This window comes from Takifugu rubripes, chromosome 21, assembly GCF_901000725.2.
Source record: "Takifugu rubripes chromosome 21, fTakRub1.2, whole genome shotgun sequence".
Lineage (NCBI taxonomy): Eukaryota > Metazoa > Chordata > Actinopteri > Tetraodontiformes > Tetraodontidae > Takifugu > Takifugu rubripes.
In genome coordinates, this window is record NC_042305.1 from 4466103 (window position 1) to 4525491 (window position 59389).

At 41.7% G+C, this 59389-nt stretch overlaps 1 protein-coding gene across 4 annotated transcripts; it reads right to left on the minus strand.

Moving 5' to 3' along the window:
• Positions 1 to 1824: 1824 nt before the first annotated feature.
• On the minus strand, positions 1825 to 40913 carry tjp2b (tight junction protein 2b (zona occludens 2)). Of its 4 annotated transcripts, XM_011615238.2 has the most exons (24): positions 40511 to 40913; positions 23158 to 23211; positions 22390 to 22514; positions 21892 to 21994; positions 21205 to 21544; positions 21025 to 21096; positions 20122 to 20225; positions 19003 to 19156; positions 15569 to 15674; positions 15028 to 15146; positions 14604 to 14667; positions 13400 to 13550; positions 13127 to 13235; positions 9414 to 9633; positions 8895 to 9079; positions 8007 to 8102; positions 7841 to 7920; positions 7196 to 7406; positions 7009 to 7109; positions 6019 to 6228; positions 5235 to 5342; positions 4275 to 4703; positions 4050 to 4135; positions 1825 to 3710 (listed from the first exon to the last, which is right to left on the minus strand). In XM_011615238.2, exons 1-24 carry the CDS (start codon positions 40568 to 40570, stop codon positions 3566 to 3568), a joined length of 3432 nt encoding a protein of 1143 aa, XP_011613540.1. In that variant the 5' UTR covers positions 40571 to 40913; the 3' UTR covers positions 1825 to 3565. The 4 variants fall into 4 exon arrangements, with proteins under 4 accessions (XP_011613540.1, XP_011613539.1, XP_011613541.1 ...); XM_011615237.2 differs by having other exon boundaries at positions 21025 to 21544; positions 40511 to 40903; XM_011615239.2 differs by having other exon boundaries at positions 3569 to 3710; positions 4027 to 4135; positions 21025 to 21544; positions 40511 to 40901.
• Between the last annotated feature and the right edge of the window lie 18476 nt (positions 40914 to 59389).

Genomic DNA, 59389 nt, shown 5'->3' on the forward strand with positions numbered 1-59389 from the left:
CCTCCACTCGCAGAAAAAGAAAAAATATGTGCTGTAGAGCATCCCTGATCCCATTTTTATCTTCTTTACACTATCAGAAGTTCTGATCTTGAAATATTTTAGTTACAAATGCTGATACAACACAAAAATGCTGTAAAACATGGTTGTGTAATGATGTTACTAAATCAAAATATCCACCTGTCCAACTGTTACATGAACTTTTTGCTGGTTTAATTTTATGTATCAGCAGATAACTTGATAAGTCTCAATTTCTGTTGATTGGACCTGTGTTGGCAGAAAAATCATAGCATAATCAGAGCTTTTAAACACAGCTCACATTGTTATATGAGTATCATCACAAAACAAAGATATACCGTAACCAAAACTACACACATCATCAATCAACCAAGAGATGTGTAGGAGAACCAAACAGCCAACCAGGAATCTTCAGCCCTGTGAGGATCTGAGGCAAGCAAGAGTTGTGAAACTGGTTTTACTGAAAACTAACCTGTCTCAAGGGGCCCTGCAGCAGGCTGCTGCTGAAGTGCCTCTGCAATCAGGAGGAAACTGCACGAGTTTGACCTTCATGGAAGGAGAGCAAGGTGGAACCAGTAAAAAACACGAGAGTAAATCCTCCAAGGACTGGCTGAACTAGGAGCTGGATAGTCCTGGAAATTTCTGTGTCAAAGTCGAGATTTCCATTCATTCATACCTTATAATACTGTTTATCGTGAGCCATGTGTAGTATTTGAAAAATAAATTTAACTTATCGTCATTTGGTTACTTTCATCAAGCTCTTCGAGGAACAGTAAAGAAATTCTGCTTTAATTCTAAATGTTGCATTTAAGTGACACCTGTTGGTTAAAGTTGGTACAGCAGTCTGTGCATTTTATGACAATTTTAACTAAACCCTGATTTCACATTGGGTCTAATTCTTCCTTCACTATTTAACTCACAAAGGGCAGCAGTTGAGGATGGATGTTTGGAGATTTTGTGAGTTTCTGATTAGTTTGTGATTTAAATGTGTTTGTAGTGTGATATTTGCAGGGGTATGACCCACACAATGATGATATTAATGTCCATAAGTCATATTTATGCCAGAACAACTTGGTGGCACCATAATGTATAAATTAATTAATCTGATCAATTGTAGTTTCATTTAATTCTCCATATTTAGTGTTTTCTGATCAAATTGGGCAGTCTGACATTAATTGTGCTTGTTGATTTTGTTACTTGGATTAATCATGTAGCACATAATGTGAATATACTGTTAAAAACACATTTCTCATTTTGTAAGGTGTCTGTTAATTGAGAGTGGTTACATCATTGTGTCAATGTATCCCATAAATAATACATTGTGAAAAGAAGTGTACAACCAATTATCGCCAACCAAACAATATATCCCATCATCCTCTGCAGTCGCACATGCAAGACTGTCATGATGTTAATTATTAAGGGCATAGCAGTACATTAACAATGAAAAGACCACTGAGTGTATTGTTTTAATTAAAATTTTACAATGCAAAATACTCCGGTGCCGACATCAATCTGGAACACGCTGATATCTGATTTTATGACGCCATTTAATGTGCACTTTATTTTAGCTTCCACTATATTTAATTCTCAGTTGAGCAGAGGGTTAAACCTGGAAGTGCGTGGGCAGATCAGGGAATAAAATGGCTCCTAAGTTAGGCACAGGTGCAGAATTCAAGATTTTTTAAAAAGCCAGTTTCAAAATGTCTTAGTAACATTACAGACAGAAGCATATTGAATGGTTGGAGCTGGAGCCGGAGCCTTCTTAGTGAAGGCTGGGTGAATCCTTTCAAACATTACAGTACATGCATACCTGATGAAAAGTTTTTATTTTGGTGTTTCAAGGTGAAAACATACAAAGGAGTCAGCAGATCAAGTGGAATTTTCTTATTGTCTACCTTTCAATGGTTACTGAACTGTCCACCATGACCCCTTTTCAGCAAACTCTTGGATTTAGATACCAGCATGTTGCTGATCAGCATCACTAGAAGGTTCATCTGTGTGTTAACATACAGGAAGTCATGTGTTCACATATTTAATATCCGTTAGCAATAATGTCTATATTCAAAACAACTACTGTAAGTCTTACTGTGCAGAGGTGCACCGAGCACATACTGAAGGCCTTTGTGGGGACGTGGAGTTTTTCATGACATCTTTAGATAGACACTTAATGCATGAGTGGATTTCTTTGGAAAATCAGGCGGCAAGATTCCTTAAACATCCTGGTCAAATAGGTCAAGTCAACCAGCTCTCCTATCGCTGGTTGAAATCTTCCTCCCGTTTCTTCGTTGAGTTTAAGATCTTGCTTTAAATCATCTAATAGCATAAACAAGTAGTGTACAGTTGAACCCTGATCTCTTGTAATTGGACAGTGGTTATAAAAGGTCACACCATGGCTCCACCCCCTTGGTCATTTCTGTCAAATGTTGGAACTGGCATCAATGTAATCCAGCATCCTTTCATGGTGAGCAACAAAGAGACATGTTTCTACTATCAGCTGGTTGGCCAGCTTGGTTACACAAGCTCATGTCTGCCATTGCAATATGGTGACTTTAATTTCATAACCGCCCGTGGCTGGTTCTCGCTATCATACAAACAGCTAAGCTAAGATACGCTAACTTTCATAGTGTCACCTGTGACGACAATGAACGGCAGTAACAAAAAGATGGAATTGTAGTGTTGGTTCCTTCTACACATGGCGGACAGAACAGGAGGTACAGTGTGCAGCTGACTGTAGTTTGGTTGGTGAGTCATTGGAGGTGACAGTAGACAATACAGTGGTTGGGGGACAGCATTAAGGTTTTGGTGTCACTGGTTCCCTGGTTTCCCTTTAAGCTTTACAGCAGCATAGGTTTCAGTATGGCTGGGTGGTTGAGGGGCAGAGCAAAGACAACCCAAACCTCGAGAGACTAAGAAAGTAAAAGGCACTTTAAAAACTGTAATAAATTTCAGAGTTAATAGATAGAATATATAGATATATACCATATGTATACACAGGCATTGCAATATTGGAAGGAATGCAAAGACAGAGTATAAACACTTTACCATAGATTATATATATAGTATTTATGCATGTAGAATATAATAATATATGTATGTAACATTTGTTGAACATAGTGATATTAGGAGCATAAAAAAAGCAGGTACAGATGTGATAAAGCGCATTGTGGGGTTTCATTGAGGTTTCTGTGAGGGCGAAACTCGTGGCAATAAGTTTCAGTTGCTGTGCACAAACTGAAGAGTTGCATAGGCAAGAAAAGAACTGGTTCCCATTCGCTCAGGTTGAAGCCTTAAACGCAGCACATACAAGCACAAATACAACAAAACAGTAAAGAGAAAAATTATGTTCCCCATCTAAAGGGATAGTTCAGAGTCCTTAACTTCCTTGAAGCAAAAAAAGGCACCCCCCACCCCGTTTTTATCAAGCAAAGGTCAGTTCAAGGTCAGCAGCAGAATTTTTGTGCAGAACATGATGGAATGGTGAGTGTGGGAATAGTCAGTGCACGTGTGTGTCCAGGAAGCAGACGGCTGGCTCAGCTGTTGGGAGCTGGCGCTACAGTTCAGTGTCCTGGTACTGGTAGGAGTTGGTGGTGTAATATCCCGCCGTTGCCTCCTCCCTCAACTCCTTTTTAGAGGGCCAGAATGGACTTCTCTCCTGAGAGGACTGAAGCGTGTGGGGCTCAGGACAGGAGCTGGACCTACCAGGAAGGAGAGGAAAAAATATGGCCTAACTTGTGCTTCATTTTTGCAATTAGTCCAGACAGATAAATCTCAACAAACATTAGATGGAGGGTCATGAAATTCTATACAAACGATTGTGTTTGGATTTCTGTCTATTATCATTTATTACAGTCCAGTGTCCTTGTGTGTTTAAGGACCTCATCGGGGATCGTTACAATAAGTTTATCATCCGACGCCACCGCAGCTGAGTGGTTCCATTAAGTGAGTGGTCAACTCTAACATGGAACAACTGGAATGTGTGTAAAGAAGCTTTGCCGACACAAACACACTCACAGCATTGCAGCATTGTGTCCTACCCAATAGGCTGAGGGCGACTGTGATCCAGCTTGGGTGTCTTCAGAGGGACGGCATAGATGTCTGGGTGCTTCTGAGAGATTTCCAACTGCAAGCATCCACAGGTCATGAATTAAAATACGCTAACATCGTTCCTGAACATGCAGAAAATCTTCTTTGTCCATTTAATGATAATCTAAAAGTCTTCTAAATGTCTCTCTTAAATGCTAATGTTGAGCTGGCTCTACCTTGGCGTTCTGGGCCTGCTGCATTTCTAGTATCCTCCGAGCTCTGGCAAAGTGGTCCATCTTTTCAAAGGCCTTGATCTTCCCCAGGAAGGACCTCATGGATGGATCCTCCACAGCACTCTCCACAACTGCCTCCTCCTGCTCCCTTGGCACAGTTCCTGGTGAGTGACCTGCAGCTCCTGCCATGCTGGATGCAGGGGGTGGTGGAGGCATTCCCAGGGGCCACAGTTTGCCAGAGGAGTTGAAATTGAGGGGTGGAGGTGTAGGCAAACGAGAAAAAGAGGCTGCTGAGCGTGAGATGGGTGGTGGAGGATCATTGTTGCTGCTGGCTGGGCTACTGCTGGAGGGAGAATCATAACTTCGGCTGGAACTGGGTGGGGGAGGGTGGTGTTGACGAAAAACCGAGTCCTCCCTCAGAGGAAGCTTCACCTAACAAAAAGAGGAGAAGCAGACTGTAAAGACAGATGCAGAAATGTATACATATCTCATAAACAGCAGACGTGGAACATAACCTGGCACTGATTAACCAAACTAATGCTGCTCTTCACTCTTATTTTTAACATTCAACAACTGTGACCAATCTTTTATACAATCCTTTGTTTTGGTTCATCTTTATCTTTGATGCTCAATGGGGTCTGAACTGCCTCTATGGAAACATGTCTGATAACATGTCTGATAACAAGACCGTTAACGATGCTAACGATGATGATCCATTAGTAGAATGTGGAGCTATTTAGAGTCAATACCACCATCATTATTTTTAACTCATGTGACGAGGAAATCTGAACAAATTATTAAAATGAAAAGGAACACATGGACAAACACCAGCGTGAGAAGAACTAATTCAAATGGTGTCATCTTTTTTCATGTACAGTCTACAGATGCAGAGTGTTCCTCAAGAAACAAACTTCCATTGATAAAAAGTCTGATCAGCAGAACACCTAACAGGGTAACACTCACCTTGGGGTCTGTGATGAAGACAGATGGTGGGCTGGATCTGTCCAGGACTTCACGGCTGCTGATTTTCCTGATGCGACTCCTGATGTCTGGATTGTACCTGCGCAGGATCTACGCACAGAAGGGGGGAGTGTACAGAAAAAGAATAAAAGTCCGCCGGGCGGACTTTTATTCTTTGTCATTATTTATGAGGACATATGATTTTGTACTTCAGAATTTTGATGGGTGTAAGTCCCCGACTGCACTAAAGGTGGCAGCACAGTCCTAATAATGAAAGTGCTGTTTTTAATACGATGCAGCCTATATGACAAATAGGAACGAAGAAAGAGGTATGATGTCGGCATTACGTATATTTTATAACCGTTTGGTTGGTAAAAATGATTAATTTAATACTGCTTATTCCTTAGTCCAGTTGTCATTGATGTGTGTCCTGTTCACCAGCCTGTTGCTGTATTTTGTTTTTGTCACAAATTTCCAAACTCCTAAAGTAGTTCACCTTCCATTAAAGGAAGTTTTTCCTTTTAACCTAAGCTTATATATGTATGAGATAGACCCCCAAAAAGTCAACTTTGGGGGTTGAAGCTCAGGCTCTCAAAATTTGAATGTGGCCCAATTTATCATCCTGGTCATGAGAACGTCACAAGAGGGTCACTCAATCATCTCTGAGAGGTTTAAATCTCTGTCAGTAAAATAATCTAAAATGTTCTGTTGAACAACAACACAGCTTACATATTTTCTTTTTGCCCTCAGTTGTTCATAAAATACTCTTTAGTATTTGCTCTCTGACCTCCTCAGCTGTGACAGGTTCAGATGAGCGACTGATGGCGGAAATGTGCATCATCTCCATGTCTGGCTCATTGTCTGTGTAGGTCCCGGCCTCATCTGCGGTGTCGTCCATGTCAGAGGTCAGCCGGCTGTCCATGCTGAGGTAGTCAGCGGACAGGAAGGACAGACGCTCCATGTCCTGGCAGTCCAGATCACTTTCTACTCCCTCCAGCTAGAAGAGACACATGGTGGATCTTGGGTGTACAGGCAGGAAGGATGGACAGACGGATAGCACAAGAACAAGAGAGAAAGAAAGACAAACAGAGCCAAGCTGTAGAGCACTACTGGTAGGAAGTAGGAAGGCACTCAGAACACACACAGATGGCTGCTAAGACATTAGCAGGGAGACAAAGGGCAAGTTACTCTACTACAAACTACTGAGAATCTAAAGACCATACAAAGGTCTGTATGTCTTAAGGATGCATATTTAATAAAGCTGCATGCCTGATCAACAGTGTCATATGTTTCAGGTGGACCACAAAAGGACTTAAAAGTTTGTGAAGTGCAATGATCTTGTCAGCGCACATGTAAATCAAGAGTTTACTTAACAGTATGACCTTTGAGCCTGTAAAAGTCCATGTAAATGAATCATGGTATCATCATAACAATTCAAAGGAAATTGTTGCCCACTAGGTCAAGGATAAGGCTACTAAAGTTATGGACCTAACAACGTCTTTAATAAGCTATATAGCGTGAATTCAGCTAAAAGGTTCATAATGTCTGCAGCCCTGTTGAGGGATAGATCGGTAAAAGGATGCCACACACTGATGTTAGCATGGAATAGCATGAAAGCAGCCCTCCCTCCTTACATATTATACATATATTCATATATATTCATACTAAGGCTTCACTTCTGGTCTCACAGGCAACACCTATGAGTATAACCAGCAGCGAGTGCATGTGAAGCAGATACACCCTCGGGTCCAGTATGTTCCTCAGTATGTGTGTTTACCTTGCCATCAGAGACCCATACAGCCTGCATCTGCTGGTCCCTGATGGTGTCTTTGACGCTGCCGTACCAGGCATCGTTGGCTGAGTTCAGGTCAATGGTTGCTATATAAGAAACAGAGCACAGGCCTGTTTAAATACTGACCCATATTCACACAGGGTGGTGCAACAGTTAGTCGGATGATTTATACCAGTAAATAAATGAGCGCAGGTCTTCCTCAGTTTCACAGACTGCTCGTAGAGTTTGTGGGCACTGCGGTTGGAGTTTGGAGCAATTCGTTGTCTCATAACCTTGATGCCGTGCTTGCTGTCAGGGTTAAAGTAGATAACGATGGGGTACCAGTGGGTGTAGTTTAGGGTGTCCACGGCCTTGGGGGTGACGTCCAGCAGGGCGTGCTTGTCCTGTAAGATCAAGATCGAGAGGTAAGGATAAACACTGTTAATGTTTCATGTGTGGTTGTAGAAGAGATTTCTGCTAATAAACCCTCTGTTCACCGCTTAACCATGGTGACAGCATTTTTTACAACAGTGAGGTGCTACAAAGGTTTTTGACGATGGTAGTTCGTAACAGTTTTTCCCATCTGATTTAATTCATCTATTAAACTTTCTTAAGTAAAAAAAGCAAATTTTCTCAGTGTGCAGACACATCGAAATGATCTTATATTTATGTGTGCCCCATTTTAGAAATATTTCAGCTATCTGACTTTTACACACAATCCAATCCAAATAAATTAACAAAGACCAAATCATCAACAGGAACTAAGAACAAATTATTAACTTGAGCTGTTTCACGGAATCATTGTGGATTATTGTGTTTGTGTGACGCAGCGAAATACCTGCTCAATTATCTGCCGGATCGTGTTCAGCCGGACGACTCCCGAAGACTTCTTGGATCCAGCATCTTTGGGTTCCGTTTCTGATGTAAAGACACATAATTAAAGGAGGGGCAACTTTGATACACACAAAGAAGGAAATGAAAGGAAAGAGGCTGGAGACACTTACTTGCAACAGTAAACAGGTCGGGCATCTCAGAGGCCAGCTTCTCGTTGGCAACATCAGCGATGGCACCAAACAGCACAACCGGACGCCGGAAACCAGCTGCAATTACACATTAGCGCAGGTTTTCCACAAGTCAATACAGAAAACCTCTGTACACCAAATATAAATAAAACATCGGTGATCAATGATCATGCACCAGCACTAAGACTGAGTCATGCCAGCACTGGTGTGTCAAAACACCACCATAATCTGTGACACATCACTTCTGAGTTAAAGTTCGCTCTGATCTGGAAAGGTTCAGACTTTGATAATCGGTTTTAAAACTTTGCTTCTGTTCTCTGGAGCCATTTGTCACAGTTACATTCTATTTACCTGGCCAGGATGACGATACTGATTCAGAACAGTGTTTCATTCTAGAGATCCTCTCACAGTTCTCATTTTGATCTGTTTCTCTGAGTCAACATGTAAAGTGATACAACCCAGCTACCGACCCACCACAATTATGCTATCAGCAGCTACTGCACATAATCTGCATCATATAGAATGTATTTATTATTTATTTACCTTTATTTATTTGGGTCAAAAGAACCCTGTATGGAAACATTTGAATTCAACACATCTCTCTTTAGGAGCTTTACCTCCTTTGAAAATAGTCCAGCTGTCCTGCATAATTAAAGTATATGATGTCATAGACTTCATTACTATTAAAACTATGTAGCAGAAGATGAACTCACTGTAGTGATCTTCAAATTGGCTTCAACATAAAACTTTCAGAATTGGTTTATTAGTTTCTAACAGGGCCTATGTAAGGGTTCGGTCTTTATGTACATATGTTGTCCTGTGTATGTCACATGTACACATGCTGCACAGCGAGGGCATTCCTGCACCCACCTTCTCTGAGCACCACTCTTTCATAAGCAGGGAAGCGGGTGGCCAGAGTCTGACTGCTCAGATACTCTCTGCTCTTCCTCAGATCCTTCCTCTTCAGAGAACGCTGAGCCCGCAACCGCCAGAAGTCTGCCCGGTCGCCACCCACTGCTTTATGGGAATTCTGGACGCTGGCCATCTGCTCTGCTCTGATTGAGAGAAATTAACAAGTACAAACAGGTCAGAGCGCTTTGTAGTGCATCCAAATTTACACAAAAGACAAATCTGTTTTAAGAATTTATGTAAAAATTCTTTTAGTCCTTTTTCCCCTACATGGGATGTTTACAATGAATCAGTTCGTAGATCATTTATCATAAGTGTATCACAGTAAAAGCTTCTGTATACATGAACTCCCGTGACCAGATCTGTACATCTCAATGAAAAATAATTTTTAAAATTAAAAAAAGGTCTAAATCCTCCAACAATGAGCCTTATAAAGATTCACAGGTGTATTAACAGGCTGTGACTGGTAACAAGCCCTACCTGCTCTTATTGGGGATGATGCCCTTCTCCAGCAGCTCCTTGTCTTTGCCAACACGAATTGCCAGCCAGTTGCCGAGTTTTCCGTCATACAGGGTGTCCACCACCTTGAAGATGTCCCCCCGACAGAAGGCCAGACTCTGTGGAGTCTCCTTGTCATAATCATAGTGGGTTCGGATGAAGAAGGAGTCTCCTCGGCCTGACACCAGTATATCATTATAAGCTATAGTGGGAGAAAAGGAGAGAGAAAATCACAGTCAGGGATATAAAGGTGGACACTGGGAGTAGACTGCAGGGGGGTAAGTGGTTAAATATCGCTTTTCTAAGCAGACCGAGCCGCTCACACAACGACCCAATCACTGAAGGACTGGTCTTGAGGCTGCCTTTCAGCCAAGTGCATGATGGGACTCGCCCATTGTTGTCAAGTGTCATCTGTCATCCTTGAAACAATTTTGATTGTATAAGACGCAATATAAATAAAGATTGATTTGATTTTGATTTTTTTTTATCTGTGTCATTACATCATACATCCTACCTATTCCAGGAAAAGAAACATCTTTGGGTTTTCTCTTTCACTGTACTCTATATCTACAATTGAATGATTGCTAAAGCATAAATATTTTGCATTAACAAGATAACTGACAATCTAATCATACGTTTGGGGATCGGTGTTGAACCCAGAGCAGAAGTCGGTGTGTGGACTTGTTGAAAGATATCGATTCAGAGTGAAACAAGCCCCCACTGAAGAAATATGTGACAGGAGGAACAAAAAGCCAGAGCCAACATAGGATCCAGACCATAAATAACCACTAAACCAAGTGATACCCTCCCAGGGTTCCCTATCACTTGATTTTCTTCAACATGTTTCATTACAGGAACTCACTGGAGTCTTCAGCCACTATTACTAAGGAGACGTGTTTAATGATTGTACTGCCCACGATTTAACACAGATCTATTCAGTGATCTGGAGCAGGGGGGCACAGTAAAGCGCCTACAGATTATCTGGATTGTAAATGATAAATGGATTGGAAGTGATAAAGTTGTATTTAAGTGAACATTCACTGATGTTACAAAGGGCAGGCAGGTAGGGAAAACATAGGATGAACGGCTTAAAGATATTGGTTTTATGTGCGGAATGAATAAACCACATTTGGATATATATATAGACTACAAAGTTCACTTCCTCTCCATGCGATTTAGGTGTAGATAATCTGCCTGTCAACCATCATGTCCCCTATAAATACAGAGCAGGGCAGGTCGGACGTCCTCTCATTGTCCCCAAACACATGCAGCTGGAAATTGTTTTAGCTAATATTAATTTTAATGGTTGATGATTTGATTTGAATGTTATTTGAATGATCTACATTTAACATATACCGGTAAACTGTATTGTGATTGGAAAACTATGGTTATATGTAGCGTTGGACATAATGTTGTAATTTGTTTTCCATCTTTGTAGCAGCATTGGTCCTCGTCACTGGCACTCAGCCAGTTCTGTCACCAATTCACCAATTCCTGATGAACATAAAAGAAAACTAAGAACTGAGTTCAACTGTGTTTCCTGTGTGGCTCCAGTTAGAACATTGAATCCCCCAGCAGGTAGTAATTAACTCCTCCCCGCCTGTAACATGTTCCATAATCAACTTTATGCGTTGCTATTTAGAGATATTGGGGTGATAATGACTATTCAAGAGTCACATAGACGCTCTGGTTTCCCTTACAGCCATCTCAACAGTAAACAGGATGTTTGGAGCTGAATATCAAAGACTGTGATGCAAGTTGCTCAGCCTTGTGTGTTTGGATACGGAAGGGATTAAGTTAACCTATTCCCAGTTTAAATGAGGCAGGTTATTCTCAGGAATCAGCATTCAGGTTGCTCTCAGTAAAAGGAATTAATGAGCCAACACCAAGAAGTCACTTATAATCTGCTCCCCACCAGTTCATGGAGAGTGTTTAATATGATGATGAACATGTACTGAATTCATTAGTTTATAAATTAACAGCAACCCAAGTGAGAGTAATCTATTCTAATAATAAAGCTGCCATTTTCAGCATTTCCTTGCAAGTGTATGCTAAATCTATTTGGAACAAAAGGATGCTTCTTCATTTCCATATCTCATGATTTGTTTATTTAAAATTATGAACCAATTCCCTCCACAGAACTGAATATAAAAACACAGACCAAATTGTTTGGATCCAGTTGCTCATGCACTGTCCTAAATAATCACTAGAGCATGAAACCTAGACGATTTCACTGCTGAAAATACTCACAGATGAGTCAGTGTCTCCTGGATTCATTTGCTAAAGTTTCTGCATTGAACTCGTTGCTATCTAAAGGATGCTGATAAACTGAAAAGAATGCACTGTTTGGCGGATCTCCCACCAGTGCCTGCTCCATTTTCTTGCAAAGCTTCCTGACTTCATTTGTGTGGCCCCACAATGTGCTGACCCAAAGGCCCAACAGAGACTGCAAGGCTACAACTGCATATGTACCGGTAGACTGGAAGTAGAGTGGAAATGTGTGCACACACATTTCTAGTGCTTTGGAGCTGTTGGTGACCCTCGGTGGCAATAAACAGATGAACAATTATCAGATCTTTGCGATTAAATGTATGTACATAAGCGTGCCTGAAATGGTACACAAAACAACAGTGGCAGCGTTGGTGCTGTTACAACATGTTGCCAATGGAGCAGTGAGCAGAGAAAGCGGAGGACTGGCTTATCAGCTGCTTTAGGATAGTCCTCATGGAACTCATGGCTGCATGGAGCTGCGGCCACATGGGGCGTGACAGGGCCAGGAGCCATGTCCTACCTGTGCCCGAACACAATGGGTTTAACAGACACGGGGTCATTTCAGCAAGAGCTGGCAGACCAATCTGGACAGAGCTGGTCGAAACGGAGCCGAGCCATGCCAGCTGTGAGGGATGAGATTATTCACATATCAGCCACGTATATCAAATTCCCATATACACTGCAGTTAAACAGGCCAAAACAGCGCAATTTGCAGCAAGAGCAGGTTTTCTTAATGTAATAGGAGCTATTTACTGCTCACACGTTGCTATAAAGGCTCCATCACGGGATGAATTTATAGCAACAAAAAGAATTTTCAGCTTTGATGCAAATACAACTAACTAATATTGTTGGCCTGGATCGACACACGATTTATCCCTTTTGAATGAGGCTTCTAGGTAACTAAAGCATTTATTTGTCCTCAACCGAATCCCCCTGACTGGCGTGTGATCAATGCCACATTGATTGGGATGTACAAAACAAACGCACAGTGTTTTGTGTCTGATTTTTTTGGGCATATGGACTTTCTTGGATTTTCAGTATGAAAGCCATGCAAGTCTTTGTCTCTGAGGCCCCAGGTCTTTACTCAGCTACACTCTGCTGAGTTTTAATTAGCTTAATAAAATGTTTTTGGGTGAATGCATCAATGTGCCTTTGCTATCCTGCAGGTAGTCTCAGACTCTCACGAGAATACATGCATATCTATGTGTTTCATGTCAAACCAAAGCCAAATCCAAATTTGATACTCCAGCGGCTAATTCTGCAGCAGGAATGTGTGCGAGATAAAGTCAGAATAAACTTCAGAGTGTGTGATGGTGTGCAAGTTAATGCTGTTCTATCTAAACAGCTACATAAAGCCAAAAGTGGATAAACTCTAAATTCACCGTGATCACCAGCGGGTCAGTGTTTAAGCAGAAAATATTTACCATCAGGTTTGCTCTGGGCCAGAATGGTGATCATTTCCCCTTTAGGGATCTCCAACAGGAAGAGGACAGCTTCTTCCCTCACGACGCCTTGAAAATCAATGTTATTCACCTTTAAGACAAAACAAAGGGCACAACATTGATGCAGCTATACACTCACCAGTGTTTACTGGTACTAATAACAATGTTTGTCTGAAGGTAACAGGTATATTGTAGTTGACCAAGTTTCTCATTTCAGTATAGTTGATACATGAAATAAAGTGGTGCCTGCTCTACCTTCAGGATCTGGTCTCCCACACGCAGACCTCCCTCCTCAGCAGGACTTCCCTCCTGAACACTAGCAATGAAGATGCCCACGTCGTTTCCTCCCGCCAACCTCAGACCAACACTGTCTCCTTTCTGGAAGTTCACCATCACTGTATTTGACCTGCAGAGGCGACGTACATACAGATTACAATAGTACTGGAGGACTAAATCCAATGTTTTTTCTCATTTAATTTCCATCTCTGGGGATCATGACCAAAAGGTTCAAATTTGGCTAGTTTTCAAACTAGACCTGAAACAAGTGATCTTCCAACCTCCACATCACTCGTAACCACACCCCAAGGCAGGCAGACTTGCTGTGTGTCCGTCCAGAGAATAACTTACCACGTTTTGTAGTGTTGGGCCTGTACCAAAGCAGCATAGCTGCAGTACAACCATCAACTGGTATGGCTAAAGTCCCAGGTTTTCCGGGAAAAACTCAGTGAAATTATCCATTTTCAGGGGTTCGAGACTTGGCAACAGAAGACCTACACTTGAACTGGAATGAGGCCGATGATCCTTTTTACAAAACCAGAGCGTCTAAAGCTCCAGGCTCCTTCCCCATCGGAGCAGCTGACCAGCTTGCAACAAGCTCTGGCTTTATGTGCCAAAAGCGAGAAGAAGCTCCAATTCTTCGACTTACAAATCAAGCACAACCTTGCCAAATGGGAAGGCAATTTTTTAAGCTGCTCTGCAATCAGGTGAGGCTTTTCTTTCTTTTGTGTTTAGAACCCATGTATTTTAACAAGTTTAAGCCTTTTCCTATCGTCACATCACCATCATTCCTGACAAATGCAGGGTTTTATCTTTTTTTAAATGTCTACTCTTTGTATATTTACAGTAAAAGCAGTAGTGATGTGGTGATTTGGTACAGTCCAGTTTTCTGTAGTAAAAATGGGGCAAATGATTAAAGATCATACAGTTCTGGATGTGTGTATGATGAGATCACTGAGGTCAGTTCTTGCCTTATTACATCATGCATGAGTCTGTATGTCATTAAATCATGCGCATCCCTTTTTAAAGCTAAACTGGAGCTCACAGATAAGGAGCAGATCACATGCAGGTATGGCGCGGTTTGTCAGGAGGCATTTATATTTCGGATCAAGGCATTATGTCCCTGAGGGCTTCTTTTCTTCTCCTCAGATCTGTGTATTCTCATGTTTTCCCTAAAGCTCACCCGTATACTTTTTCATCTTCTGGACATGGTCGCAGAAGAATCTTAGGAGTGGCTGTTGCAGCAACTGTAGACAATAAACATGAAAACTTGTTAGATATTACACGTGCCAACAACATGCGAGTAATATTAGTCCATCTGGACAATTAGTAATGTGGGGAAAAAACTGATAACGTTCGCCTGTAGTGGGGTTTGTGTAACCATTTTGTTGTTGTTTTTTTTATATTGAAGAGCAGCAAATTACTGACTAGCAGTTGCTTGGCTAACTTAAACATAATTAATTAACTTTTGTGGTTGTGATATTGAGTCATCTAAATTCACGGGAACATCAGTGCATGAGCTGAAACGGATGATTTCCTTAATGTGTTTGGCATTTATTAACGGGACTGTGTGACATCATAGGCGGGGAGAATACTGTCACCACAACCTGGAGGCTCCGCACTTTTTGACCCATCCTGGACCACATCAGCTGAGGATTGGGGGAATTCAGGGATTCTGAAGGGGGAGGCCATGGCCGACATCTTAGCCGTCCTCATTGAATCCTCCCTGTTCCAAACATGGACACACACTTCTAAATACACACTTGAAGCTAGAATCTATGGATGCACCTCATTATTTTTCATGTTGATTCTTTTTCTCGATTAATTCATTAGTTAGTTCCTCATCTTATAGCCACGAGACTGGATAACAGGTCTGAACAGGTGGAGTGGCACCTTATGTCTTGTTTTGTCCACAACCCAATAATCTTCAGCATTTTATCCATTCCTCACTCCAGCACAGTTTTTTTGTTTTAAATTGTGAGGAGCAGTGAAATTCCAACATAACTTTACATTTGAGGAACTACAGGGGCTGCCCTGCAGGAGGTTGGATCTCAACTTCAGAGAGATTTTAAACTACCCAATGAAACAATAAATGAACTTCAATAGCTTTTCCTTTTAGCTCAATCAAACAGCAAACACCCATCTTACCTGGGAGCGTCTCTCTCATTAGAGGAGTGGGAAGACAGGTCCGAGTGGCGGGATCTCCTCTCCTCAGGAGGAGAAAAGGAATGATAGGACTCCATCTCTGATATGTCTACCAGAAAAAACAAACACAAAGACACCTCAGTTAGAAGCACTCCAAGTCTCTCTGACACTGACCACCACCAGAATAAAATTGGATACTTCAGGAAGCCCCAACACCATGAAAGGTTCTGCAGGAGTCAGAATGCCGACATCTTAAAAGAGGATAAACAAGTGGTGCCACGGCAGGATGATTGAGATAAAAGCAGCTTTCACCCATTTATAATCCAGAATTGAGCTGAAATACAGCCTGTTCGTATGATTTTAATAACAAAATTGTTTTGCATGGTTTCCTACCTTCCACTGGTTTCCATTTCCATGTGATGCCATTAGTGTACTTAATGCATAATAATGGTTCAAAAAGCTGTATGCAACAGTTTTTGGAGCATTATGTTGCGCTGATTTAACTAGCTAAATGCTTTGACTCATGCTATACAATCCTGCTCATGCACGAGTGCGTGGAAGCCTGAACAGCAGCATAATAAGGAACGATAACTCAGAAAAGACTCAGCGAGTGTTTTCTTTGGTTTTCTACAATGTTTACATTGTTTCACTGCACGTTTTACATTTAGGCAGGCATCACGAGACACCTGATAGTTGTCCCTCATTAACAATAATGTCACTATCTGCAGTTAAAGAGACCAACATTTTGCAAGAGTGCAATTAAATGTAATTCTTACATGTTTTCATTCATGCAGCTCTTGTAAATACCGGTATAAAGGTGCAAACAAGTTACAGTCCTATACTCTGGTTCAGTGGTCATAGACTCAATATTTGTTTCACATTTACATTTTACACAAAGTTTAGTGAATGTACTGATTTAAAGTACTGAAAGAATTAGAAAAGAAATCATCATATTTTGTAATTTCATTAAAAGAGCACTTCTGGTCTTCCAGGATCTATATTGCTTCCTAATGCACCAACACATGCACAGTTTTGGTCCCCACTGAGACCACCTGGCTCTCAGTCAGTCCCAATGAATTCTCTGGTTTTCCATTTGAAGTGAGCAGGCCTAGCAGATGCTTTGACTAAGCTGCTTTTATCTGCCAGACTGTGGCACTGAAGACAAGAAGAGAGTGAGTAGAGGAGAAGAGACACTAGTGCACCAACAACCCAGAAACAAAAGAAACATTTGAGGACTCAGGTGCGATGAAAAAGAGCCAGTGAATCATATAAAAGGACACGAGTGACAGGATGGTGCTGAGTGAGTCCCCCTGACAGCGACCCACTATGACAACCCCCTGTAACAGGTTTGTTACTCTAAATAGAATTGTTCTTTTATGTAACTTTAAATGAGCAGCATTGAGAGGTCAGAAAGGTGCCGATGTGTCTCGCCTGCTATATTCAGAAAGGTGGTAATTAGTTTAATTATGGTTACGCACATGTAGGGATGTGGAGAACTGATGGAGGGAAATGAGTGCAGGAGGGAAAGGATTGGAGGGAAATCTGTATAATTAGAGTAAGTAATATCTGTTTTACAATCAGCATTACATTTCCTGGAGTGTCTATGAATGTTTAATCAGGTCATAAGTGATCATCTTTTTACCTTCATCAATCACTAATCAAGATTGTTCTTATAATCACAATCAGTGATGCATCAAAGCCTACCATGATTAGTTTATTTAAAAATGCATAAAACTGGACTACACTACCAAAACAAACATCAGTGCATAATTTTTATGATTTTCTAAGAAGATCAAATAAATTAGTTTTTTTTAAACAGTTCTGCATCAATAACATCTATTCTCTCTACTTACAAGAGAAAATGTGCTGAATTTTAGATTATTTCAGTCATTTCTGGGTCATATTTGCAGTGATGCTGTGGGTGCAGTGGGATTTGTGAGGAAGAGCGGACAGGAGGAAAGAAGAGCAGAGGTGAAAAATACCACCTGGACAGACAACGGCGAGATTCTACACTGTTAGGACGAATCATTAATAGGTTATCACACTGAGAATTCAGCAAACAGCTTACCCACTTTATGAGCCACGCTTTGACATGCAACATTTCTGCGTTCACAAAAATATATCATCACCCTTCGGCACCATCGAGATTCAGCACTCAGACACGTGACAGAATCAGAATTCCACTGGCATTTTGCAACTTCCCAGTTTAATGAATCACAGAGTTCCATGTGTGTATGATTAAAATGTGTTTATTTATTCAGGAATATGACTGTAGTTGTAAAAAAGTTAAAGGAGTATGAGCAGTATAAAGAGAAGTGCAAAAGGTGTGGAAGCTTTACAACTTAGTCATGTTGAGTCACAGCCGTTTTACAGCTTAGAAAGGCAACAGAGTTACACATGCTGTGTCTTGGGGCGTCCTTCATCTAAAAGTATGACAAATTATCTGGAAGAGAAAACAGACAAAGATTGCACTTTTGAGGGATGACAGGATCGCTTCTGCTGCTCAAGATGAACACGTTTAAATCAATATCAGCAGATTTTCATGAAGTGGATGAGAGATTTTTCCCCCCTTCAACACTTTCAGCTGGAAAAAGCTAATGATTTAATCTTGGCCAGGTGATGACCTCCCCCTCTTTTTTGCTATAAGATATGATAAGGAAGCCAAGCAGCTGCCAGCAGAAACTCAAGACTGCTGAGTTTCTCTTCTTATATTTAGCAGCTTGAACAGCAGATATTTTTAGCTTTGTGTTCAGTGAGTAAAAGTAAACACGACTGCCAAAAGATGTTTAAAAAACAGCTCTGACTCTATCACTTTTACGATAAATCCATAAAAAATATCTTACATGGAGGCCTAACTATATGGATAAATACATGATTTTTTTAAATGGCCATTCATGTTGGCATCATTATCAAAATTAAGAGATTTTTACGTAAAACCAGCCTAAAATTTAGTAATTGTGCCACACTCTAAAGTGCTTGTGTTGAATAGCTCCTTACGACATGTAAAGGTGAGAGTTTTCCAGCTCAGTCTGACTATGAGGGATCTGTTTCTGTCGCTGTACTGCCTGCTGCAGTTTCCATGGCACCATGTGTTTTAAACAGTACCTGGGAATTTAGTACATTCAAGATATGTCAAGTTTAAAATTGTACTGAAGCGGTAAGCCTGTAAACACAGCTGATCCACAGTAAAACTGTTCTTTGTCACTAGTAAATCATTTTCTTCAGGCTAGCACACAAATTGTCTCAGCAGAATGTGTTTGGTACGTATGTGAAGCTTTTTATATTCTGATTTTATAACTGGTGTATTTGGTTCGAAGGTTCAGGCAATCATTCAGTGCAGTGATGAAAATAACTTATACAACCTATGTATTACATAAGTAATCATAGGCATGCTAAAGCTCCCTGTGGATTCAAGGCCCACTTGTTCAGTAACTCACCATCATTATCAGAGTCGGAGTCCTCCAGAGGAGGGATGCGAACGAGGATCTGGCGCCGATCTCTCTGAACCACCAGCTGCAGTTTCCCACTTGACTTTTCAATCAGCTTCCCAGCATCGTGCAGGGAGAGGTTCTCCGTCACCGTCCCATTGATCTGCACACATGTGCAAAATACAGCCACTTCTTGGTAATACATTTTTAGACGTCTGATTTTGAGGAACTGCAGATGTTTGGGTGAAATAAATGAAGCTAACTGTATCTATGAGTGAGGAAAAGCTCAGTGTGAGTTTTTCCAGAAACTTGGTCATACAACAAATAAACATCACATTACAACAAAACTAAAATCACTAAAATCTTCATCGTGGCACTGGGAGACAGGAGGCAACAAATGAACATTTTGTCCTCCGTGTTGACGTTATAAGCAGGAAAAAAGGGCACTTGTAAAGATTAAATTGAGGTTGACATGGGCTAAATGCTGACAGCTAGACTGGGTCAGAACATCTCCAAAACTGTTCCCAGTCTGCAGTGGTCAGAATCCATTAAAAGTGGCCCAAAGAAAAACAGTGGTGAGCCAGCCACAGGGTCATGGGTGGCAAAGACTCACTGATGCACATGGGGAGCGAAGGCTGGCCAGATCTAATGGATAATGGAGGAACTTGGCCCGGCCTGATGAATCACATTTGAATGACCGGGTGCATACCTGAATGCACATGCCACCAGGATCTACTATGGGAAAAGGGCAAGGAGGCAGTCTGATGCTTTGGGCAATGTTCTGCTGGGATAATGCACCCTGACACAAAGCCAAAACAGTTTAGGAATGGGTCCAGAAGTACAACAGTGAGTTTGAAGTGTTGACCTGACCTCCAAATTTTGCAGATCTTCATTAAATTGTGCCTCTTTAGGATGTTCTGGACAAACAAGTCTGATTTATGAAGCCCCACCTTGCATCACAGGACTTAAGGCATCTGCTGCTAACATCTTTGTGTCTGATACCACAACACATCTTCAGGGGTCTCAAGGGGGTCAGTATAAGGGGACTAACACAATATTAAACAGGGGATCCTAAAGTTGCAGAATTCTAAAAATCATTTGTGCATGTGTGTGTGCATGTGTGTGTACCTTGAGGATGATGTCTCCCTCCTGCAGGTTTCCATCTTTTGCAGCTAGCCCGGTACTGGTCATCTGTTTAATGAAGATCTGACTCCCCAGGCGAAGTCCATACTCTACAAGACCACACAGTACTGACAGGTAAGAAAAGTCACTTCCACATCACCATTAACAAGAACCTGCTCCAGGTCCCCTGATGACATTTTAAAATTTGAGGGGTTTTGGGAGCCTTATTTTTCTTAGCATCTCAAGCTCTGTTCAAAACTTGCTTGAAAATCAGACCTGGACATTTGGCAGTTGGTTTAAATGTTGGAGACAATGAAAATGCTGATTTTCACATTAATCAGACTCAGACAGCTCTCACCATAGTGCTGAGGCTGACTTCATCAGTCAGGAGCCAAACTGTGCTGTCACATGAGATCTGAATGCTCTGCCATTTTTTTTGTACTTGAAAACTTTTGTTTAACATTTATTTTTAAAAGTGTATTATTTTGTGAATAGTTTTTTCTACTTGAAAACCACATTACCGGTCTATATTTGCGTACTTGCATATTTCTATATTGAATGGCTAAGGTTTGATTAGTGTCCTTCAACATGCTGATCACATTAGATCACATGATCAGAACATGCTGAACCATGTTTTGATCATGTGACCTGATGTGATACACCTGTAGGGAATTTTAGTCATTTTAAATGGAGATGTGGTGGAGTCCTCATTTATTTCCCACCAGAAATTGTTGCATGTATGATTATATTTAACAGAAAGTTAAGTCAGCCTTAATTGTAGCAGTCACTGAGTGAGAGGCAGGAATGCACCCATGAGAGGTCACCAGTGGATCACAGGAGACACACATTCACTCAGTCTCACGCCTCGAGACGTCACTCAGCTTAACAATGAAATGGGACATCACTGACCTTCACTGGGCCTATTCTTCACCAGCAGAACGTTGATGGGTTTCTCCAGTGGTTCCAGCTCTCTAGAAGGTTCTGGGGAAGGCGAGTTGTCATTAAGATGGTCTCTGCTCCTGTACCTCCCAACTCGCCCCCCTCCTCCTTCTCCACGCTCGTATTTGTCGTCCATACGGTATCGGTCACCTGGGCTACGCCCTCTGCTGTGGTATCTTTGGTGATCAGAGCTGGTGTCCAGGGCTCGTCCCCGGCTGCCCTCCCTCCTGGTCCTGTCTGGACTGGGTGATGTTCTCTCCTGGCTGCGACCACGGCTCCTTCCTGGCTGGCTGTAATCTCGGCCTCCCCTGTAATCAGGGTCCAGGTATGCTTTGCTGTCGGACGGGTGGTCCCGGCTTTCGTTACGGTACCAACCGTTGTCATCTGCATCATAATAGTGGGTGGAAGGGTTGTATTCTCTACTGTCTCTGCTTGGGGAGGGGGGCTGTTTAAGAGAGTGTACAGCCACCTTCCGAGGTCTTTTCACAGTCTGAAAGAATAACAAGAACCTTATTATGCTTTCCAATATAAATGGTGTCAAATAGGGTCAATGGGTGCCATTTTTGGCAGTAAAAAAGTTCAATGGTCGTACATAATCTTCTTCGGTTTGATGTATGTAAGTAAATACTGTAAGTATGAGCCAACTAACCAATTTAGTGTAAGGCCCATTCATGGGGAAACTGTCACTCATCAAACAGAGCTGTTCAGACAGAATCAGAGCAACTAGGAATGTGAAAACACTGATATTAACTAAAACAACCCAAGATGATTTAAGTCCAGATCCGTCAACTGTATTTCACGAAGGAAACATGTTGCTCACTATTACACAATACTCACTATTTTGGCCACTTTTCCACATTTACGAAGAGACTGCACAGCAAAAGAATGAGGCACGTTGTCCATGGGCATGGAGTTGACCTGAATGACACGGTCGTTCTCACTGCATAAAGAAAAAAAACATCCAGTGTTGAATGCAAATGCTTAAAATGCACATATATTTTCAGACAATTCTGACCCACAGGCAGGCCACTCTACTACACACATTATTTTACTACAAACCCACAGTTACAAAACAGACTGAGCAATTCCCGACTGCAGCTATTCACACAGCACTATCAGGTTATCAACCCAACCTCCAGCGCTGCACGCCGCGATGTCACAGATACCTAAAGGGCAGCGATAGATCCTGCAGTATGAAACTCTCTTTACATTAAATGCTTTTCACTTCATCAGAGCACAATGGGATTATAGACACATTATATAAAACACCTGCACAGATGTTTTGAATGAGCAATGTAAAGGTGGCAAGTATTTAGGTTCATTGTAGACACTTACAAGAGTAATCCATCGGCCGGGCCTCCCTGAAGCACGTCTGATACGATGATGGATGTCTCACCGTTCTCCACGTTGGGGTTGTCACGGCCACCTGACACAGCAATGCCAAACCCCATCTTAGAGTCCTACAGCAAGGGAAGCAAACATCTGGTAAAGATGCAGAAAATGAAGCATCTGTGCTGCATCATTAGCATCAATCTACAGATGAAATTAAAGAGTTTTACTTTAGCGCTAAAGGAAATCTAGATCCAAACGATTACATTAGAGGTCTGTATGTCAAGGCTTAATCCAGATGCACGCGCCTGACCGTAAAGACTGAAAGTGATAACTGACATCTTTCACCTCCTGTCTTAATATGGTCATATCAGAACTTGAGTCTTAACAAATAATTTTATTCATTAATTCATTTAAAATATTAGAAGCTAAGTAATAGAAATATTATAAACCTGGTTTACTGTTCCTTTTTACCATCAAATGACATGAATGGTAAACATTTCTATCTTATATGCAGCTGCACATCAGATACAAATGGTTATTTGAGATTGAATAAAATTGTTGGTTCAAGTTGTGTCATTATTTTAATCATGTTGTGTTAATACCAGCCAGTTAAAAGCGTGTCCATCAGATCAAGTAAGCTTTCTCCTGCCTCCAGCAAAATTCTGCATTTAAATAAAGTTTATCTTATCATATTTCATTGCTCTCATGCTGGTTTTGAGGCTTCAGGCTGATGGACAGATGGACGAATGTGTGGATTGTGACCTAACTCACCCGTTGAAGAGTGACTGTGTACTGCTCCCAGACCATCTCCTCTGTCCCTGAGCCCTGCAGGAAACACACAAACAAGAGTGTTAGCAAGCGTTCAATCTCCTGCAACATTTAATCAGTGACAAAAGGACTCTGCAAATAAAGTAACTAGATTATAAAAAGAGGTGACTGATGTTTTAACAATGCTGACATCCGATGTGGCGTAAATGATACTCGCTTCAATAAAACACACAATCTATTTAACTATTTATTAAATTCGGAATGAAATAATAACTTAAATAATAAGTGGATCAAATGTGAGGACAGATATATAGATGGATATTAGTCTTTCTGAATTTCTATTCTATTTCTTTCTACTTTATTCATGTTGCTATATCACAGGCAGCATAATGTGAAAATATTAAAATATTTTACATAACGACAGTGATTTAACTTAAATGATATATTCCATGTTCATTTGTATTGTGATCATATCCATCCATTAACACCAATCATTGTGTGACTCTAATTGTTCTTTATTATTGATGTTTTGATAATATATATTTTTAATTGTTTTCCTGGATTGTTCATGTTATTAATAATGGACCAGCTTTGAAATCATGTTGTCACAGAGCATCATTTTCCTTTCCTACAGACTACACCTTCCAACATCAGTCACATAATCTGAGGGTCTCACACACGCTGCTGGTATCATGCTGACCCTAATGCAACAGGAAGACACAGATAACACAGGGTGGAGAGAAGTGGGAAAGAGAGTAACCCAGTTTAACACCATCACCCACTCACAAGTGCCAGAGGAAACACAGCGTGTGTGCTTGTGTGTGTGTGTGTGTGTGTTTAAGTACAGCAGAATCATGTCGATAACAGCAGCCGGCATGTTGTCCGGTCTGTCTCTCTGGCCGGCTGGTGTATTATCTTAATTGGACAACTATTTGAACCGACATCTGCCCTCGTTCCTTTCCACCTCACTGCTCTCTCTCTCTCTCTCCCACACACACACGCACACACACACACACAAATAAAGTGATGCGGGTGCTGCTGAACACTGCTGATGTTGATGGAGGCAGACAGGTCTGCTCAACTTCAGCTGCTTCTAACAAGAGCTGTGAATGAAGCACCAGCACCAGCAGAGGTCTACCGGGGTCACCACTGCGGGTTCCATATGCTCTTTAATTAAGGAAGCTACAGTAAAGACACTCTAGAAGTTAAAGAATCATTTGCAAAATATTAAAAATAACCTAATGCTGAAAATGCAAAACATACAAAATGTTGAAATGTATCAGTTCTTTTTATTTTATACCCATATAAAATGTGATAATGCACTTAAAAACATTGTGACAAAAGAGGTAAAATGCCTCAGTTATGGGATGGATTCACCACTGTGAGAAAGACTGCACTAATAGAGTATCATTGTCGTTCAGTGTAATATAATTAAACATAATTACAAAGAACTTTGAGGTTTCATGGTCTACAGAACAAACAGTTTAGATGTGACTCTGCCGTCTGGATGCTTCTTGGTGACTTCATAAACAGATAAACTGGCACATCAGGTACCGGTAACTATGACAACCCATCACCAATAAGCAGCTAAAACAAATACTCAACAGAAAATGATGTTTTTGGAGAGCATCTGGACTGCAGCTTAAATACTGCTGAAAGTCTATCACTGAGGGGAACAGGCTCAACAGGTTTAGCACAGCACACAGCAAACGCACCGTGACAGAAAACCGCCTCTAAATAAAAAGTTACGGCTGCTGCACTCACTGGAAAATGTCTGAGTTCAGGAACATCTGTGTCCCCAGAGGCCCGACCCAAAAACCCTACCCTCACATCTTAAAGTCGCTACTGAGATTTAAAACCAGACAGAAGAAAACCAATGAATCTTCAATGTTCACCCAGCTGCTGCAGTTGTTCTTACAAGATTACTGGAAAACTCTGAAATATTTGGTTCTGAAATATTTACTAAAATGCTCATGTGGGTCAGAACATGTCTGCCCTAAAGCAGCTGATGCAGCACAAAGCATCTGACAGTTTGTTTGGTTCCAGCGCATCAACACAATTTTGCTTCCATTTTTCATTTAAACGTTAAACACACAAGGACACTTAATACTCAGTAACAGTAATAGAGTGGCCTTTAGATCATATTATCATTTATTATATTATTTTATAAGTATTTTTTATGCTCAGCATCAAAGATGAAATGGGTTGTTTGTTGATACAATTGCTGTATTTTAGCATGTTAAAGGAAATCTCCACTATGTTGGTATCATACTACAACATCTGGAGAAATAAAACAAGACAATCACACACATTCATGCACTACGACACAGGTTGCGACCATCCTGAGCACACACCAGGAGCTACAGCCAAGACTTATTTCTATTATTTGATTAACCTGATCTTCTCCCTCATGGTGTCAGGTTCGGTTCTGAACATCCTGTCATGTCACACACCTCTGAACGTCAATGCTGCAGTGTGAGAAAACTTTAACGCACAGGTCAGCAAAACAGCATTATTACAAATCAGCAGAGCGAGTTATGTGAGATAAATCAGCTGTGTTTGGCTCTATAATGTGTGATTAGAATTGATCTCTTACACAGACAACCGCTAGAGGTGCAGCTTCCAATCCCTAAAACTTCTCCACAATGAGGAACTGAATGAGACATGAGAACACAGCCCAGCACATCAGCACATCACTTGCTCTTTCTCCCTCCATCCATCCATCCATCCATCCATCCATCCATCGCATATCCCACCAGTCTGAGAAAACAGGAGTTCCCAGCAGGTGCGTAGAGGACCACCAGGCTGCCTTTCAGCTGTTTAGTGTCCAGCCCCCTAAGCTGGATGTTGGCTCCACCAGTGCCACAGCCTTCCCTGTGACCCTCTGGAGCTTCGGTTCTGGCCATCTGAGCCTGCGAGGATCGCTGCTTGCCGCTGTGACCAGCGCAGCAGCCGCTGGGCAGGCACTGCAGACTCATGGACGAGGAAGCTTCCTCAGTGATCCAGCGAGCCAAGCGGCCATGGTCCCCCTGCACCGTCAAAGTCCTGACTAGTGAAACCCCGCGTGAGCATTGTCCGGCTCAGTTTGGGAAGTTTACACAGCACCAGGATCCAAAGCATGCGTCCCACTGGAGCAAATGCTTAACCTTCCATACAGTGCCCTAACTCCAATCAGGATAAGCCTGTGTAGTGGCGGATTAGCTTAGCCCCTGGAGGGAGGAGAAACTAAAAATAACAGTTCACTCACTGCGCCTCCTTCATCTCCTGTCCTACGCAGGATCCCGAGTGCTCGCACTGCACGCCTCCACTTCCTGCGCAGGCCCGATGACATGGCCAGGTAAGAGGGGGAATTCAAAAGGCAGAGACAGAGGAGAGAGCTGGCCAACAGAGCTCTGAGCCAGCCGCCTGTCCACCCTCTGTCTGTCCGTCTGTACATCATGCTACCGTCTTTACTCTGCCTCGCTCGCTCTCTGCTCGCTCACTTACTCGCATATACACAACCACAGTCACACTTGTAAGGACTAACACAGAGCTACTTTTTTTTTTTTAATGTGCATCATACTCCAAGATTAGTTTGGACTTGAAATGAAAATTTTTAAAATATAAATGAAAGAGTGAAACGTTTTATTTCTTTATCGTTTTACCAAATTGTGAGTGTAATAAATTGTTCTTTTTCTGAAGACACAACAAAGAGGTCTCCAAAAAACAGTCCATTATTCTGTCCTGCCAGCGTGAATCCCGCTTTTTGATCAGCATCTTGATGCCACATCTGTGAGGTGGATGGATGGTCTCGGCAAAGGAGAAGTGCTCTCACAGATGTAGAAAGATGTGTGAACAATATTTGAGAGAAAAATAGGTCTGTTGTATAGTTAGTTGTGAAATAGTTGTGAAAAATGGGAGAAAATTATACTAAACACATTTTGTTTAGCGTAATTTCTTTTTCTAAATATGTTAAATTTGCCAGACTTCTTGTTCCAGCAGTTAAATGTTAACAGAGCTCAATCAGACACTGTCTTGATAAACAGAACACCTCAACTCCAACCACAATCATTACTTAAAAAGCCAAAAAGCACAACTCGACACAATTGTGGCATTTGCACATTTTGGGAGCAGAAAATGTAAACCTGCTAATGCTACTGACTGTTCATGTCCAATAATGGCTTATAGGTCACCTTCCACGGGGTTATGATGGACAGATGGGCAGTTTCTGTTATTACTGAGTAATAGCAGTATTAGTATTCATGTGGATCAGGGCTGCTTATCTCTGTAAACAGTTTGATTCTACAGCCTAAAACAGTCTGATTCACTTGCACTAATATTCTAGAAAAGGTAACAGCAGAGTTGCAGCTCTCATGTAAAAGCAAGAAATAAATGAGTTCATCAATATTTACAGGCCTGTCAGGAAATGACTTATTCCCTTTGAATTGGTGAGAGAAATGTTATTAAAAGGTGTTGCTTTGCTAAAACTGAACATTAGAGCTCAGAAAATGGTGTGCCAGCAGAGGAATCTGTGTGAGAAGTCGTGTAAAAGTGCAGCCTCTATCTTTACAGCTACGGTAGATATGAAGGGGATATATCCTTCAACAACACACTCGTGTGTGTGTGTGTGTGTGTGTGTGTGTGTGTGTGTGTGTGTGTGTGTGTGTGTGTGTGTGTGTGCAGGTGGCCCTCAGAGCTTCAGACAGGCCTGTTCAGTGCTGTCACAGCAAATTGTCATCATGACTTCCTCACACTAAGTCTTTGTCTGTGCATGTGTGTGTGTGAACCAGTGTCTGTGTATTCTTTCAGTAAAAAGAAAAAAGAAGAAAAAACAATAAGATGAAGCTTATCGAACAAAACCTTGTTTCCTTTATGAGGTCACACATCACCTCACCTTGATAAAGGTTTATGTTAGACAGCAGAAGAGCGTAATTACAAACAACATGTGGGGCTCAGTGTCCAGACTGAATTAACTGTAATGTAATTAGCCATAAATGAAGTGTCAGTTAGATCCTGGAGCTTTACTGTGGCGTTAACACATTCACACTCAGATCAACACATCCAGAAATAACTGAGCATGGTGGCAGAAACACACAGGTACGCATCAAACACCTCAAACACCAGAAATTACTGAATATCTTATTATGAACTACAGCTGCAGTTAAAAAGTACAGATTTATGAGCTTCCCAACCTGACAGTGGAAGCCCATACCGGTGATCAGAGAGAGCTTTCACTATGACCAGCAAGGGTGCGAACGCTCATTTTGGTGCTAAAACCAGTGTCAAAATTCCTGCATTATTTCACAAAAACAATACTAACAGTGAGAAGACCTCTTCACAAACAACTTTACTCTAATCATGTCAAGAAAGGAATGGAAAAATAACATGATCTGAGGGAAGACACAATATGGTTTATACGGAGATGATTCACATGTCATCACTTAGTTGATAGGCAGCACAATGGCACCCCCTCCAGTGTGACACTGACATGGAGTCATAAATATTAGGGTTTAGTTAATAATTGGTAACACTTCCACAACAAGACTATATTGACTTCAGTGTGGCTAAATGCCAAAGTAAATGCATTCTTGTGCAACAGCTGATGTCGACAGAGAAGCCAAAGGCGAGCAGAAAACCTTTAGGATACGGAGCATACAGAATGATAAATGTAAGGATTTCAACATGGATTTCTTTGGAGATAGCAAGGAGACTGCATATAAAGGGAAAAACAAGCAACAACTTACACTTCAATAAATCATAAATTAACAAAGCACCAAATATGAAATCTGTAGCCACTGCACAAAGATTTGAATGTCTTCTTCTCTAGACAGTTGCCAGACCAGTTAACTATGGCAGCTGCTTGTCCTCACCTATGTGACACTGAACCACATCTACTGCTTATTGGGACTGACCTTTATGTCTGTTCTGGAGGTAAACAGCTCAAATGCAAATGAATAAAACTTTTTCAATGAATTCAACGGGGATTTTATATGATGAGATCAAGAACATACAGAGTAAATTATTTCTTGATAAACGTATGCATTAAAACTTTAAATTTACTTGCTAATTTACAGGTTAAATAAAGAAGGCTTTTTATTCCCATTTCCATCTCTTTGGACCACTCTCTCCCTGCTCAGTGACTCTGGATTAGGCTGTATAATACTCTATTGTTCTACTGGATTCGTGTGTCAGTCGGACATTTTGACTTGTGCTCCGTATGCAGAGCGACGTCATCTTTGTCCTGAAATCAACTCATGCCATTGTTCCAGCACGCGTCTCAGTAAAACTCCTCCTGGCCTTGTTGTTGTAAATATTTCAAACACCACTCCATAATAGATAAAGAAGGTTCCTCCAGAGACGCAGCCTAGGCTGATGAGATGAGTGAGATTACAGTTATTGGAGCAAAAAAACCTGCAGGTTTACTCTCACAACAAGCAGTAGGGGTGTAATGAAAGCTACAAAAAGAGGTTGGTGCTCAGTATGACCTTCTGACCTGAAGGAAAGTAGCTACACTGGCTTCTTAGCTTGCAGCTGACAGGGCAGAGGTGAACTTGTTTTCCTGTCTGTACCTACAAGGTTCAATAATCGTGGCTGTTAAAGCTGAAATATAAGTCTAGGCAGGATTAAATCACACAATTGGGTATTTAAAAACAAGGAAACCTGATCTCACTAAACTGGGATCCAGATTTGGGGATCTACCGTAATCATACCAGGAATCCAGATCAAGTGACGTCTCTGGTCATTTTCAGTGAGATGGAGATTAGGATAGTTTTGATGTCCAAAATCAGGATAATCCTGGTCTAAATTGGACGATGGATGCAGCATGGATCCGGGTGGTTTCAAAGAAGAGGAGGATTAATGAAAAATGCACAGAAAGGTTCCAGTAAATAAAATAAATTACAGACACACAAACAGCAAAGGTGTGACATCTGTTTGTGCAATTAAAACAAAATCCCCTCAGTTGGACTCTGAAATGCTGCCGTTTCCACTGGATTCGATTCTTCAAAGTGTGCATAAAAATCAGGTGATGGGAGCCAAACCGCAGCTTTACAAGCAGCTCAGAATGTTTTGCTTCATTTCATCTTCAATCACACTCAAAAATTCTGACGATTTCATGGTAGAAAGCAGAAATCAAACCGCAGTCATGTGACTGCCGAGATGTAAAAACATTATCGAGGGTTGAAATCATTTATGTCTGAGGGGCAATTTCATGAAAATGAAATGATTTGGGGTGAAATGAATTACTCCAGTAATCTACACTTAAGTAATTACGCTAAATAAAATTATCAAACTGTGATAAGTCAGTTTCTTTACAGACTACAACACTGGAGAAGATCGCAGTTTTCAGAGAGGAGAAGCGTGTGTGTGTGGGGACATTCGTTTAAAATGGGAGTCTAATCTTCAAAGCAGAGATGAGAGGCTCAAGTGCCCAGGGATTCCCTATCACTGCCTGTGACCTTTGCAGCGCACATCAGAGCGGCAAAGGACGAGTGTAGCTTCACTTCCTGTGAGAGGACTGCAGCTGGTGTGCACGCCACTTTCTCATGGTCGGCGAGGCTGACATGCAACACATCTGTGTTTGAATGGTTCTAAAGGCATCTGTTTAGAAGACAAGTGTGACTTTTTTAATCATCTTAAAAAAACCTGAAAGTGTAAAATATAGTATAGCACATTACACTTACCAGTGATAACTTAAAATTCCAAAAGCTTATTTACTGCATCTGTAAAAATCCTACAAGATACAAGCAAGTTTTATCCGAGTTATATATGAGAGTGGCTGCTGTTGACATTATTCGGTGTGGATTATTAACACAGTGATCGCACCCACCCACACTGACCTGACAGAGCAGCAAAACACTCAAATCATCAATCACTAATAAATTACTTTCACCCTGGTCGGCCCACATATGTGCAGCTACTACGGTACTCTTCTGTCAAAAGCCAGGAGTCAGTATGTATAGGACATACATTTCTCATGGCGTGACAGCTTTAAAATGGAAATATGGCCACAGGCCACAGATGCTGACGCTGCAGCATCGAGCTGGAAAAAAAAGAGAGAGAGATTAAACTTCCAAAGATCAGAGTCCACACAGCCCACACTCTGGATTCTAAGTCAATGTGCTTCAAGTGAAACCAATAGCTGTTGAAGGTGCACACAAAGGTCATCAACCAGCAGTGAGGTCACAGTCACTGCAATCACTTCTATTTATTCATTCAAATCAGCCCTGAACAATGAACACTGAGGTCTGCATGCAGGAAACTAGTCAGGACAAGCACTCACAATGTTTCTGTAAAATTATAGTTCAAAGCTACTTATCTGGTAAAAAAAATATGTTGAGTAAATGGACTATATTTCTATGGTATTTATAAGTCATTTTGATACTTTCAAATGTTCCAACATGGTGATTTTGGCTAAAAATGCCATTGTACATTTTGTTATGTACTTTTGTTGCTTTGATTCATACATGCAATCATTTCAAGTATTAATATTAGGTGGCAGGAATTACACAAAAGTGAGTAAAAACAATGGTAATACTGTAAAATTACACACAGCACAGGCCAAAAACCATGCAAGCACGCACAACTTCAACCCACGCACACTGTAACACAAACACAGCATTATGTGCACAAGGTCACGAGAACCAGTTTCAGCCAGTTAGCGCTCAGAATTTACACACAACAAACAAAGTAAACGAGTGCCAGTTGGCTGACTGGGTCTGTGTGAGTTTGCTGGAAGACCAGCTACCCAAGGTATGGAGCAGTCCTTACCATCTACATGTGCACTTTTATTGTGACTCAAATGTGAGCGGAAGCTGAATTGCTTTTTATTTATTTATTTATTTATTTCTGAAGAGGTACCCATGAGCAAGGTACTGAAACCCCCTATGCTAACACTGCGATTAGCTGGCAACTTATTCAGGGGGGTATCCTGCCTTCACACTTCTGCAGCCGGAGTAGACTCCAGCACCTCCCTGTGACCCCAAAAGGAAAATAGTGGTCAAGGGGGAAAAAAATTAATGACAGACAGTGATAACCTACAAACCTGAACAAACCTGATCTCCTGAACATGAGCAGGAGGGACTTCAGGGAAAAAAGGTTACTGCAACATGTTTCTTGGCATAAGAGGAGGAACATTAGTGCTGTTTTTGTTTCTGTGTTACTGCTCTGTTCTCAGCTCACAGTTCCATGAGAGGGTGCCAGGGCTCCATCTTCAGCTGGGAATGACTTCACCAGGGATCCTCAGACTGAACCAGGCCTCTAGCGGCCTGCAGGTTAACCTGCGATGAGGCTTTCTGGACAGCAGGAGTCCAGTAGCAGTTAATGGCTCATGCGACATATTTAGAGTTTAGGAAACCGTCTAACAATTTAAAGTTACGCTAATCACAGAAATAAAACAGGTTAGTTTTCTTCTTCTGTGACTCTGGGCTTCAGCAGAACACTAGAACCTATATCTAGCTGGAATAGGCTAAGGGATAAAGCAGTCAAAAAGTGTAATTAAACAGAAAATGATTATTTAAAGGATAACTAAAGGGATATTTGTTCCTTATTTTAAACACATCAGGATACAGTCGTTATCCCTTAACTCATCAATATTACAGTGAGGTCACTGTGCTACCATCCAATTTTACAAGTCTGTGTAACAAGATCATATTTTAAGGTAGTTTTAGGCGCTACAGAAACTTTTCTGGGGTCACTGATCATGTGTCATAAACATCAAACAACCTCAGTTCCACCTCTATATAGGATGGAAAAAAACCTTTCTGGATTGATTTTAAACTCTGAATTTTCAGATTTCACTCATATTTTCAAGCCAGATTTGATTCAAGTGCGACCAATCAAATCTAGCTGAATAGATGAAGCAAATAATAATGACTGGTGTGAGTTTTTCTCAGGGGGCTTCTAGGTGATGAAGTCATAGAGTGGCTGTGAAAGGATGTAAAAGAGTGATAGAGTGATAGAGTGCAGCGCTGAAGGCTGCAGCTACCTGACTCATCACCCAACTTACTTCACCCTGATAAATTATGCTGCTGCTATTTATGAGTTTCCTCTGACTGCACCTGCACTTATGCATATACATCTGTGCGTGTGTGTGCACGTGTGTGTTAGGCCTTTGGGCAGATACGCGTTAGTGAAGGAGAGACAAAATGTATTCCATTCACATATTCATTTATTTGATTTTTTACCAAGGTTCCTGATATATATTTTTTTAAATTAAGCTTTTAAATTACCCGCAATGAACCTCATTATCATGCACAGATAACCTTCCTCCCAAAACCATGTTACAACAACAGCTGAACACAAAGAAAGGACTCGATGTATTTACAATCATCCTTTGGGTGCTTAAGTTAATTACTCTTCTAACAGTCAATCTCAGCTGTCATTCACTCTTCCTTCATGTTCATTTATGTGGAACAGCGAATGTTTGAAAGGGAATTTCTTCTATCGATATGTTATGTGTCTATGTCTTAATGTTGTTGTTGTCGTCATTGATTATCAATAATGATGACAGCTGCTTTCAGTGGTAAATTTACCTTTTGCTGCAGTTCAGCCTGGACCTCTGATATGAAAATTCAGTTTTCCACAGCACAGACGCTCACGGTGTGCATTTCAGCAGTCACAAGTCACCCAAACTATTTCGGCCTACTTTTGCCTTGTCACACAGAGCTGTGTGTGTGTGCATGTGGTTGTCTACACTTGTACTGTAATCTTGTGAGAACAGAGAATCACATTATTCTAGCTGGCACCGATTGTAATCTGGAGGGTGGTTGTGGTAGCTGCACTGTGTGCAGAACACAGGAGCTGTTGTCCTCCAACATGTGTAACTACAACTTTCTCCTTCCACAAAGCTACAACAAAACAAAGCTTCACACTCCCACTGTGGCTCACTCTTGTTTGGTACAACAGAGTTACACACATAACACTGGTTATTGGACAGAAAAACACGGTACAAAGAAAAGAAAGAATGTAACTTGTTTGAGACCAAACCTTTGCTTCAGAATTCCTGGCCTAGTTTTGAGAAAATCTCTTAAAACCAAAAAGTCTCAAACTGGGCAGAACATGCAGATATTGCACGATATTTACAACAAGAATGTGAGAAAGGAATTTGTTTCACAGGTCAGTTAGTAATTTGATGATGGGGAGAAGTTCTATGAATCTAAACAGAGTCAAATTATTTTCTACTGGATAATAAAAAAAAACTACTGCAGTGTTTTGGGAACGTTGACAACTTCAGTATTTCTGTCCTTCCTCATTGAAGTGAGAAGCTTGATAAAATTCAGGTAATACCTGCACATATAATCCAACACACACAGCAGCACAAAAACCAGCGTGTCCATTGTTTTGCTTGTGACCCCAGCAGCTTCCTCTCTGCTCTGCTCTCCTCATATAGCAACCTCTCTCTACCACACACACAGAGTTCATCAACACTCTAATTTGGACTTCCTGTTATTTCTCAGTGTAGAGACAGTTGTATTTCTCTGATTAGCATCACAGTCACAACAGGACAACACTCAGCAACATCTTGTCTGTGTGTGAGGGCTGTGAGGTTATGATGGCTGATCACAGGTCAGTGTATCTATAAAAAGATCAACCATCACATTTTGAGTTCTTGCCTAGATGTCTGGTGTTTTCTTTCCTGATGCTGTCAAATCAAACATTCAGTTTTCAACCTTACATAATGATGTTTCCCTCACAGATTAAACAAAAGTATGGGCGTTCTGTTTTTACACAGCTGCAGGGTGTCTGATACATCAACAGCATGAGTGTTGTTGTGGTTCTGTGCCGTTTCTCACCAGACCGGTTTGACACGATTGGTTCACCTTAGTCAGAGACCACAGCTGAAACTCCTCCTGGGGAGAGTAAACACTTCAGCTGCAAACAGGTTCTCATTCCATTATTTCACGGGATCTTTGTAGGAATTAGTCCATATTTAATATAAAAACACCATCCTACTTTCACAAAATAATAAAAGTTTAAAAGTGATTCCTTTCATATTCTGTTAAGACTATATATATATATATATATATATATATATATATATATATATATATATATATATATATATATATATATATATATATATATATATATATATATATATATATATATATATATATATACCCTCACCCGACTTCATCAATAACCTGAAAAACATTGTGACATTTTTGTATGTACCGGTACTGCTGCATCAAGCTTATTTTCACAGGTAAATTTTCAATTGCGAAACACAGCTCAACCACACTTTCTTTCCATGTGACACAAGTGCGTTTGAGGTGCCGAGTGACACATCAGCTGAGGGGAGTGAGTGACTCAGCATAAGTCATATTTTACAGACAGGTATTCCCATTCTGCCTTCGGCTGCTCTGAAGAGATTCTGCCGACGGTGACAGCTGCATCACAAAGATCAGCCCTGAAGTTACAAACCTTTCACCAGACCACAGTGGTGGTTGGGTGATGGTGCAGGATGTTTTGGTCTAAATGGTGGCTGTGTCCTGAGGGAGTGGCAGAGGGGGGTAGATTAAGAGTCTTTAGTTACAGGAAGTGGCCTGTAAACCATCACTCCCTGTTCCTGTTATTCCACAGATAACGTCCTTTGAGTGATGATCACTCACAGGAAACAATCTCTGGAGGAACACAAACACAGTACGACCAGTACGTACAAACACAGTATGACCAGTACGTGCAAACAAGGCCACATACTGTGTTAACCAAAATTCCTACACACACCCATGCTGTTGCCATAGTAATTGCTGAAAGAGAGAAAGTAGAGAGCATTCACTATAAGAGTAATTCCTTAATTCTGAGAATAGATCCAGTTGTTCACTAGAGGTCATCTAGTGTCTAGTGTCTCAGATAAATAGATTAGTACTTCAACCAACACAGATAAACACACGGCTGATAGATGTACATCAAGTATACAAGAGCAGATTCTGAGGCCGACACACCCAGGCAGATAACTGATCAGAAGCTGCTGACATTTTCTCCTGCTCCAACATCTAAAATCTTCTAATTTAGGCAGCAGCGCAGTGGAAAACAGGATATAACCTGTCACAGCACTGGAAATGAATCCAAAAACACTGATGTTGTTCAAGATGACGAAGGTTAAATCAAACATGTTGACTCTTCTGGGAAACAAATTGGATTCTCGTTCAACAGTTGTTAAAATAGTTATGTGGTGTCCGACTGTGCCACACCCATGGCACTATTCAAAATCAAACTGAGGCGCATCAACAACGGTGGCTCGTAAAAAAGGGTGTTTCGGCATAAATCCACACTGCCAGGGCATTCCTGGCACGCTGCTACCGTGATTTAAATAACCTGCAGCTCGTCCACCATGTTTTACCATTGTCAGTGCTGAGTTTCAAACCAAAAATCCTACTTTTTTAAAAATATGGCAACTATGACAACACAGTTTCAAACAGGACTTACTGGCACTTCTCAAAATAGACTCCTGCTTTGACACCCCCCCACTCACTCGCTGCTACTACCGAACTTCGACAGCCCCACCCCCCATTAAATCCCCATCAGGTTTTACAGAAGAGCGAGTCGCAGCAGTGGTGATAGCACGCTCATTCAGAGCACAAGATGGCTCACACGGGATATTTTAAGTATGTCAAATGATCTGAGGGGGTGAGGGTGGGGGTTGGAATGCCGAAGAAAGGAAGCAATAATGGGTCAACACTTCAAAGCGTACGTGCATGTATGCACGCATTGTGATGACTAGCAGAGGTGAGGGCTGCTAAGTGGCATGTCACCCTATTGCATGAGATAAGCACATCTCTGGGGGGAGGCAGACCAGCTTTATCAGGTGCGGACATGCCAGCCCATACTGTCTCACAGGTACTGGAGGACATTGATTTTACATCACATCACATTAAAATTTAATCTTTTGGAATCAAGAGGCTGCTGTAAAGACTCATTCTGGGGAGGAGAACAACCGTATCACACAATCAAATGGATGAACAAGAAAATGCCGTAATGATGAAAAGAGGACATTTATCATCAAGGTGGATATAAATAACACATCATAACACATTCTAAGCAAATGCAACCAGCTGTTACTGAGCTGAATCCACATTGACAGAAATGTGATATATAGTAAAGAGATGAGTGTTAGATATCCTTTCACCTCACAAGATGTCATTACTGTTGCATGGGGATAATAAATTTGCCATTAAAAAGCTCATATTTGTATGTAGTTCAAGTCCATTGCACACAAAGGCCCACAACTTCTAAACACAGATACTCATGCAGGGAGGAGAAAAGAGGAATCAGGTAAATGCTTCCTCTCAATGCACATTCAAAATACATCACCAGGAAAAAGTCTAAATCTCTTCCTGAATGTCAGTAATCCCCATCATGTTAATCAGCTTATATAAAAAGGAAAATCTTCAGCTCAGAAGTTCTGATAAAAATCTTTTTGGATTAGTATAAATATTTGCATTACTTTTAAAGTTACACAACAAATTCGAACACTTGTTTCATCCAGAGTTGGATTAGATTCCACTGTAATTACAGCTCCCTGGTATGTTCTGCTTAGTTAAAAAAAAGTTTCAGATTTGTATTTAACTTTTATAGACATTTTACTGAATGACAAATGTGACCAATTGCCACATGTAATGGTATCTAAAAAGCTATAATTAAACTGATCATATTTATCAGGCTTTGATGGGCAGTATAGACCTGAATGTACAGCTAATTTAAAAAAAATCTCATGCACATTACAGCTGTGTTGTGCACGACGGTGACACTGCCTTACAGGAAATCACTGAATCATTCATGAAACTGAAGGCAACACATTATTTAACAAAAGAGTCAGGAAAAAAGGAATTGTGGGTTAGCTAATTTAATTTCATGGATATTTTATGGTGTTCTGGTTAAAATATTAAATGCAGAATATGGAAAGGAGCCTGTTGACTTGAAGACATGAAGTGTTGCTGAAAGCTACAAGTTAAAACACTTAAATGGCAGAAGAGAAGAAGAAAACTGTGATTCTGCAACCAGAAACACCCTCAATTTATTTATTTATTTATTTTATAATCGGTCCAAATGTAAGCAGCCTAATTATAGACATTGTTGTTGCACAACATTGTAAAGTGGAGAAAGGAATGAGGTTTGTGCATGCACGCACGTGTGTGTGTGTGTGTATTTGAATGCCTGAATCTGGTCCACAGCCCCAAGCGCATCCATTATCACTTGAGGGATTACTGTTAAAACACACTCAAATTGCAATAAGCACACACTGTGAAGCTATGAACTAGCATACACACACATCTGCTTCTTAAAATATGGAGGGACTCAGCAGATTTTCCAGAATTGTTCCATCATATTAAAGAAAGCTGAAGATATAAAAGACAAATACTGTGGACAGCAGCTAAAATGTACCGATAAACCTCTTTTTGTTCCCAACAATTCATGCCAAACAAAACTGTCCACAGGTGACTATTGTGGTGTATTTGGGAGATTCATAGTGGGTATACGCTACAATGTTCCTTATTATTTTTTGGTCACATTTTAGCAGTAATTATGAAAATGAGGCCAAAGTCAGCTATGAATAAGAGACTGAAAAGAATGTTGAGATATTTAACACTCACATCAACGGCTGGAGAAAGGATTGTGAATATTGTTTTCTATGTGCAGCATTAATAGTATATTTTAAAAATCCCCTGCTATTTCAGGGACAATAGCTCTTGAGAGAAGTGGGATTATTGAGTTGCAAGAGTTGTGAAATTTGAAATAGATGGAAAAGGCTGAAGTGTGTCAGTGTTGCATAGTAGTTTGTGGATGTAGCGCTGGTGTCTGACTGTGCCAGCCATTAATATGGGATGTGTGCCAGCAAATGAATGCTTTCCTTGTTCAGTCAGCAGCTGCGTTAGCGTGAATGCATCACTCAGGCTGCTGTTAGAAAGCAAAATGAGTTTGATGAAGAGACACAACTGAATCACGGGACTATTTATGGAAATCTGACGACTCGCAGGATAATTCGGGGCCATTGATTCTTATTTTTTTTGAGAAGGTGATGTTGGCCCAGGAGAGGAGACCAGTCAGCTGGGATGTGTTCTGTGGTGCGTTCAAGTACTTCACTACAGCCCCATCAACGGCAATGGCCAACTTTTGTACGCCTTTGGTAACATTCCAAAATACACAGAAAACTGGCAAAGATATATTACTCACATCACAACACCTTGGCAATCTTCAAAAAGCATGAGAGCGTGCACATTCAACAGTCTCATTCATTACGTCAAAGAGTCTGCACCAGAACAAGGAAAATCAAGAAACTTTCAAATGAATACTCTGCGATAAACATTTTTCTATGCTAAAATATTATCCTAAACCTTAGGAGTGATTTTTACACAAACCTGCTTTTTTGGAAACAATAAAAGTTATTTTAGAATTAAGATTTTAACGCACTGTCTGCTGATGCACTTCACCAGGAAGGACATGTAAGCCTATTCTAATGATGAAAAGAGGACAGAATTTAAGACTCAGAGAGGTTATGGAGGCTGAAGAAGACTTTGAGAGGGTGATTAGTGAGATGGCAGAGATTTTAGTACCACACACTCCCACAGCTACACATTTCAAACTACACACACGGCCCCCAGGCTCATAGAAGTCATCATAGTGGATGAATATTTATCCATCCAGACCACAGAGAACCCAGAGGATGTAAACACACACACATACATGCACACACACACACACACACAATTATATATCTACAATCTCTAAAGGCAGGAGCATAACGTAAACATAGTCATCTCTGTGAAAGTGAAAAAGGGTTTATGGATGATAATCCATATCACGAAACCATTCAGGATATAATTTTTGATTCCTTAATCCAATTTATATAATAGACCTGATAATAATCATCATTATGATGCTTTAGGCTACACATGTGGCTGTTGATAGGTGAGAACGCCTCCAACAATGGCCTGTCTCTTCATCCTCTCTCTCTCATTTCTGTCGTTTGTTGATTACTTGCAGGGACCTTTTAATCTTCGAGGAAAAATTCCCATCAAGGAAGTCAATCCGCACTGGATTACAATCTCAACCTCGGCTCTCAAGACTGGAATTGGGGCCAACTGGCGTCACTTGTCGCTTCGCTCGCGTTCCGAACCTCCAGAAACACCAACCGGTGCGTAAATATTGGCCCAACTTTGAACCAAAGCGCGTTTCTTATTGGCCCCCTCAGCCACAACAGGTGTAACGGCCCTCCGGTGATTGGCCGGCCGGCCTGCACTTCACCGCCGGGGAGCGCAGCTCTGAAATTACGTCTACTTTTATCAACAACGAAACCACCGGACAAATATGTTCCCGTCAAGGCCAACCAACGTAACAACTCCGTTACTTTCCAACACAATTAGACAGAGTGACTCACGCCGACAATGTCGCCTTTGCTCGGGTACGACACCATTCTTCCGCCGCCTTTCACGGGCATCCTGCTCCGGCTCCCGACGCTCTGAGCTGCCGCTGTCTTCTGTCACGGTTGGACCCAGAAGCGTCGTGGTTTACGCGTCTTCGTGCGCTGCGGCTACTCTGGGAAATGGAACATGTCTGAGAAGACAGGCCGGCTCCGCCCTCGTCACAGGCAGCCTGGCGTTCCTCCGGAGGGGGCAGCCCACCGGAGCGCTCAGCCAGGAAGAGGGAGGTCCGTCGGCTGCGCAGCAGCAGCAAACACTTCCGAAAAATCACCTTTCTTTCGTACGTTTTTCCGCATATGAGTAAAATCCACACTCTTCCAGATGTGGACAGCTGTGGGAACGTTTCACTTTCCTAAATGAGCAGGCTTCAAGCTCGTGCCCGTCATTGCGCACACATTACCCAGGAGGAGGAAATTGCGTCGTTTCTATTTTTGTTGACATAATACCTCGGGAAAATTATTTTCGATGAACTAGGAAACAGCGCAGTCATCACCGTGCACACATAATTATTTTATCCTAACTTTTTTAAAATGTGTTGATTAATGAAGCTACGTTGAATCACTTTGTTGAACCACTGAGGAGCTGAGCTGTCTCCAGGTTGTAGGTCCAGAACTTTCAGGCAGAGGTTTGTTTGTTTACCGACGCACTAAAACTTTATTCCGGCTCTTTGGAGTGGCGCAGTGTGGGGGCCACAGGACTCCCATCAATTGGTGCCTTACATCGGTGGTTAATAGAGGGAGATCAAGTAAAGGTTGTAAAGAAAAGAACTTAAGTAAAAGTGATGAAAACACACTTAAGAGTTACTCCAGTTTCAGAACTTGTTCTGCCAAGATTTAGTTTATTTTGTTTGACTTTGTTCACTTGTATTTCTTATAAGAACACTATTTTCAGTAAAAAATGTTATTGCTTTGTTGGAATTTTCTGTTTTTTCTGTTCCGTCACTGTTTTGAGATGTGACTGGAACTGAGTTCAGTGTTTTAATGGTTCCTCCTTCATTCTGCTCTACAGCCTTTGTTCCACATCAGCTCATCACTTCTGCTCCATTAAATGTACCATTAAATGTAGGTTGTGGTCAAAATATTCAGAGTTGTCAGAGCTGCTTTATCACAAGCTAAAGCTACTGTAGGTTTTTCGCCTCTCTCTCGCTTTACATTAGAATAAAACCGCCGTGATCTGTAAAAAAGACATGACTGTGCGGCTGAAGCCCCTGAATCACCAATTGTCTCCATGTTCTGAAAACAGTGGTGTCTTTCACAGACCTCGCTTGACGCACATATCCCAGCCTTATTCACCAAAGTCTATATTGTTCACGATCTTCATCACTATTGTAATCATCAGTTTACTCTCTTTTCTCATTATAATCACACCATTATGTCACAGCACACTCCCTTTTCATAATACTCCCCATTATTTTCCCAAAGGCCTTTCTGGGACGAGGCTGCTGATGCCGTTTTTGTTTGGATTTCAACAGATTTGTTCCCCATTCAGAATAATTTAAAAAGTATATAACTATTTTATACAGTAGCCTACAGATTTATATGTCTTTTACTCATATTTTATACTGAGTGCTTATGCCATAATTTCAAAATATATAGTTTATAGTGTTAATATGTGTTAGCAATTTACTGTATGTTTATTATTTTATTTAAAGTATTAAAACCTCTACATCCAACAGCCCAAATAATCTATTGATAGTATTTCAGAAACTTACAATATATTCTGTGTGGCACATTAGCTTATTTGAATAATTTAATCATCTTTAAGGACATAAATAAATTCTTCTGTATGCGGTGGTGAGTTCTCTTGCAGACAAACAGCGACTCCTTCAGGTCACTGAAGTTAACACACAACAGCTGGAGACGGTTGGGAAGGTTTCCAGTTAACCAGATATTCAGTAATGATAATAACGGAAGGTTTGGTTGAGCCATGTTCCCATCTAACAGAGAGAAGAAGATTTGTTCCTGTCATTCAACAAATAGCGATGAGTCAAAATGAGTGAAGCCCCATGAGAACATGACAGCGTTTATCTGAGGTGTCTTTTTTATTCTACACAAATATAATAAGGCATCTTTTTAAATGCTAACTAAAGGCAGGGAATGTTTAGACAGGTAACAAATACAATAAATCAGTGTAAAATGTGTTCATGTCAAAATTAAAATGTCCTTTTTAGGGTCAAAAATAAAGATATAGATATTAATAAATAAATAAATGCTAAAATTTGTTTTTCACCGAATGTTCTTTGATGAGGATGTAAGACAGAGATGATCAACGCCTTTACGTCTACATCAGGAGCACCTTTTCAGGAACAGTTTGACGTTTTCTCTCCCTTATTATCGTTTTTTCTCGCTTTTTTGGGTCTTCAGCATCCACAACAAAAGTTAAATTCCAGCAGGACAGTCTTCTGGATACACAGAGCATCCTTCGACAAGTGAGGGGCCCCAAATCTTTACAGATACAAACCGCTTTACCTTTATGCCCTCTACTGGTGGAGAGAGTAACTGGCTCCTTCATCAAAAGAATCTGGGTATTATTGGGGGAAAAAAATGTTAAATTTGGAAAATTAAAAACGTTTTGGTAAATTCATTTTTGAATTTTGGAGAAAAGAGCACGTGACAAAAAGGTGAAGGTGCTGATTTCCATGTTGGTTTCTATGTTGGTGGGACCTTCGCTGGCATGAAATGTGGCCTCTGACTCATCATTATTTGATCTGGCCTCAAATATCATCGTCCATACAAATCAGAGGGGCAGTTCAGCTGCTGAGAATAAACACTACACACACACATGGTAATGGTGTGAGGGAAAACCGAGAATAGACAGAAGGTCAACGAGGTGCTGCTGTTTCGCGTTTAAAAACGACGTGTTCTGTTAAAGGTCACCACAGTCAACTCGTCACAGATAATTGCAAATAATTACGCTGGAGGGATGGCAGCCATTTTCTCTTCTAACATAGTAAAGCAGGGCTGCAAGTGGTCACAGCTACTGTAGATAAATACATGAGGACGGGGGAAAAAAGCTTCTCAGTGCTCGACTCAAAACAAAAGATGCTCAAAACTGTTTGTCAGTGGAGGAGAAGGCTGCATGAAAGTGCTCCGATGGTTTAAAAGCAGGCTGAATTTATGTGGTCACAATAAAACATCCCATAAAGTGCCCTCTGGGGTCCCCTATGCTCCACTCAGCACCTCTAATGTATTTAGCTATGCCTGTTGGGGTCAAACCTCAGCTATTTTAGTTGTCTTCAGACTCTTAATTGTTGATGTTGTGACAGAAACAGACACTCATCGACATAAAAATCATACAATTAATAAAGAAATAAAAACAAGATTAAATACTAATTAATACTATTATTAGGTGAGGAAGAAGTATCCAATGAATATATTAACTTAAAGTTCATCAACTGACAAATCATGGAATAATTAGTGTTCAGGTGCAGTGTATCCATGGTATTGATTAACAGCAGTGTGTGTGGGTGAAATACCTGGAGATGACGGGGAGCCACACACACACACAGAGTGTGAGGCTGCCTGTAGTGCAGACAGTGTGTGTTTAGGCCATCCAAGTGCCTCAGCACACACACCTCTGAGCTGCACCTCTCCCTACAATGAAACACCAGGGTCAGCACTATCCTCATGTTACAAACACACACACACACACACACACACACACACACACACACACACACACACGCCACTCTATCAACACATGGGAAGCTCAATCACATGGGAAGCTCAATCAGTGTAAAGTGAGTTACATTTACAGATGAGACTTGAACCCTTTATTCTGTTTTTTTTACTGTGCTACAGGCACCTCAGCAGGGTCATCGGGGTCACACACCCGGGGTCACGCTCCCAAGGTCACTGAGGTGCCTGTAGCACAGTAAAAAAACAGAATAAAGGGGCCCCGGTCTGTGTGTGACCTTGGGCACGTGACCCCGGGTGTGTGACCCTGATGACCCTGCTGAGGTGCCTGTAGCACAGTAAAAAAACAGAATAAAGGGGCCCCGGTCTGTGTGTGACCTTGGGCACGTGACCCCGGGTGTGTGACCCCAATGACCCCGCTGCACTGGTTGTTACACATATACGCACTACAAAAATAAAATGCACGAATCTCTCTGTGACCTGTATCTCGTGAACTTCCGTTAATGAAATAAAACATTTACTGTTCGATGTCATGACAACCATGTCTCCGATCTTTTTTGATTATATATACCACTGTTGGTATGGTCGTGTCCTGTTTATCATAAAATTTGCATCCTTTAAATCGTCCATATTTCCTTTATTTAAAGTAAGTCATGAATACATTTCATTTTGAGATCTTCTCCATTACCTAAGATTTTCCACTGTACAATAAATAGAAAGCAGCTAAACAATTATAATTACAGTACCATGATCATAAAACATTCTTTTCCCATGAGTATACTTTGCAGAACCCGCAACGTTCCAGCTGTGGCATCTGTAATTCCACTCATGATCAATATTCATTACAATTTAACCAAGCCCTGATGAGTAATGACAGATATGTAGTGCTAACGTTGTCATGTTATAGTCTGCAAAGTCATAAATTTAAATGTTTTTATTAATGACACCGAACCAGTGGATGTCATTATTTATGTTCGTTCCATCCATCCATCCATCCATCCATCCATCCATCCATCCATCCATCCATCCATTGGAAGACAAAAGTCACATTAATACACAATAAACACATCTGCTGTGAAGATTAATGTGGCTCCACAGTTTAAGGTTTAAAAAAATAATCTTGGGTCCATGTAGCTTTTTGTGTTAAAATTCGGTGTCTGGATGAACTCTAAGTTGGAATATATAAGTTGTAGATGATTTTTCTGTAAGAGCCTCAGTATTTCATAGCACTAAAGGTCCTGTTTGTTAGTCCGGAAAGAAAAAAGCTTCTATCATCTATCATTTTATTGTGGCATCTCAGAAAGCAGAAAAGTGGACAATTTGTCCCAAAGAGAATAATAAAATTTTAGCCCTGTGAAACATTGTTGCACAACTTGTTATTGTATGTGATGAGACAGCCAGCTCAGCCATAAATAAAGAGAGTTAGCCATCACCAGCCTTCAGAGAGAGGGACAAAATAGAAGAATAACGGCAACTGTAGCATTCTTAGAGACCCTCAGTAGTCACGGGACAAAACACTGATGGATAGATGGATGGATGGATGGATGGATGGATGGATGGATGGATGGATGGATGGATGGATGGATGGATGGATGGATGAATGGATGGATGAAAAGTGTGATTATGTTACAATCAGTTTTATTTGAACGACAGACAGTTAAAAAAAGGGTCAATAAGTGAACTTCTAAGCCACTTCTGGGGGGGGGGGGGGGGGGGGGGGGGGTGACACACATGTACACTTGGCATTGACCAAAAAGACAAAAAAACAAAAGCTTTAAAACTAAATCATTACTGTATGAAGATTTGATGTCCGGGGATGGAAAAGTCATCAGACTGAATGACTTCACACAATCTCAGTCTTTGGACGTTAAATCGTAAACCGTCTGTGCTAAAGATGTGCCGTTTTAGTATTGAAGCTGGATTGGTGTGACCTGCATCAATATTTATAGACCATAAAATGTCCTTTGAAGGACAACCAGCGTCACATGTGCACGATTAAAGGTCACACACTCCATGTATCATTGGCTGGATTATCTAGACATTCATGGTGTTTAAGGGACCACTGTTGTCCACCGGGAGGAGGGCGGGCACAGGTCTATCCAACATACAGAGGATACATTTACATTTTAGCTGATGCACTCAGCAGATATGTTTATTGGTGTTCAATCCTGGCATGTTGTCACATTTGCATGCATCAGATGTATGGATCTTATGACAATAAAGCTGTGAATCTGAATTCTGTCCATGTGTCTCGTCGTGTCCCTCAGACACAGCAGTCAGCACATATCCTGTCAGACTCGCTCTCTTCTTCCTCCAGAACTCATATCCATTCATGTTGCTTTGACATTTAGCTTTTGCAAGGATCTGCAGAAAAACTTTTAAAGATGTCAGGATCAAATGTTTTACAGGTTCCACCAGTGGCTGCAGCTGATGTCTTCACATGCTCACCAAGAACTGGAACAGTCATACATTGAAATGCATATTCAAATGCATGTAAATGCAAAATAATCAGAAAAATCACCTCTATGATTCAGTCTTGGATGTACTTATTTTATGTGCTATTTGTGTGGGGAAACAATGCTAAAGAAACAATTTTCAGACTTCAGAATGATGGCAACTCTCTAGATTTAAGAGAACAGATCTGTTGTCCTTTCAGGGAAACACCTTTGGCTGGAGTTGCAGAAGGTCTGAGAGAACCTTCAGGTGGTTGTTCTCAGGAAATAAAAGAGGATTAAGATCAGAAACATGAAACCCAGCAAAAATGGCTCTGCTACCAACATTAATGATACAGATCTGACCTTGTCATTATCCTGCTTATGGTTAAATAGTGCTGCTACTGAATTAGTAATTAAGAGACAGAGAGACTTCTACCTCTATCCTGCTCTACTGATGCCTGTCAAGGTCACCGTGCCACTATATGTGTGTGTGTGTAAGAGGATGGGGGTGGGGGGGTGGGAGGGGGGGGGGGGGGGGGGGGGGGGGGGGGGGGGGGGTTGGGGGTGGTTGGGATACCTAACATGCTGAGGAAGCTGAACAGAGAGGTGGAGAAAGAGAGAAGAGGGAGCGTTGCCTGCTGCAGTGCAGAGAGGGCAACATCATGAATATTGAAACTTGACTTCACCTGCCTATCCTCCTCATCCTGTCTAGATCTGCTCCCTCATTGGCTCTTGCTGCTGCCCACATTATTTTTGGAAAGGTGTGAAAAATGTCTGTGTTATCACTGTGTCACACTTTGAACAGCGACCAAAAATAGTCGCTGCATCCTACCAGGGTACCAGAAATAACGACGGGGGCGAATAAAAGAACGGAAGTAAAAGTGAAAACACAAAATCCAAATGACAACAGCTGTTGACTTCAATCATGTGCAGACAGAGAGAATTTAGTCTCAAAATAGATAAAAGTGTAAATAAGGGCACATCTGCACTGTGTTTGCGTTATGTAAGCCTGTAGAGCTTGTGTGTGTGTGTGCGTGTGTGTCTGTGTGTGTATCCAGTATTAGTGTTAATGAGCAGAGGCCAGATGGATGAGGTGATGAGGTGTATTGTGCCACTCCCACTGTTATCCAGCACGTGCTCGCACGCACACACACACACGCAGACACACACACACACACACACACACTGAAAGCGTACAGGAAGGACAAAAGGAGAGGTGGTTGCTGAAAAGAGGTGGTTTTGTTTCTGTCTGTTGACACTTATGCGTACGTGTGTTACCATATGTTCTTGTTTGATCCTTTGGGAGGGTTGGGAAGACAAGAGTCACAGCTCCTAGCCTGACTCCTCCATAATTCTAAATAACTATGTGATATTTCATGTAAAATATTGCTGCTATGAATGAGTAATTTCCTTGTTTATTGTTGTGAATGGAAGTCTTTCTTTGACAGCGGTCATCCAGGTTTTTGATTTCTAAGGTTTCTGTGCTACACTCATACAGCTGTAAGGAATGTTGCTGGCCACTGAAATCAGGAGATCTTTGCCTGTAATGCTGCTCCTCTGATTGCTTTTTGGATTTTTGCCTTTGGTCTCATCATCCACCGGCTGATGTTGCGACTTGCTGACTGTAACATCAGAGCCGATCGGCATCCCTTCAACTGGCACCAGTCACCACTGTGAGTGTGAACTGGAAAAGTGCAGAGCCTCATAAATATTTCACAGAGAAGGTAGATTTCCACGTTAATTGGGAAGCATGTCCCGGCAGAAGCACATCAGAGTAGCTTTAACATGTCGCCATCACCAACACACCATGAGACAGCCGATCGTCTCGACTGACTGGACTAACAACCACAGGCAGGCTCACCATATCTGAACGCTGAACCCAGGGGCAGCCCAAACAGGGATACAGTGGGCAAGAGAGAAAGTACAGTACGGTAATTGAAAGGACACTATTGTCAGTGTCCTTTCAAAGAGCCTTCACACTGAAAGGTGACAGCGTTAACCACCATGTTGTTACATGGATGAGATCTTTTGGTTGTTTCTAACCCTACTTACTTACAAGTGTGTCATTTCTAACCGTATGGTATGTAAAATCCAGGAAACTACTAAAATTTGAGGGTATAAGGTGCTACTTGCTGAATCAAGAAAACTGCACCAGTCAAATAGAGGGTGAATGTGGCAAAGTCTCCAAGTTGCTGTTTACAGCGGTCAAGTAGCAAAAAATGTGCACGTGTCCGCGTTTTAATGTAAACTGTGTGTAATGAGAACATAAATAATTTTCATCTCATGATGTGTGTGTGTTTCTGGGAGTTTAGAGAGGTGCTACGCGATGAGTCAGCAGGGTTGTTTCAATAATGGGCTTTTTTAATTAAATGGAAGTGAGCAGGGCCACTGCAAACAGGAAGAGAATTAGAAATAGAAATGTCTATAAGAGAGGATTTTTTTCTAAAACACAAATGCATCAATCACAAACAGCTAATCTAAGATGGCATCTTCACTGATCCATTCATACGTGCTCGACACTGATACTCGGAGAGAAAGCAGCAAATATGCCTTCAAACCGGACTGAAATGTAAATCCATTTATAAGGAGGTGGTCTGGACCACTTGGGTCCACACCAGCCGGGACTGTTCATATGGACAGTTCTCTAAAACAGCAGACTTTTCTTTCATTTTCCTTCATGTGTGAAAGAGTGAAAGGAAATGTCAACTGGTCAAATATCCGGTGAGGACAATGATCCTCTCCAGCAGATTACTGCTGGAATGGACCACCCTTCCATCCCTGTGTTCCAGTCATGTGCCTGTTAGATTAAACTCATGTCATTAACCTGAGGTGACTTTCCCAAAAGCCACAGTTGCTGCCTTTCTTCGAGGCACAATCAGGATTATGATGCCAGGAAAGCCTCCAGGGTCGGCCTGATACCAGTGATCCCACTCTTAGCTGCTGCCCTTGAGCCAACAGGACTGACTGACTGTCGTTGGAAGTGAACCTTCATCACCATCTCCACACTGATTGATTGCTGCTCTACTTCTCTGAGCAAACAGGCCTCTTCTGGTAGTGTTACCCTCTCCTTGACACCCTCATCACCACTGTTTGCAGTCATTAGCAGCATAAAATGTTAAAGCCATCAGACTCTTGTACTGAAACAGTGCTGATGAGTCAGATTTCCAGATGTTCTGGTCCCATATGGTTCCTCTCACGCTGATGTTTAGATAGCCATTCATTTAAATGACCTAATATATTGATAAATGTAATTACTAATAATTGGAGATGGATCTGTAGACCCATGTTGCAGGGTGGCGCCTGTCTGAGTACAGATTTGTGTTTGACACCACAGGCCATCTTTCACTGTTGATATTTGTGGTGCAGCTTGTCCTTGACCAGGAAGAACGATGACATTTTCCGAGGGCTTCACTCTTCCACTGGCGTTGCAAGTGACAGGAAATTAGAACATTAACAGCCGTCTTTTTAAACCAATGCTGAGCCACATTCATCATTTCTCCCAACTTGTTAGTGGTGATTAGTCCTGCTAATGTGTTCACTAGTTGTAGATCTGTAGTGGACAACTTACCAGAACTGACGGACATTTTGGTGTTGTTGGGCATAAAAACTGTCAACCAGCCAGAAAAAAAGCATCTTGCATATGATAAAGGTTATAGGAACATGAGAATAATGTCATAAATGCTCAGACAGCTTTTCTTCACTATCCTTGTTTTCATGCTGTGTTTGGCACAGCCAGACGGTGATGAACACATCGGATCAGAACACTCAAAAACAGCCCTGACTGAATGACAGGCTACTGTCATGGTGTGTGCTGGTGTTCACACTCACACAAGACTTCACACTCTTGCTGTTAATGGAGCCGTAAACCGGAATTAATGCCAGGCCTTAAACAACATGAGTAGCAATTCCCAAGTTCCAGAGTTCAGTGTGTGTGTGTGTGTGTGTATGTGTGTGTTCACAGCATGACTGTAGTGTGTTCATTAAAGGCTGCAGCCGAGAATCCATCTTTCCTCACAGTCAAATGGATCCGTCGATAGTGGAACATTCATCTATAAAAGTCTGTATCTCAAGCAGACAGCGCTGATTAGAATAAGAAATATGGACCCACCCACACCTGTCTAATGTTAGCTGCCTCCACAGGCACACATAAACATACACACAGCTTCCATCTCCAGTTTAGGGTAACATAGTGCTCTCTCGCTCACACACACACACACACAGCCTCACTGTTCTTTCTGTGACACTGCAACTGTCTCCACAGGGCTGCTTCACACACACTCTGAGCTGAGCACATCAGCAGTCAAACACACGGGGAGGACGCATTTATGTGTCAGATTATGCAAATGATATCTACACGATAAACAGATTAAATCACATCCTTCAGATCACCGCTGCTACATTAACATTAAGCGCCAGCTGTGATGCTGCGCTTCCTGTATCTCCCCATTCTGCTACTATGGTAACAGCTTGGGCTGCTTAGGATTTTGTCAGTGACTTTGTCAGGGTCACATATGCTCTTCATCTATTGATCCCGTGCCTTGATGTCTTGAACCTGTCCACCTACTAAAAGTTAAGGTTAGCAGTTTCTTGTGGGCGGAGCTTAGCTGGAGGCAGAACAGTAGTATTAGCCATCTAGAGGTTGATTGAGTGAGTGTTGAGGTGAAAAATGGGTTACCCGCAGCGGGATGAGCGGGAATTTACATCTGCCCAATAAAGAAACCAACATTACATCGTTAGTTTCTGAAAACACAGTACATCTGTAAACAGTTTTATTTCAGGTCTGGAGGGCCAGACACAAGAACCACCAAGATTCAACCTCACTGTGAGCTCCAATCATCGACCATCTGTGTCCAGCTGTCAATCCTGTATGTGTCATCACCTCCCAATAATAAAATTTAGTATATATGCAGCTGCTCTTGGCTTCACGTCAAACATAAAATAAAATAAGTCTGAAAAGACAGTGGAAGGAGACTGTTTCACAGGCACGCTGAGGCAAATGGAAACACCTCATAGAAAGATGAGAGTTGGAATCGAACCCAGAACCTTCGTGCTATGATGTGGAAAAGCTAACAACTACGCTACTGTTCATTATGACCTAATAAAAAGTGCAGCCACAGTAAAAGAAAAGGTATCAAATGTGATGTGTGATCAGTGGAGTGATAGATTATTAAAGTGCATCATAAAACAAGGATTTATGTAAGAGCTGATTGAGACAGACTGATGTTGGGCTTTCAGTCTGAATGACTGGGCAAGTTATTTCTGTTTTGTCCTAATGCCAACATATCTGATGTGCAGACACAGATATGCTGCAGCTGGGTCTTCCTGTAACAGAGCTCTTCATGTAGAAACCTACGATGCAGCGAAGATGTTCCTACTGGAAAGGTAGACCAGGTGACGATCACCTAACAGCTTCTTTGATCTTTAGGATCTTTCCTGTGTTATTAGAGGTTTAGTGAACAACTGGGGGCCTTTTACAGGAATTTTTAAAGCGCTGTCCTAAAAACATCAACTGTCATTCATTTTGTTCTATCTTCAAAGAGTTTCTAAAGAAAGATGACCGATTTGTGCAGGACATGCTTTTGTTTTTTCTCTGGATAACAAAGGTGTAATGACAGAGATGCCGGTGAATCACTGCTGGCTGAATAAGAAGGGAAAAAAACAGTTACAACAGCGACGTTAACCAGCTTTTTATACCACATCACAACAGTGAATTCGGCAGATGACACAAATCTATATTAAAATTACTACTACATTAATCCCTTATAAGCTTCAATTGCACTTTACAAATGATTGTGTCTGTTTTCTCTAATCACCTGAAGCCCAACCTGAAAGCATGATTTTTCTATCATTTTTAAAGACTATGCCGATTAAAGACTGAGCTTGGCTGCAGTAGATGACAGCCAGAAAAACAGTCTGATCTCATTCATGCAGGCTGAGGACTGAGTGGGTCTTCAGCACAATTTATCCAGGGATCATCTCAGACAACCAGTGATACAGTGATACAATGTTATACTGGGAACAACTGAAGTGAAACCATCAACAAAGTGGAGCGTTTTAGACCAGGGTAGAGTAGCTGCATTTCTATAACTCCCTTTAGGTGCTTCATCAATCACCTGGAAAATGGTGATTATCTGCTGCTGTGTATCAAACCCAAATCAGGAAACGAGGTCTTTGTTCAACGACTTCCTGCTCAGCATGGCAGCGCTGCAGGTGAATACAAAGCTGTCTGTATTCTGCCTGTGTTCACAGTCAGGTGACCTTGCCACACCTCAGCTTGCACTGAATCAATGCCTCTGGCCTGTGTTACAGTAACGACTACCGGACAAACAGCGAGCATTGACTATGTGTTCCTCCAGCGGTGTGTGCCCTGACAGGCTGCCGTAGTCTTTGATTGGTTTATCAGCTTCAGGTCTGCAGCTCCCTCTGCACTCCCCTGCCGACGCCCTGCGCTGAATGTAATACTGCTCCAGTCCCGGGACAGATCCATCAATCTAACACACACACACACAAATGCACACGCACGCACACACAGGCTGGAACATTTCGCCGTTACATTACATGCCAATTCGCTCTCTGTGTCTAGCTCTGAATATAATCACGTGCGCTAAAATACTCCTATCAATTTACATATCTTGTCTCATGATCCTTCACACACAAGCACACACATGCAGCAGAGACTGTTACAGCTGATACAGCCGATGGAGCGGGAGACGACTTATGACCACTCCAGTTGAGCAGCTGAGCCAGAACTGCTTAAAATGAATCTTTATTTTACATCCAAATATTGCAGCTGAACCAAAATGGAGACGTGTGCAGCTGGAATCCAGACGTAAACCTGAAAGAGCTATTGACCTCAAACACATGAAGTCATCAGATTATCTTTAACAGACCCTTGTGAGCCCACAGTAAGCTCACTAGTATCCCACTGCACAAAGGTGAACATTAATATCCAGATTGTGCGGTGATAAAATGTCTTGTAGATTCACAAAGTAATGGGATTAAAGCTTAAAACAAGGTTGAATCGTGCCTGGAAGCAGCGTTAAAAAGTACTGAGAACATCACTGAACACATCTGCGCATGACTGCCCCTGAGGTTCTTCCACATCTATGTGCTCTTGGTGACATTCAGATGAATCTCTTTTTTTTGTGGACTCAGACAGGTGCACATATTCACTAACTTTGGTCTGACTTTGTTTCATGTCGGCAAGAACATGATGAGAAATGTAGCGATGCATCTCTGTGGAGGGTGTTGCATCGCTGTGACCTGTAGCTGCGTGAAGGCCCCGACAGGAAGATTTAACAGATGGCAGAACACACAAAAACTCTGTTACCAAGAACAACCATCTTGTCTGACCCCTGCTTCGGTGAGAGGTGTGAACCCATTTGAGAACTTCAGGACGTTCTGCACACCAATCCTGAACTCAGCAGCATGACCAACAGCGAGACCAAACCAGAGACTGATAAGAAATTAAGTCCACAACAGCCCAACAAGCTAGTTGTGTTCTCAGCAGAACCCACAGACACAAAAGCCCTGGTGCCTTGCTCCAGAGCACGTCAACAGGCAGAGAAGCAGCAGCGGCGGCGGCAGCAGCAGCGGGGTGGTGCAAGTTTGACTCTACCTTGCCCTCGGTCCAGCAGAAACAGATGTTACTGGAGGTGCTCAGGATATCCGAGATGAAGGAGGAGATGCCGAGACGCATGATGATGATGACAACGACAGAGAGGAAGATACACAGATTGTAAAAAAAAAAAAAAAAAAAGAGAGAGATAAGGAGAGATGGAGGAGCTGTTAACAGAACGGAGACCAAACTAGACTGAGGAGGAGAGAGAGGGAGAGAGAGAAGAGAAGGAGAGGGGAGAGATGGAGAGATGGCTGCGCCTGCTGCATGCAAGAATCGCGCGCGCACGCGCGCGTGTATGTGTGTGTGTGTGTGTGTGTGTGTGTGTGTGCTTGTGTTTAAAATGAAACTACATTATTCTTAGTTGCTCTCATACATTCAATCTTTGATAATTCCTGCACTTCAAATCAAATTTAATGTGTCAAATTTGTACATATAAAGAGAAATAATGAAGTCACCTGCTTGAACTTTGAATAGTGTAAAGTTAATGTTGTCTGGATTTATGTCGTATGTGGAGCGATTAAAACAGAGCTCGGTTACATGATGCAGCACCAAAAGAACTAATTTCTTGGTGGGTATGTAAAGCTCTCCCAGTGGAGGAAGACATGAGGGTACAGGGTGTCACCTCAGATCTATGGTGGATGGATTTATGAGGTCAGATTCCATCTGATATAGGTTGGGCTCATTGTAAAAGAAACAGCACTTGAGAAGATTACAATGAATTCAGCCTGAAGCCATGTAAATACTGAAAATCTCAGATTTGAAGAACATCTCCAGGTGTCATCACATGTCAGGCCTGATAAACGGCCATGTAACCTGATCAACAAACACATAAGCACGTGTGCTGATTCAACAACACTATATAATGTACCGGTAGTGATCAATGACATCTTCATGTGAGTGACCTGTGGAAGAGGTATGCTGGGAAGAAGAAAGCAGCAGAACAGGGATGTTTGTTCACCAGTATCAGCGTCACAGCCGGCATCTGTTAAAATCATCACAATAGAATGATGGCTGAGCGGGTGCAGGACCGGTCCAGCCGCTAGGTGCTTAGCTGCATGTGGTTGATTGGACCTTAACAAGTTTCTGCTGCTGTGAGCAAAGACCATCTGACGGACACCGCACATCACAGAAGACTTTACTGACCCTGACCCTACACGCCTCCCAACCACCGCTCATTCTGCGAGGTTCATTACTGTTCTGCGGCTTCGTGGCAAGAATTTACTTCACTGCTGCGAAGTCTTAAACGTCCTGGTGGACGAGGACTTAATGTTAATGCTAAATGTAATTTACTGCAGTCTGTCCTACATGTCTGTATAACACTTCAGCACCACACAGCTGCTTGTTTTAAGGGCCAAAAATAGGATTACCGGTATACACAAATCATTTATAGTTCTAGCTTCATGTGGCCTTTCTGCCTTGTGATGGATGGATGGATGGATGGATGGATGGATGGATGGATGGATGGATGGATGGATGGATGGATGGATGGATGGATGGATGGATGGATGGATGGATGGATGGATGGATGGATGGATGGATGGTTGGTTTGGGATTTTTTTTACTTATTAGTTTTTGGTTTTTAATAATTCTAAGCTGTCTGTGTCCTTTATGTCTTGCATTTCTAAGATGTTCTTTAATTTTGCTGGTTGCTGGTTTGATTGTTCACTTCCTGCTCAATATAAGAGATCCCAGGACAGTGTGGCTGCTTTAACTCCTCTCCCCAGGTTACCCGGTACAGGTCTTGGTTACCAGTCCTGAAAACAGAGGTGAGGGCTCCCAGGCCAGGTTTTCACAGTCTTCCTGGCTGACCCTACGTTTTTCCTGAGGCATTTATCATCTGGGACCCTGCGCGGGAAGATGTGATGAGACATACCCAGGTGGGGATGGGGCATTGTTCTGTTCATACTAGAATAGACCCAGTCTGGTGTTTCTTCCATCTGGTGATACCTTGCTCACAAACTTGGGAAGTATATTGTACACCAACATTAACATCAGGAGGAATATAAACAGCAGTAACAACAGTAAAACAGTGGGTAAAAAGGGCTGCATGTGACAGTCATGGTCTCTAGTTCAGGGGAGCTGTGGGTGGAAATAACTATGCTGTCGCAGCACCAGCTATGGTGGAGTCCACTGAGCATTCCTGCATCTGTCTCTGCTCCTTATGCTGCCTGCACCACCTCCCAGGCACGACCGCAGTCTAGGATGAGCCTGATGGTCTTGTGAAAGTGAATATCAACACATTGTTTGGTATGCAAAATCAATCTGAAATGTGTTGCTGTTGCTCAGAAAACTGTAGCAATAAAGTGGTAGGTTAACAATCTCCAAAACAACTTTACTTCTTATCAACTCTTTGTTAGACCTAGCAGATCTATCATTTAACGCCTTTAATCTGACTATTACAGATGCCTGGATTATTATATTTACATTTTATATCAATTTTTACCACCGAGTTAGATTATGTGCAGCACATATAGTATATAATTTACCATACACCTACTAATGGCTGGATTAAATTGAAAGTTTTACTGATATAAAATGTATTTTCTTAGTTCCTTTTGAGTGCAATTGTTTTCTGATCACTTTATTCACTTTATGGGTCCTGGGTGTGGGTTTTACATGACAGACGTCACAGCCTCATCTTGCTCTCCCACCTTCCTGGCTGAATCTGCTCTCCTGATATCCCCCATTTAAACTCACAAAGAAAGTGATCCACATCACACCTTTCCTTTACACAGCAGGCTTAGTTTCGACAGGTAAGGGCCAGGTTTGGTCCATTTCAGGCCTCCGGGCTGATTAAAATCTTGCGCACATGTTGATCTGGTACATGGAGGATCAGTGATGAGGTGCATTGTAGGTGGGGGGAGGGTGATCCACAGTATCCAACAGGCTATCCAACAGCCAGAGCAAAGACTGCCTTTATATATTTAGCATTAAAAATGCAGGTAAAATGGAACTGGGTAACCAGAAAACATGCAGATGTTTGAGTACGTAAAGAGGCTCTTACACTGAAATGTTTGGTTTTGTTTTGAAAACCTGCAGGAAGCTGCCATCAAAACATATGGATTCTCTTTACCATAGTACTTTAGCACTGTGACCTGACCTTTGAACCTGTATCTCTCTCTCACTCTCTCTCTCTCACTCTTTCTCTCTCTGTCACATGCACACAGATCTGAACAAACACTCTCATGCACGCGCACACACTCCCACTTACCTTGCTGGCTTCCAGAGTTTGCGAGGCGGGGGCATCAGCTCTCTCTTGTTGAGGGGGGCAACCCCCAATGCTGCCTGCATGATGGTGATGAACTTCTTGTACTTCATGGTTAAACTGCTGTGGGTCAATCTGTTGCCATGACAGCTATGGTCGGTTCTTCCTGTCAGGAGATGTTTCCCAGCGGCGGAGCTGAGAGCAGAGTGCCGAACAGAGGAGACAGAGCAGCAGTGAGAGGGGGATGACGAGATAAAACAACAAAACAGCCGTGTACCCATTTGTGTTGAAGCATTACTGTTACATAATTCAGACAGAAAATCCCACTACAGGAGGATAATAGCGGCACTAAGCCTCTGGGTGCTTAGAGTGGTAATCCACAACATCCCCCCCCCCCCCCCCTGTTTTCTTTCAGCTTGATCAGAAGTTTGATAAATACTCTTGAATCAGAGTCAATAGTGGTTCTGTTCCTTTGCCGTCCATTTTGTTCCACCTCATGGATGTGCGGTCCCTGTCCAGCAGGACAGCAGACAAAATCTTTAATCGCTCATATCCAAATCAGCAGAGTTGGTGATTATTGAGAGGATGAACTAGACTGAGTCAGGTCACTTTGGAGCCAGCAACAGGATAAAGAGTCATTATGTCATTTGGTATTAGTGATGCATCTGTCCGTCAGCTGATACTGTTCTGACAGGAAACATGAAAACGTTCACCAGCATCGATGGATGATGCTGAGCTGCTGTATCCATTCATATCCCACTTTGCCGGTTCAGCTGTCGGGCAGCAGCGTGAGATCCTACAAATGCACATCCCAGACCTGCTGCACCCACCCTTCTTCCTCCAACAGCTCCTCACATCAGCTGTCAGGAACCTCTGAATGAAGGAAGCATCTCTCCAATTACAGAGCGCAGAAGTGCAGCTCATTTCAAACAATCGATATTCGTCTACTACGATGACCTGATCAGACTATCAGAATGCTGCCACGGTTTCCTGTTGCTAACCCATGCTAGCTGAACCTTTATGTGAAGTGAGCTTCCTGTATGCATGTGCACGTGTGTGTAAGATTAAAGAATATAATTCCAGTCAGATCATTTTTGAGATATTTTCATTTTTATGGGTACAGTCTGAACTTATTTTTACACCATTTTTAGCTGATAATACCTTTGGTTGATGGATTTGACTCAACTCCATCAGGACACGTGAATGTCCTTTTATCTTTGTTCTTTAAAAGGATCAAACAGATGTTAGAATAATCATCTTGCATATGGATGCACACTAAGCATCATGAGTGACCAAGTTTGATGGTGAGGACATCTGCTGCATGGTGGCGCCAGAAGGAATTACAAGAAAAGCCTTTTGTCCTGCAGGTCACCCAAGGTCAGGTCAGGACAATCCCGGGTGTCTTCAGCATCTGAGTGCTGCCTCATCACTTCCAAGGTCTGACCTCACCTGCTCTGTCACCAATATTTCATTTTTGCTGGTAATTCAAAATCAATGTATACCCTCCCCGTGACCCTGAAAGGGATAAAGTGGTTAAGAAGACGAGAATTCAAAATCAAATCCTGCACTTTAATGTTTTCACTTTAATCCGACGTTTGAAAGAAACAGTGAGGAATAATCCATTGTCCAGGCACCAGCGCAGGCATAGCTGTGGAAACGGTTCCATAGATTCTGTCGATTGTTCACCTGCTACCAGGAAACATCTCACATTTTATGTTCCTTCACAATTCTTCTAAAATTGCATAGACGTGGTTCATTTTTTACATTTACATTTTTCATCTGTTTAAATCATTCTTTTATTCAGCAAATGTAACCAAACAGTTAGATTGTGATATTTTTCATGACAGACTCCGACTGTGAGACCACTTGATGGGCTTCATAATCATAGTTCTCATTATTACTGGTGCATTTAGACGTAACAAGAACAATGTAGTGTAATG

What these genes read in the sequence shown, in the direction of transcription:
- tjp2b (XM_011615237.2), bottom strand. Translation starts at nt 40,570, where the DNA reads ATGCCCGTGAAAGGCGGCGGAAGAATGGTGTCGTACCCGAGCAAAGGC. An exon ending in ACACAGTCACTCTTCAACGG is followed by an intron (nt 22,515 to 23,157) that starts GTGAGTTAGGTC and finishes CCCTTGCTGTAG; the next exon opens with GACTCTAAGATGGGGTTTGG. An exon ending in GTGGAAAAGTGGCCAAAATA is followed by an intron (nt 21,545 to 21,891) that starts GTGAGTATTGTG and finishes TTATTCTTTCAG; the next exon opens with ACTGTGAAAAGACCTCGGAA.